This window comes from Durio zibethinus, chromosome 9 (genome assembly GCF_047325235.1).
Source record: "Durio zibethinus cultivar Kanyao isolate XHJ-2024 chromosome 9, ASM4732523v1, whole genome shotgun sequence".
NCBI classification, from domain to species: domain Eukaryota; kingdom Viridiplantae; phylum Streptophyta; class Magnoliopsida; order Malvales; family Malvaceae; genus Durio; species Durio zibethinus.
Window position 1 is genome coordinate 58,267 of NC_143170.1, and position 72,089 is coordinate 130,355.

At 27.7% G+C, this 72,089-nt stretch overlaps 1 pseudogene; it reads left to right on the forward strand.

Annotated features, from left to right (window-relative positions):
• The first annotated feature begins 8,353 nt into the window (after positions 1-8,353).
• LOC149516670 (25S ribosomal RNA) lies at positions 8,354-9,847 on the forward strand (annotated as a pseudogene).
• The last annotated feature ends 62,242 nt before the right edge of the window (positions 9,848-72,089 follow it).

A 72,089-nucleotide genomic window follows, 5' to 3' on the forward strand; every position in this document is an offset into this window, starting at 1 on the left:
GATAACTTGACGAATCACACTACCTTTGTGCCAGTGGCACATCATTCAAATTTTTACCTTATTAACTTTTGATGGTAGGTTAGTGGCCTACTATGGTGGTAAAAGGTGATGGAAAATTAGGATTTAATTCTAGAAAGAGAGCCTAAGATATGGCTACCACATCCAAGGAAGGTAGTGGGCACATAAATTACCCAATCTTGACATGGAAAGGTAGTGACAATAAATAATAATACTAAGCTCTATGAGTATGGTAATTGGAATTAGTATAATCTAAATCCCTTAACAATAATCCACTGGATGGCAAGTTTTTTGCCTGTAGCTACAGTAATTCCAACTCTGGTAGCGTATATTTAAGTTGTTGCAATTCAAAAGCTCATAGTTGGAATTAGGGTTAGGTTATTTGGTATGCCTCACAATCAACATCAGTCTACTTGTACCTACTATCGACATTGCACTTTTAGCCTTATCTAGCCCGATTGTTTTCTGTCCATGTTGGTGTCCTAGGCCATGCACCATGTGTGGGTATCCTAGGCTCGAGCTATGCATCATGCACACCATATTCGAGCTATAGGTGGGTCTAGGTAGATCTTTTTATTTTTGCCATGCCAATGCCACTTTTATGGCTCGTAAATTCATATAATGGTCCCCTAAGCCTTCATAAGAAGTTTCATGGCAAGATGACTTGTTTTTTATTTTTCATGATTTTCAAAATTTTTCATGGTTTGGGATTTTTAGAAAAAATTTTTAGAAGGAATCTTAGCCCCAAATTTGGTATATGTGATCCTTGTATTTTTGTTGGCATCCACAAAAAAATTTAGCCAAAAAATCAAAGTGTAGAAGATTTTGTGGCCATTTGAAAAAAGTGATACCATTTCATATACTTGAATAGCTTTTGGTTGCAAACCTATATAACCTCTCGTGCTCTTTAAGGGGGTGTGAGTTGTTAAGGTTCTTTGAGGGATAAGGGGCCAATATAAGGGCCAAGGACTAGCACCCATTGCACATCATGTGCACACACCCTCAAGCCCCCACTTTGATTGTCGAAACCCCTAATACCACATGCTAGGTTATTCAGCAACGGTGCCCTAGGCAAAAAATTATAGCACCAGCACATGCTTAAGCCCAGCATATGCACCTAGCCTAGAATTGTACTTCAACCAAGGTTTCAACCATCAATGGCACATGCTAGCACATGGTGTAGGCATATGCCTTAACCATTATTGGCACAATTTGGCCTTTGGTATGAGCACTTACCTCGACCACCATCAGCATAAGTTGGCCCTTGGTACAGGTACTTGCCTCAACCACTATTGGCACATGTTGGCAATTGGTGTGGGCACATGCCTCGATCAACATAGGACCAGCACCTATCGTACATCATGTGCGTACACCTCTTAGCCTTTCACCCCCAATTGTCAAAACCCCTAATGTTATATTTTAGGTTCTTTAGCAATAGAGCCTTAGGCAAAAAAATGAGGCACCAACACATATTTGAGCCCAACATGTGCACCATGGCCCAGAATTGAACTTTAACCAAGGCTTCGACCATCAATGGTACATGCTAGCACATGTTACAAACACATGCCTCAACCATTATTGGCGCAAGCTAGCCTTTGGTATGAGCACTTACCCCAACCATCAACGGCACATGTTGGCCCCTAGTGCAAGCACATGTCTTGATCAGCATAGGCATAATTTAGACCTATTGCAAGCATATTAATTGATTAGCATCAGTAGAAGATAGCCTTTAGTGCTAGTAGTTGCCTCAAACATCATCAACACATGTTGGCCCTGCTACAAGCACTTACCTTGAACACCATTTGCACATGCTGGGCATTGGTATGGGCACATGCCTTAACCACCATCAACAATTGTGACCCTTTGTACGGGATATGCCTATTTGAAAAAGGTGTCCCCATTTCAAACACTTTAATGTTTACTGCTAGCATATCTATAAAATCTCTCATGCATTTTAGAGGATGTTGCTAGGCCCTCCTTTTCCTCAGTAAATAGGTGTAGTGATAGGCCTATCATTGCATACATCCACAGCAACATCCGTGAGCAAAATCTAAGCTATCGATGCCATGTTGTTTGGTGACTTGTTACTCTGGTGACTTATTGCTTTGGTGATTCACAGGCACCCATGGCCTCGAACAATTGGCATGTATGTAGAAAAGTCCTATGCTTATGTCACAATCCATCTGTAAGTCCTAAACGAAGAGGGTTAAGAGACGTAACTTGTTTGAGTTGATGTGGGTGAAAGACCAAGAAAGATTGAGACCAAGGTCTTAATGGCACATATAAGGCCCAAGTGTGCAAACTAGGGCCTGTGCTAAGGTACGAGAGCATGGCAAGATGAGTAACCTAGTGCTGAGAATAAGGAGTACTTATTGAAAGGATCTAGAACACTCTAGAAGAGTGGCATGGGTAGATTAGCATAAAAGGCTCTAGATTAGCCAAGAGACGAGCCAAGTGCATGGGCACTAAAGGTTCTAGAATAGACTTGCACAAGAATAATAGTGGGTACTGTAGCACCCAAACAAGAAAGGTTCTAGAAGGCCCTAGCTATAGGCAAAGCAACAACCAGACGGGGAAGGTTTTGGAACCTGCTAGGCATAGACACCTAGCGAGAGTGCTCGGGCTCTTTCAGAACTAAGGCTTAGTAGGGAGATAGAATAAGCTAGATTCTACAAAGGCCTTAGTTAACCTAGAAAGTGTCTAGAGGCCATAGAAAGGTCTAGAAGGCTTATAAGGGCAATACACTTGGATCAATAAGGGCCATATGTGCTAGGTAGGCTCAGGTATAAATAAGGGCCCTTCCCTACATTTGTATTTAATAAAAGATACAACAAGAGAAAGGTAAGAGGAACCAAGTTATAGACTTAGCCATATTAGAAACTTAGGGTAAACATTGGAGTCATTGTATGGTCATTGAGCAATTGTACATAGCATCAAGTAAATAGAAATATAATTGCTATAACTCTCTTTCTTAGATTTCTACCAAGCTCCTAGGAAGCCAATGGAATGCACAGTATAAGTGTTTAGCAAAGAGTCAGAAAAGAGGCTAACTTATGTCTATGGATGGTAGTTTTTAGCCTAAGGCTGCATGGGTGCTAGGCTTAAGCCCCTGGCCCATGACAATTGGTATCAAAGTAGGTTTTGACTAAAAAGAATCAAAACCTTTGTTATGACTAGTGTTGATGATGTTGGTTTGAGTTGAACAAGCAACATGTGTGCTAATGTGCTACTTGGGATGATTGCTTGCATGTAGGGTTGCATGGTGTGGGCATTGTTGGTTGTTGGTGCTAAGAGTAGGGCATAAGGATACTTGAATGCTCATAAGGATGTGTGGAAGATCTTGAGTTCTAGCTTCACATTTGTGGTTAAATAAATCAGTTATATGCATTAGGGCCACCCACCTATGTGTAAGGGGAGAAAGGCTAGTTCAAAATAGAGGTTATCAATCATGAAAACCTACTTGAAGACACCAAGGATCATATGCAAGTGCTAGACTCAGTGTGGGAGGAGTCCAAAAAAAGGTTAAAGCCATGGGTAATAGCTGAGTAAAATGGTAGGGTATGGAACTTAAAGTAAGAGTATTGCCATTGCTGAGTTAGTGGTCGAGGCTGAGTGCACTAAGTCTCCATAGCCCAATAGTAAGAGTTAAGCCTAAAGGTAAGGGCTTGAGTTGGAGAGATGAGAGTAGTAGTTCCTCAAGGGAAGAAGAGGCCAATAAAGAACCACAGCATCAAAAGGCAAAGACCAAGGGTTCAGTCCAAGACAAAGGCACAGTGACCATGTTTTTTAATTGCTTCTTGTGCTTAGACCATTTATGGCCAAGGAACACCCAGAGTGGAAGAAGCCTAGAGCCATTATGAGAACCTAGGGAGAGTCTAATGGCAAGAGTTGCAATGGTGATTAAGCGAAAAAAGAGGGAATCTCTTAGGCTCATGATGAGGGTAAGGTAAGTATGGTTACGGAGAGCCATTGGCCCAGGAAATGGATAGTTTGTTAAAGAAAGTGTAATGGCCTAGCCGTGAGCATTCCACACCTTGCGCCGTTATGGCCTGCATATCTAGAAGGGCTTATTAAGTATGGGAAGAGGGTAAGGACCCTATGGTGCAGAGGAAAGGGTAATGGCACATTGAACATAGAAGTGCTACACTTATCAACATGCCAGGATTTATGGAAGCCTATATAACATGAGTGCTACATGCCCCAAAAGGTCCATTGAATGCAGGTAATGGCATGTCACTAGCTAAGGTATTACATGCTTTGACAAGCATGGTTTTAATGGGAACCAAATTAGGATCATGATCAGAGCAAGGGATGATTGTGAAGGTGTATCGAGAACCATCATGTAGCAATAACCATAATATGCCAAAGACCATCAGAATAAGAGTGGGACATTGATCCAGTATCCATATACAGTGAAGGAATAAGATCTTTTAGTAATGAGGGTGTTGTTAGAATGAGTAGGGGAGAATTTCATGGTCTGTATGCAAGTTCTAAGCTAAGAGGGTTCAGAGACACAACTTGTTTGAGTTAGTATGGGTGAATGACTGAGAAGGATCAAGACCAAGGTCCTTAAGGCACATATGAGGTTGGAATGTGTGGACCAAGGCCTAAGTTGAGGTATAAGAGCATGGTGAGGTGAGTAGCCTAGTGCAAAAGAATGGGGATTTCTCATTGGAAGGATCTAAAATGGCCCATAAAAATAGCACTGACAAATAGGCACAGCAGGCTCTATATTAGCCTGGAGACAAGCCATGTTCATGGGCACAAAAAAGCTTGGAGAAGCCTAGAGGCTAGCCAACTGCATAAGTACCAATGGTTCCAAAATAACCTAGCATGAGAATAGTTATGAGTACTGTAGCCTAGACAAGAAAGGCTTTAGAAGGCCCTAGCTATGGGCAGAACAGTGATTAGATGGGGAGGTTCTGGAACCCACTAAGCAGGGCACTCAATGAGAGTGCTTGAACTCTTCCAAACCTAAGGCTTTGTAAGGAGTTTGGAATAAGCTTGATTTTACAAAGGCCTTAGCTGATCTAGGAAGTGTTTAGAGGCCATAGAAGGCTCTAGAAGGCTTATAAAGGTAACACACTTAGATCAATAAGGGCAATATATGTTGGGGAGGCCTGGGTATAAATAGAGGCTTCCCTTTTATTCATAGTTAACAAGAGAACCAATAAGACAAAAGTAAAAGGAACCAAGGCATAGACTTAGCCATATTAAAGAGTTGAGGATAGACATAAGAGTCATTGTAAAGTCATTGAGCAATTGTCTATTACATCAACTAAATAAAAATTACAATTGCTTTAAGTCTTTTTCCTAGCTTTCTTCCAAGCTTTTTGGGAGCCAGTGGAATGCACGGCATAAGTGTTTAGCATAGAGTTAGAAAAAAGGCTAACTAACTTAGGTACATGGATGGTAGTTTATAGCATAAGGCCACATGGGTACTAGGCTTAAGCCCCTAGCTTATGATAATTGGTATCAAACTAGGTTTCAATCGAGGGGGATTAAAACCTTCATTATGAGCAGTGTTAATGTTAGTTTGAGTTACGCAGGTAGTTTGCATGCTAGTGCGTTGCTTGTGCTAATAGCTTACATATGGCATTGGATGGTGTGAGCATTGTTGGTTGTTGCTATTGAAAGTAGGGCATAAAGATGCTTGAGTGCTCATAAGGATGTGTGGGAGATCCTTAGTTTAAGCTTCACATTTGTGGTTGGGTGCACGGGTGATGTGCATGATGGCTACCCACCCATGTGTAAGGGGAGGAAAGTTAGTTCGAATGAGTGGTTGTCATCGATGAAAGTTTGTTTGAGGACACCAAGGATCACATATAAATGCTAGACTCTATGTTAGAAAAGTGCATAAAAGTGTAAAAGCCATGGGTAAGAGTCGAGTGAAGCGATAGCTAAGTTAGTGGTTGAGGTTGAGTGCACTAAGTCTTCATAGGCCAAAGGTAACAACTGAGCTAAGGATAAGGGCTTGAGTGAGTGAGATGAGAGTAGCAATTCTTTAGAGGAAGAGTAGGCCAATAAAGAGATACAGCATCGAAAGGCATGGAACAAGAGTTTGGTCTCGGACAAGTATGATGACTATGTCTTTTAACTACTTCTTATGCTTAAGACTACATGAGGCTAGGGAACACCTATAGCAGAAGAAGCCTGGAGTCATTGAGACAATTTAGAGAGAGTTTAATGGCAAAAGTAGCGATGGTGTTTAAGCTAAGAAGAGGGGATCTCTTGGCTATTAATGAAGGTAAGATAAGTTAGCTGTAAAAAGGCACTAGCCCTGTAGATGGAAGGTTTATCAAAAAAATAGTAATGGCCTAGATGTGAGTGTTGCATGCCTTGGACCTATGTGCACTGTACACCTCAAAGGGCCCATTAAGTATGGGAAAAGGGTAAGAAATGCATGGTGTAGAGGAAAGGGTAATGACACATCAAACATAGAGGTGTTGAACACTTCGACAAGCTAGGATTCATGAAAGCCTATGTCACGTGAGTTTTGCATGCCATGAAGGGCCCATTATGCACGGGGAAAAGGTAATGGCACACCACCAACTAAGGCACTGCATGCTTTGAAAAGCATGGTTTTGTGGGAATCGCATTGGGATCACAGTCGAAGCAAGGGATGACTATGAAGGTCTACTAACAACTATCATGTATTAAAAATCATCGTGTGCTAAGGACCATTAGGATAAGATGGGACATCAATCTAATGTGCACGTGTAGTGAAGGAATTACATCCCCTAGAAATAAGGATGTTGCTAGAACAAGTAAGGGACAATGTCATGGTCCATGCGTAAGTCCTAAGTTTAAAAGATTATGAGACATAGCTTGTTTAAGTTGGTGCAGCCGAAGGACCAGGATGGATTGAAACCAAGGTCCTAAAGGCACATATGAGGCTTGAATGTGCAGACTAGGGCCTAGGCTAAAGTTTGAAAGCATGGCAAGGTGAGCAACCTAGTGTCAAGAATGGGGATGGCTCATTAGAAAGATGGCTATAGATTAGCCAAAAGATAGGCTAGGTGTATTAGCATAAAAGAGTTTGGAGAACCTTGGAGGCTAGCCTAGTGTACAAGCACTAAAGGTTCTAGAATGGCCTGGAGCAAGAACAGTAGTAGGTATTTTAGTGCCCAAATGAGGAAAGCTCAAGAAGGCCCTAGTTATGGGCAGAGTAGTGACTAGACGGGGAAGGTTCTGGAACTCATTAGGCATGGGCACTTAACGAGAGTGCCTAGACTCTTCTAGACCTAATGCTTAGCAAGAAACTTAGAACAAGCTGGATTCTACAAAGGCCTTTGCCAAACTAGAATGCGTTTAGTGGTCATGGAAGGGTCTAAAAGGCTTACAAGAGCCACACACTTAGATCAATAAAGGCTATATGTGTTAGGAAGGCTCAGGTATAAATAGAGGCCTTACCCCTTATTTGCAATTCATAAGAGAAGCAATATGAGGAAAGTAAGAGGAACCAAGTCATAAACTTTGTCATATTAGGGACTTGGTGATAGACATAAGAGTCAATGTAAAAGCATTTGTACATAGCATCAAGTAAATAGAAATACAATTGCTTTAACTTTCTTTCCCAGCTTTCTTCCAAGCACTTAAAGAGCCAATGAAGTCCATAGCATAAGCGTTTAGCATAGAGTTAGAAAAGAGGCGATCTTACACACATGCATAGTAGTTTCTAGCCTAAAGCCACATGGGTGCTAGGCTTAAGCCCCCAACCTATGACACCTACTGTTGATGCTACCCTAGACCCCTGACCTCTGACCAAGTCCTTGAATCGAGCAATGGCTCCTTAAAGTGGTACAAGTAGAAGCTATGATCATAGGCTTGGTCTAGCCAAGTCTTTTAGGTATTTGGTAGTCTTATGGCCTTTTTTCATTGACCACAAAAATGCCTTTCTCTAGCCAAGCTCGTGCATGTGTCATAGGTCAGGGCTTAAGCCTAAGAGTGGAAAGGTCCCATGTGAGTAGCACTTACACATGGTTAGTCGACCCTAAGAGATGAGGGAAGCCCATCCGATAGTGCATTTAGCATGAGCTTCGAAAGGGAATCAGGTTAAAATTCTTAAACTAGGACATGACAGTTGATGGCAATGTTAGGCAGTCTTAAGACATCAGAGGGGCCTTGGGAAGAGTTATCTTTTTTGTTTAACAACCTGCCCACCCTAGAAATGGCTCAATCGAAGGTTAGGTCCAATGGCTAGAAAAAGCATCGTAAGTTGCATAGTGTTCAATATGCCCCCAACAGGCTTTCAAAATCTAAAGGACTGAGTGCTATCTGTAGTCGATGGTACTCATAACTACATCAGGTCCCTAAAGTGAACAGCTTCTTGTCAATGGAATAGTGTTGGCAAGGGAAGTCAATAAAATGGATCCGTAACTCGACAAAAAGATTAGCTCTAAGGGCTAGGCATGGAGGTCTCGGTCCCAAGCCCATTTGGTGTTGGGGCACTCTTGAACCACTCCCATGGTGAGAGTGGGTCACTGCATACTAGTCGGGGGATGATTGGGAATGGCATGCTCGGAGGCCTTTTTTAAGCGATAAATAGTTGACTTAAAATTGGTACAGACAAGGGCAATTTGACTATTTAATTAAAATAAAGCATTATGATGGTCCCTATAGATGCTCACGTAATGTGATTTTTACCTAGTGCTCTAAATATCAAAGTGAAGAAATTTAACCATGCACAGGTAAATGGTGGGAGTAACTATGACTCTTTAAAGGTAGCCTAATGCCTCATCAACTAATTAGTGATGCACATGAATGGATTAATGAGATTCCCACTATCCATGTCCACTATCTAGGGAAACCATAGCCAAGGGAATGGGCTTGGTAGAATCAATAGGGAAAAAAGACCTTGTTGAGCTTGACTCTAGTACAACTTTGTGAAATGACTTGAGAGGTGTAGGACAAGTGGGATCCCTCGAGAAAAATTGAAATACCACTACTTTTAATGTTATTTTACCTATTGGATGAATCAGAGGCAAGGCATGACCCCTTCTTTTGGACCTAAGGCTAGCCTTGCTCGATTGATCAGGGTAGAAGACAATGTCAGGTGGGTAGATTGGCTGAGGTAGCACATCTATTAAAAAATAATGCAAGTCTCCTAAAATGAACTTAACAAGAATAGAAATCTCATGTGAAACAAAAGTGTAAAAGCTTGTTTAATTCTGATTTCTAGTATGAATATGAACTATGAAAACATGGCCTATCAATCATTCGAAACTTGAAGCTAAAGGTGTCAGAAAAGTTAACACAAGGATAATTAGGTTGTGGTAGCCAAGTGTTCATAACGACATTGTTTTTTGATCTTTCGATGTCTACTCTTCCTATCATTGTGAAGCATAATTCACCAAATGTTGGATTGTTCACATAGCAATAAGGAACGTAAGTCAAGTTTAGACTATCATGAGATAGGTTAGTTTTACCTTACTAAAGGTAGTGTCACAATAGTAATTCAACCTAGTACGAGAGGAACCATTGATTCACACAATTGGTCATCACACTCGATTAAAAAGTCAGTGGCATGAAGCTACCAAGCTTTGGATTATGACTAAGTACCTCTAAGTAAGAATCTAGGCTAAAAGCAAAGCACATGCCCACCACTCAATTGCCAACCTATAGTAGGGGCCTATGGACCATAAGAGCAAATGTCATAGGTGCAGCCCTCATGGCAGACAGGCCATGTAGGCCTCTTGGAGCTCAATTCCCATTGAGGAATAGGTGGAATCCTTTGCAAATGACTTAAATATGTAATTGGGTATTGTAAGGGGTAGAGTGGCCTTGCTACCACAATCCACTAAGATTCAACCCTTTGTCACTTTAATTCATCCCTCCCCCCACCACACCCATCGAAGTCTTCTCACTTGATTTTTTTACACCACACTCTTTTAGGGTTAGGGATGAATGGTGTTCTCTATTGCAACTGATTTAGCCAAGTGATGAAATCCCTAGTTGACCCAATAGAGCACATGCCTAAATAGACATAACAAATAGAACTTTTTGGAAAGATTTAGAGACTACTAAGGATAGTAGAGTTCCCTGTACAATTTGAACTCTTGATATATATCTCATGTAATCTCTTTATAATCTTGGACTTTATAATAGCCATTGGATTGAGTCAATCCTAGCCATTGATTCATAAGGGCTTCAACTATAAATAGAGGGCCTTCTCACCTTTATTTGATGTACACACCATAACTTGAATAATACAAGTTTTCTCTTTCCTATCTCTATTGTTCTCTTTAGCTTTCCATTAAACACCATATGTGTAGCCTTTCTAGCAACAACTTGGCCAGTTGGCCCTGGAGTACTAAGTGTCCATGCACTAGTTCAATAAGTGTCCATGCACTAGTTCAATAAGTGTCCATGCACTAGTTCAATTAAAGGCTGATTTAAGACACTGAATGAGTCCATTCTCGAGTCTTAGAGTTGCACGAGTCAAAGCTTGAGTCTTAACCCATGATAGTTGGTATTAGAGCAGGTTTTCCTTCAAGTTTGTGTTTAGTTCACACTCAAAGTGTTCAAGGAAATGGCATCTCAAAGAGATATTGGTAGCTAACAATTAGAGGTCTAGGAGCCAACCTATGGAAAGAGGAAAAAGGTTACCTTGAAAGACATGATGTCGACCATGACTGTCCATTTAGCCAAGTTGAAGGTGATAGTATCAGACCTTAGAAAGAGGTTAAAGACGAGATCAAGGAAGGATTTCATGGTACGCTTAACAAAACCATCAACATGTTCACCCAAAAGAATGAATCCTTAGAGTTCATGGTTAAAGTGATGTGCAAAGAGATGAATGAGCTCAAAAGGGAGCTCAAAACATGAAATGCAGCCATTGGGAATAGTGTGTTAGCTATAACAACTAAGGCTTAAGTGGAAATTCCCAAGACAAAGGAGTATAAGGGAGTTAAGTCCACAAAAGATGTGGAAAACATTCTATGGGGAATGGAGCAATACTTTCAAAACATGGGCATTGATGAGGATGCCACTAAGGTAAGTATAGCCTCTATGTATTTGGTTGACATTGCATTATTATGGTGGAGATGTAGGTGTAATGATGCAAGCTATAAAGATGTTGTTGTCTAGACTTGGGAGGAGTTCAAGGTGGAGTTTAAGTAGTAGTTCTACCCTGAGTATGCTAATGATGAGTTAAGGGTGAAAATTCATAAACTTAGTCAAAGAGGCAAGGTATGGGAGTATGCTTGAGAGTTTTTAGAAATAATGCTTGAAATTTCAAACCTGAAAGAAGAGGAAGGTCTATTTTGTTTCATGGATGGACTTAAATCATGGGCCAAGAATGAGTTACAGTGAAAGGTTGTTAAAGATCTGGCCGAAGCCATGATAGCTACCAAATCTTTGGTAGAGATTTGGCCATAAAAGAAGTTTGAGTCATTCAAGCCAAAATGCAATGGCAGAGATCGATAGTCCAAGGAAGGAGACAAAGACTAATAGTCCAAGAATGGGGACAAAGGTTGAAAGACTAAGAATGGTCAAGGCAAGCTGCCAAATGGAAAGTGGAAGCCAAGGCAATGGAGCAATAAGGATCGTGAGCCACTAACTTGTTACATTTGTGAAGGTCCACACTTGTCAAGAGTTGCCCTAAGACAACCAAGCTATCTACCATCAACAAAGAGGATGGTGATGAGTTAGGGAAGGAAACCATGAAGCTTGGCCTGATAGTGCTAAATTCAATCCAAGCCAAAGAGTGCTGCAAGTAAAAAGGATTGATGTTTATAGAAATGATAATTGAGGGCAAGAAACTGAATGCACTTATGGACACAAGAGTATCTCATTTGTTCATATCTAGAGATACAACCCAAAAGTTGAACCTAAAGGTACAAAAATGGGCTATTATGACAAAACAGTTAACTCTAAAGAAATCCAACAATTGACATAGCACATGGAGTGGAGCTATAACTTAGGGAGTGGAAAGGCACGAAATCAATTGAGGTAATTCCTTTAGATGATTATGATCTTGTTGTTGGTTTAGAATTCCTTGACCATATTAGTTCACTTGTGGTGTCTTTTACCATTTGTATTTGCATATTAGATAGCTGATACCCATGCATCACGTCGATGAGACAAGAATCAAGGTCAAGGACCAAGATAATGTTTGCCATACAGTTGCCTAGGAGAGTGAGTAGAAAAAAAAGACATTTTCCTTGCGACCTTGAAGATGGAAAAGTCCAAGCAGAATAGTGTTGACTACCCCTTGGAAGTACTAGAGGTGCTAGAGTCATTCAAAAACATGATGCCCATTAAATTGCCCAAGAGGCTATGACCAAAAAGAAAAGTGGATCACAAAATTGAGCTAATGGAATACATGGCACAAGCATTCAGCATAGAGTTGGAAAAGAGGATAACTTAGGCACATTGATGGTTGTTTCTACCCTAAGGCTGCATGGTTGCTAGGCTTAACCCCTGTAAAATGACACCTACTGCTAATGCTGCCCCATACCTTAAACCAAGTTCATAAATCAAGCAATGGCTCCCTAGGTTGGTGCAAGTAGAAGCTGTGGTTATAGGCTTGGTCTGGCCAACTCCCTCAAGTATTTGGTAGTCTCATGGTCCCTTCTCATCAATTAGAAAAATGCCTTGGCTTGGGTCAGCCCACGCATATAGTCGATGCTACCTACGACCCCAGGAACAAGTTATTGAATCGAGCAATATCACCTAGGGTAGTGATAGTGGAGTTTTTGTATGTAGCCCCAAGTAGATCAAGCATTGGTGTTGTCATGCCATTGTTGCCTGTTAGATGGTAAGGGCAGTTTCATGGCCTTTGCTTGTGTTTTTCCCATGCTAAGTGATTGTGGCAAGGCCTCATACTTCATTTCCTATACTTACTCATTAAGTAATTGAATGGGTGGGTTGTGCATCGGTGTGCATGGATGCTATTACCTGTACGTAATGGACATATAAGTGGTGCTATGGTTATGCATGTTGGCAGGCTCCATGCTCGATGCATCAAACTATTAACCTATCATCCTTTTCAATCCCCCTATCCATGTGGTCATCATACTGTGAGGGCACAATTAGGATCTTATGCTTCATGCCTAAATTGATGAAAACTAGATGTCTTGCCATCCCTCATCCATCTTGTGTCTTTAGAGGCTATGGGTTGAACCTCAATTGTGCCTCGTGTCCCAAGAGTGACACCCAAACCTCTGTAGCTACATTGGTGCACAAGTGTTTGATCATGCTCTCGAATGCAAAATGTTTTATGGGCATTAGATTTTGACCCTTATTCATCCGATGCTATGCATTTTATGTGCTCGACATGCATGACACTTGTGCTCTATGTTGGCCCTATCTACCACTCAATCGATGTGTTGAGGTCTATGTAGTGCCAACATCCCAAAGGAAAGTTACTTGATTGATCCTACCAGTAGTCATATGCTTGTCTTAAAGATTAAGCCATGCATGTGTAAGAATAAAGTAATTCACACTATGAAATTATGAATGGCTCATTAAATTAGTTATAGTTTGTTTGATGATACCTACTACTCGAATAACCATAGTAATTCTAGTACTAATACTTACAACAAACCCCACCTTTTGGAAAGGATGTGTTTAATAGATAAAAGTTTGACATAGGATTGGTATATTGCTCTTATGATTCATGATAACTTGATGGATTGCACGACCTTTGTGCCGGTGATGCATCATTCAAATTTTTACCCTGTTAACTTTCAATGATAGGATAGTGGCCTACTATGGTGGTGACAAGTGACAAAGAATTAAGGTTTTTCCATCGATGAAGGCATCGATATAGTAAATGGGGGAGAGCATCATGGTCAAACCCTATTGTGCCTTGGTTCTGCCATGATTAACCTTGAGCTGAGTAGCAGATGAAGCCTTATGGTCAAGGCAGTGGTTTTGGAGCTATGTGCAAGTAGTGTAAACATTGGAACATGTTGTGGATAATGTGTGCAGGCAGTGTGAGCCCCAAGCCCCAAGATGTTCGGGCAAGTGTGAGCCAATGGGCGGGTGCCCTGGAGTTGGTTAGTCAATAGGATGCTATCAATTGAAGCCATGGACGAGCACCCTCAAGCGGGTGGAGCAATGAGTGGAACACCAAAATTACGGTAGCCAAGAGATAGGTTATTGGGCCTTGAGTTGGTTGAAGAAAGGTCTTAAGGTGGCTAAGGAGAAAAATGTCCCCAATTTAGACAGTCTTACAGTTTTTAGTAGATGGCTATGAAATCTCTTACGCTCTTTATGGGTAGGTGAGGGCCTGGCTAGTCTAAAATTAGCTATTCCTAGGCACATAAGGTGTCTAGGTGGATGGTTATCATTGAGTCATAAGTGTGACATGATGTCTTCTTAAGTTATTGTAAAACTAGGGACGATCAGGGTTGGCAGGCTTTGTATTGTGCCATTGCAATAAACTATAGGGATAGATGTTAGCATTCATTATTCCACTCGGTTTCCCCTCATTAAGCTAGTTCGATGTACAACCAAGGATCATAAGATGGTGTTTATGTAGGAAGGGCACCATCGAGCTTAAAGGATGAGCAGGCTAGCAAGTAGGTACACTACTAGACCCTTATGGCCAATTAGTAGAGGTGTGCTGCAATTGGGGTAGCACACCTGAGTCCCTTAAGGTGGGATAGGCATGATGTAAGGGGTCCATCATGCATGTAGGTAGCCTAGAATGAGGCTAAGAGCTAAGGCCCAAAAATATAAGTTTCATAAGACAAGAGCCTAGTGTAGCTTTAGGCTCATTCCTAACCAACATTTTTGTTGTGCCTTTGGGTTCAAAGCATGAGAACTTGCATACATATAGGCAAGCATGGTGTTGGGTTCTCACCAGGCCAAAATGAGATAAAATTATAAGAATTGGGGTTATGCACCCTTATGAGCGATGAGGGTCACTGCTTGGGATCTTGATGCCTACAGGTAAAAATGGGTGCTTGGGGCCACCTTGAGATTCATGGACTAAGAATTATGATGGGAGTTGGGTTCCTCCCTATAGAGTTTGGGAATGTGTATGTGACCCTGTGGGTTCAAGCCAAGAAAAGCTTATAAGTATGTCGCTTGAAAGAGTAGAAAATGATCTGTCCATGGAGAACAAGACTTACAAAAAGGCTAACCTAGACTAAGAGTAGTCTTGGTGCCATATAGACATATGGTTTCAGACTAAGGAATGTGCAAAGTGTGACACCTCGCCTGTGTCTAATTATGTGCCTACACATCACTCACCAATGCCTATACGTGGGCTTGGTTCAATTATACCAAACCTAAACACCTTGCTTAAGCCTGTGAAGTCTTAATCACTGCCCATAACACTATTTTGTGCTAGTTCCACATGACCTAGGCCTTAAGGCCTAGTCTTGTTGGCTATCAGCCTTATCTCACTAGAACTAGAATTGCTCATTGACTCAGAGAGAACCCTTGGGCCTGGAATAGTTTGTGGATCATGACACATGTACATGCCTTGACCACCATCGACACCAAATGACCCTTGATGCATGCACATGCCTTTACCATCATCAAGACATGTTGGCCCTTCGTCTTGGCACATGTTTCAACCAGTATTATGACATACTGGCCCTTGATATAGACAATTCTCTCGAACACCATAGGCATATGTTGCATCATGCACCACAAACGGGTATCTTAGGCTCGAGCTGTACACCATGCATTCTATGATTGAGCAGTAGGTGGGTTCAGGCACATCTTCATATTTTTGCCATGCCAGTGCCATTTTATGGCTTGTAAATTCAAATATTGGTCCCCTAAGCCTTTATGTGAAGTTTCATGGCAAGATGACTTGTTTTTTATTTTTCATAATTTTCATAATTTTTAGTAGTTAGGGATTTTTTTTAAATTCTTTTAAAAAGTGTTTTGGCCTTAAATTTAGTATATTTGATCCTTGTATTTTTGTTGGCATCCACAAGAAAATTTAACTAAAAAAATTGAAGTGTAAAAGATTTTGTGGCCATTTGAAAAAGGCATCCCTATTTTAAGCACTTGAATGGTTACTGGCTGTAAACTTGTAAAAGCTCTTATGCTCTTTAAGGGGGTGCTAGTCATCAAGGTTTCTTGGAGGATAAAGGGCCACTATAAGGGCCAACGATGAACATTTATCATACATCATGTGCACATTGCTCCCCGACCCCTCACTTCCAATCGTCGAAACCCCCAATGCCACCGGTCGGGTTCTTTATTAATGCTCCAACAATGGTACCCTAGGCAAAAAAATGTGACATCAGCACATGCTTAAGCCTAGCATGTCCACCATGGCCTAAAATCAAACTTTGATTGGCATGTCCACATACCTCGATCAGCAATAATAGAAGATGGCCCTTGGTGTGGGAAGTTACCTTGAACATCATCGACACATGCTAACCCTTGGTGTAGGCACTTACCTTGAACACCATCGGTACATGTTAGGCCTTGGTGTGGGCACATACCTCGACCACCATTAGCACTTGCAGACCTTTGATGCAGGATATGACTGTTTGAAAAAAGTGTTCCCATTTTACACACTTTAATGTCTACTACTAGCATATCATAAACTATTTCATGCTCTTTAGTGGGTGTTGTTCAAGCCCCCTTCTCACCCCCACTAGGGGAATAGGTGTGCATGGTGGGCCTGTCATTGTGTACATCCATGACAATGTACATGGAGCAAAATCCAGGCCGTGCATGCTTTCTGGCCATGTTATCTAGCGATTGGTTTCTCCGGTGACCCATAAGCACCCATGGCCTTAACTGATTAGCATACATATGGAAAAGAGGCTTGACTGTGCTAGCTCCAGCTCATGCACATGGCTGATGTTGCCCCAAACCACAAACCAAATCCCTATGTCATAGGCCAAGACTCAAGCACCAAGTTTGTATGCCTCTAGGACATAGGAATAGACTCTTCCATATCCAAGATCAGCCTAAGACAAGAAATAGTGCATAGACACTCTCGACTATGGGGCTTAGCTACCTAGTATGCTACAAAATGAAAGGACACAACAAGTGCCAGAAGAAAGGCTAACAAAAAAATAATAAAAAGTTTTAAAGTAAGAGTGTACAATGAGGGTGGGGGACTTCTATTTATAACTGAGTCCCCCTTACAATCCCTTGATTCTAGGAGCTAAGATACAATCCTTGATTCAAGGGATTCAATGCTACTACACAGTCCTTGACTTGTTAAAATCTTACTGGACACCAAGCTTTATAGAATCCTTTAAATTTGATCCTCTCAAGATTGTGTTCAGGTTTACCTGCACCTGTGCTCGATCGTGCACCCACACCTCGATCATTAGCACCCACTGCTAGGCCTGGCTTAATTTTGCTAAACCTAAACACCTTCTTGGAGCTTCTAAAGTCTTGAACATTGCCTGCCTCATTGTTCTCGGCTAGTTCCTCGTGACTTGGGCCTCTAGTGCACTTTAAAGCTTAGTTCACTTGGCTGTCCAACTTTGTCCTATTAGAACTTGAACTGTCACTCAACTTGGTGAAAACCCCTAGGCCTAGACCATCTTGGAGACCATGACATTCTCCCCTACTCATTCCAGTAATGCCCTTATTACTAGGGGATGATGCACCCACCTTGCATGCCGATTTTAACTCATACCCCGTGAACTAGTTTTCCAACATTTTGATCCTATACTCAAACATGTACTCTACTAGCTTTCAATATTCTCAATCTTTTGTTCCTCAGCACTCTACTATAATGGTCTTTTTCACATGCACTACCAATGTTTTTAGAGCTTTCTCTAAGTTATCTATGGTACACTCTTTTGTAAGGAATCTGGCTGTACTATAGCACTCATGCTATGGCACTCAACTACCACTAATTTCCCTTTAACGGCTTCTCTAGAGGTCTTAACCCCTCAGTAGTCTTAACTAGCACTTGGTCACTCATTCTTAGGCTCATTCTAGTGCTATTTACCATTACCACTCTTACCTTCAGATAGCCTTTTTACCCACTTGATTGTTGAAAGCATCGGGCACTTCCCGACCTAATGTGGACTAGCACAAAAATAGCAACTCAATGGCCCCTTGCTCTTGCTAGTGGCTCTATTGGTCTTAAGAAATTTGGGCTTCCTTGTAGCCTTTTCCACCCTTTAGGAACAAACATCGGTGTCTTCTCCACTCATGCATGCCTCTTCGTTGTAGCTTGGCCTTTAGCCATGGCTTTACTCTATCAATAAAATGCTTAGACACCTCCACTCTAGGTCCTAAGCCCACACTAGCAACCATAGTAGCTCATAATATAGTATGGTCAACCTTGAGCTTGGCTAGCTCCTCTTGCAAGGTTGTCACCACAAACTCCAATGCCTTATTATGCTGCATAAGCTTCTCCATTACCTTATTTGAGGATCCCTCAATGTCCCTGAACCAATTTGTTTTTTAAAGAATGGCCTCCTCACATTTCACTAATTGAGTGCTTATCGGCACATATCTTGCTAATGCTTTCCCTCACTTGTCTGTAGGTGGATGCTCTTTAAGCACCTCACTTTGGCCCTTTGTTTGGCTTTCCCTAGCCATGCCATAGCCTAAAACACACAAACTATTAGACCATAAATGACAAACCAAAAGATTACCTCAACTCTAGTAGGCACTTAAGCAATTTGGTTTTGGTTCTCACAAACTAGCACACCAGTTTATCAACATGGTGCATTAGCGTAGCATGCCTAGCACACCCACAGCACATAGGAACAATTTGTCGAGCACTTATCTTGCACTCTAGCATGCATACACCTACCACACTAAAAGTGTTTCACCAGTACATAAGCATAATAATCCTTTTAGGATGCCTGTAGCAAGTAGTAAATTACCTAAACCACATAGTCAAATGTCCACACACATATTAGGATGCCTATACAACTCACTAAAATGCCCACACACCACAACAGGATGCCCTCATACAAGTCCCCCAACAAGCACCAACTTTAGCTCTCCACACTCTAAACCAAGGCTCTAGTCACCACCTTTGGTTTGATCTAGGCTCTGATACACCCTAGTATTTGGTTCTACTACCTACTCTAAAAGCTCCTTCAAAATAGCCTCTAATACCACTTGTCATAGGTAAAGACCCAAGCTTCTGACTCATCAAGCTCTAGGACATGGGAATGGGTTGTTTCACATCACAAATTAGCCTAACACAAGAAACCATGCATGGACACTCTAGACTGCAAGGCTTGGTTGCCCAATACATTGCACAATAAAAGGGCACAGCAAGTTCCAAAAGAAAGGCAATAAAAGAACAATAAAAAGGTTTAAGGTAAGAGAAAGATGTTATTACTTAATGGTTCTAGTGTGTGTACAATGAAGGTAAAAGACTCCATTTATATGAGTCTTCCTTACAATCAGTACTTGAGATTCATTCATAAACTCTAGAGATTAGAATGGTTTGAATCCCTTGATTCTGAGAGCTAAGTTATAATCTTTAATTTTAAGAGATTTGGTGTTGCTACTTAATCCTTGACTTGCTAAAATCATGCTAAACATCAGGCTTTCTAGAAGCCTCCAAATCAAATCCTCCTAGGATTATGTTCAAGTGTGCCACACCTAGGGCCAACCATGCATCGTACCTTGATCATCAATGCTTTTCTAGGTCTGATTGGGTGGTCATGCATTGCTCACCAGTGCTACCTATATGCCTGGCTCAATCTTGTCAAACTTTAACATTATCCCTAAGCCTCTGAAGTCTTGATCACTGTCTGCCCCACTATTTTGGGCTAGTTGTCCATGACCTAGACCTCCAATGCACCTTAAGGCCTGGTCGCCTTAGCTATTAGACTTTGTCCCGCTAGAGCTTGTATTGTCACTCGAGTTAGAAATAACCTTTAAGCCTAGACTAGCTTACAGATCATGATACTTAAATTGGGTAATAGTTCCTCGAGATGGTACAAGTAGAAGCTATAGTTGTGGGTTAGGTCTTGCCAAGTCTCTTAATTATTTGGCAATCTCAAGGTCCCTTTTCATTGACCATTAAAAATGCCTTAGCTTGGCCAAGCCCATTCACGTGTCATGGGCTAGGTGCTTAAGCCTAACACCCATGTGGCCTTAGGCTAGAAACTACTATCCATGTGCCTAAGTCATCATTTTTTCTCACTCTATGCTAAACACTTGTGCTATGCACTCCATTGGCTTCTTATGAGCTTGAGAGAAAGCTAGGAAAGAGAGTTAAAGCAATTTTAACTTTTATTTACTTGATGCTATATATAATTGTTCAATGCCTAAGTCTATGACTTAGTTTTTCTTACTTGTGGTTACAATGAATGTAAGTGTATGGCCATTAAAGGCCTTCTAGACAATTCTAGGGTACCTAGGCTCTAACAAGGTTGACTAAGGCCTTTCTAGAGATATGCTGGTTTCAAGCTTCCTATCAAGCCCCTAGGTTTGAAAGAGTCTGGGCATTCCTACTAAGTGCCCATGTCTAGCAAGTTCTAGAGCCTTCTCCATCTAGGTGCCCATAGCTAGGGTCTTTTAAAAGCTTTTTCATATGGGCGCTACTGTGCCCATCACTATGCCTGTGTCACAAGCTCTGAACTTAAGCTTGAATCCATACAGCCTTAGGGCTTGGAATTAACTCTGTATGCCTAGGTTTAGCCTTAACAACTAATGTACGGGCAAACAAGAACAAGAAAGGGTGAAATATGCAAGTTAGAGAACACAGCAAAATGCTATAATATGCTCTGTGTATTATTGAAATAGAATGTGAAGATATGTGTACAACTGAAGGTAGGATGACCTTTTATTTATAATTGAGGCCCCCAACTTTACTTTTAGCTATCTCTTAAAATAAAAAGATTTACAAGATTCCTAAAAATTAGGGATTACATAGATTACATAAATTACATAAGCCTTATCCTGATTTTCAAGGTCAACTAGATCCTCTTACTAAATATTATTGATCTTGGATGCCTCTGAAAGATTTTAGACTAGCATAGTTCTCTTAGGTTCACCTGGGTAAGGTGTGGGCATGTTGTGAGCTTGGTCCTAGCTGTGCTGGTAGGCTTACATGCTGTGCGGGCAGTCTAGACACTTCTTCCATGCTTATTGTGCCAACCTCCATAACTATCCTTGGTGCTCGAGCCTTGGTCTTCAGTGTTCGAGCCTATGTGAGTGGTGTGCCCGCTCAAGGCATAACATTTTCCCTCACCTAATTATGCAATGCCCTCATCACATTCTCTTTGTGAAACTACCTGATCTGGTCTTAGAACTACCATAAGTCCTCTACTGGCTCCTAACTCACCTTACTATCTAGAAGTCCCTTCTAGCACACTAAGCACTCTTATCTTGGTTGGTAGGGTTTTTGTCTTACCTCTCAGTCAGTAATGAAGATATGGACCTCCATCTCATATGATACCTTGGCTTTTAATGGTGCATACTTTAACTCTACTTGTCTTAGATCTCCTTATTTTTCATGGAATGGCTTGAGCATGATAACATGGAACACCAGGTGTACCCTCAACTTGGGTGGCATATCTAGCTTGTAGACAACCTTGCCTACCTTTTTAAAAACTCTGAAAGGTCCCTCGTATTGTTAGACTAAGCTTTTGTGCAACCTTTTTTGGTGTATAATGGGGTGCAGCTACACCAAAACCAAGTCCTCTTCTTGGAACTACACGTCCTGCCTATTCTGGTCTGCCCACTTTTTTAACCTCTTTATGGCTTTGTGTAGATAGACTTTGGCCAAGTTGGCTTGCTCCTGTCAAGCCTTGGCAAACTTGTATGTTGCTAAATTGCCTTGTATAACCTACAACAATTGAACCAAGTGTTAGCAATTACTAACCTATCATAATTTTAAATGGACTCTGGTTCATTGCCTCACTCCTCTGTAAATTGTAGGAAAATTGGGTGACATCTAACAACTTTGGCCAATCCTTTTGCATGGCACTCACATAGTGCATAAGGTAGACCTTCAATAATCTATTCATTTGATAATCTGTCCGTCAGTCTATAAATGTATGCTAGTAGAAAAGTTCAAGTCTGACCCCAAAAGCTTGAACAACTTAGTCTAGAACTACCTTGTAAAATGCCAGTCTCGATCACTAACAATGGTCCTCGGTATTCCCCAATACTTCACAATATTTTTTAAGAGCAAACGGGCTGCCTCCTCAGTTGGGCACTCCTTGGTTGCTAGAATGAAAGTCCCATACTTGAAAAACCTATCCACCACTACCATGATGCTTTGAAACCCCTTTGCTTTGGTTGCTCCAGTGACCTGCGACCATCCATCGCCCTAATCGGATGGCATGCATGAGAAAAAGCCTTACCTATGCCAAGTTCATACCCATGCCTACAGTTGATGTTGCCCTAGACCCTAGACCAAGCCTCTAAATTGGGCAATGGCTCTTTAAGGTGGTGCAAACAGAAGCAGTGGTCGCAAGCTTGGTCTAGCCAAGTCTTTTAGGTATTTGGCAACCTCATGGTCCCTTCTCATCAATGATAAAAATGCATTAGCCTAGCTAAGCCAATGCATGTGTCATGGGTAAGGGGCTAAAGTTTAGCACCCATGCAGCCTTAGGTTGGAAACTACCATCCATCTACCTAAATTAGCCTTTTTTTCCAAGTCTAAGCTGAACACTTGTGCTGTGCACTCCATTGGCTCTCAGCAGCTTAAGAGAAAGCTAGGAAGGAGAGTTAAAACAATTGTATTTCTATTTACTTGACACTATGTATAATTACTCATTGTCCTTATAATGACCCCTACGTCTATCCCCAAGTGTCTATGTATGGCTAAGTTTAATGGTTCTTTTAACTTCTCTTTTGTTTTTGCTAACTTATTACAAATGAAAAGAAAGACCCTTATTTATACTTAAGTCTCCCTAGCACATATGGCCTTTATTGATCCAAGTGTATGGCCATCATATGCCTTTAGTCCATTGCATAGTCCTTAGACACTTCTTAGGTTGGTTAAAACCTTAGACACTTCTTAGGTTGGTTAAAACCTTTGTAAAATCTAGCTGGTTCTAGACTCTTTGTTGAGCCTCGTGTTTGAAAGTGTCTGGGCACACTAGTTAAGTGCCCATGCCTAGTGGGTTCTAGAACATTCCCCATTTAATCACTGTTCTACTCAAAGCTAGGGCCTTTCAAAGCTTCCTCATTTGGGCATTACAGTACCTATTGCTATTCCTACACATGGCCTTTCTAGAACCTTTAATGGCCTTACACGTAGCCTACTTCTAGGCTTCTCTAGACTCTTCTACACTTGTGTGCCTAGCCTGTCTCTAGGCTAATCTAGAGCCTTTTGTACCTACCTTCTCATGCCACTCTTCTAAAGCATTCTAGATATTTCCAATTAGTAGTCCCCATTCTTGGTACTAGGCTGCTCACCTAACCATACTCTTGCACCTTTACCTAGGCCCTAGCTTGCTCACTGAGCCTAGTATGTGCCCTTAAGACCTTGGTCTCAATCTTTTTAGGTCTTTCACCTACACCAACTTGAAAAAGTTGAGTCTATCAACTAACTCAACTTAAAACTTTATGCGCAGACCATGACATTTTCTTACACTTGTCAGATCGATGTCGCACTCTCATCGTGATGGTCTTTGGCACACAATGGTTCTTGGTACATGATGGTTCTTAGTACAACATCATAGCCATCCCTTGTTCTGGTCATAATCCCAACATGGTTCCTTTGAAACCAATGCTTGTCAAATTAAGTAGTGCCTTAGTTGGTGACACGCCATTACCCTCTCTTCGTGCTAAATTAGCCCTTTGAGGCATGTAGCACTTGCATCACATAGGCTTCTGTGATCCTAGCTTGTTGAACCATGCAATGCCTCTATGCCTAACATGCTATTACCCTATCTTCATGCTTAATTAGCCCTTTAGGGCATCCAGCACTTGTATCAAATAGGCTTCTGTGATCCTAGTTTGTTGAACCATGCAACACCTTTATGCCAAATGTGCCATTACCCTCTTCTCTACACCATGGGGTTCTTACCCTCTTTTCGCACTCAATGGGCCTTTTTAGGTGTACAGTGCACAAGTGTAGGGTGTTCATGCTCATGTCTAAGCCATTACCTTTTCTTCAACAAACCATCCATCTTCAGGGCTGGTGTCACCTATGCCTCCACCTTAATAAGGCAACATCTGTAAGACACATCAAAGCAGTGCTTACCTTAGTAGCATCATCCTGTATACTCGTGGCCTAAAAGTACTAACCCATCCCCCATAGATAATTATCTACTTTCGTGGTTATCCTAGTCCCCATGAACTTTTTGGGCTTGGGAATCTTCACACAGGTCTTAGACACTCCAATAATCATGCCATTCGTAATGGCTGTCTTGCAAGCAGAAAACTCCTCTTTGAGCTCTTCCATCTCCTTGTGCATGGTCTCCACCTAGGCCTTCAAGGCTTCATTCCTCTGGGTGATCATGTCAATGGCCTTATTTAGAGCTACTTACAACTCACTTTTGAGCTCTTCCTCCATGGAGTCCAATGCCTCGATGTGAGTCTCAACCTTGTCAAGCTTTTCCTTCACATCGGCCACTGTCACTTCCACCTTAGACAGCCTCCCATCCATGGTAGACTAGATGTCCCTCGAACTAGCTTTCTTCCCCCTTCCATAGCCTTAATCCTAGGCCTTTGGTTGTTGGCTAGCAATATTACTCTAGGATGCCATTTTTGCAAATGCCTTGAGTGTGATCTAAACATCATCAAACAGAACTTACACAGAACCTACTCTGATACCAACTATCATAGACTTGGACCTTTAAACTGAAATCCATGCAGCCTTAGACTAGGAATGAACTCCTTATGTCTAAGTTAGCCTATGAACCAAGCATACGGGCACTAGACCAACTAGAAAGGCAGAATATGCAAGTTTGAGAAAATAAGAGAATGTTGGAATATGTTGTATATTACTACTGTAGACAAAATGTGTCTGATAGGGTGACACTCTATTTATAGTTGAGGCCCTAGTACTAATTATGGCTACTTCCTAAAATCAAAAGATTATATGATTCCAAGAATTAAGGGATTTACACATTAATACACAGATTAAACCCTAATTCTAAGGACCCCCTCTTGATTCTTAGGGTTGACCAGATCCTCCCACTAAATGCTACCAATCCTAGATGCCTTTAGAAGATTCTGGATCTGCCAATCTCCCTTGGGTCCACCTAGGTGCAATGCGAGCATGTTGCAGGCTTGGTCCTGGCTGGGCAGTATGGACATTTCTCCCATGCTTATTGCACCAACCCCTGCAACTGTCCCTAGTGCTTAAGCCTATTAATATTTAAACAATTAATAAGGAAAAGATTTAAAAAATAGATCTATTTATCGAATAAGTTTAACGAATTATGATTATTTTAACAATTATTTATTTTAAATCGTTATGACTTTTAGTTTTCTCATATAACAATTGTTTTTGTTCATACAAGCTTATTCAGATTAAAATAATATTAATTTATTAATATTTTAACAATTAATAAGAAAAAAATTTTAAATAAATATGTTTACCAAACAAGTTCAAATAGTCACAACTATTTGAGTAATTATTTATTTCAAATCATTATGACCTTTTGTTTTGCTATAAAACAATTGTATCAATTCATATAAACTTATTCAAAATAAAATAATACTAATTTATTAATATTCCCAAAATTAATGAGTAAAAGATTTAAAAAATTAATCTATTTACCGTACAATAGTTATAACTAATTGAACAATTATCTATTTCAAATCATTATGACCTTTTGTTTTGTCATAAAACAATTGTTTTTATTCATTCAAGCTTATTTCAAATAAAATAATATAAATTTATTAATATTTCAAAAATTACTAAGTAGAAATTTAGAAAATAAATCTATTTTTTGAACAATTCAAATAGTTATAACTATTTGAACAATTATCTATTTCAAATAGCTATGACCTTTTGTTTTGTCATAAACCAATTGTTTTTGTTTATATAAACTTATTTGAAATAAAATAATACTAATTTACTAATATTCCAAAAACTAATAAATAAAAGATTTAAAAAATAAATTTATTTATCGAGCAAGCTCAAATAGTTATGACTGTTTGACAAAACAAAAGTCATAATGATTTGAATTATATAATTGTTCAAATAATCATAACTATTTAAACTTATTTAGTAAACAAATTCATTTTTTAAATCATTTACTTATTAGTTGTCAAAATATTAATAAATTTGTATTATTTTAATTGAAACAAGCTTTTATGAATACAAAAAAAATATTTTATAACAAAACAAAAGGTTATAGCAATTTGAAATAGGTAACTGTTCAAATAGTCATAACTATTTGAACTTGTCTATAAACAGATTTAGTTTTTAAATCTCTTACTTATTAATTTTTGAAATATTAATAAATTAAAATTATGTTATTCCTAATCAGTTGTATGAACAAACCAATTGTTTTATGACAAAACAAAAGGTCATAATGATTTGAAATAGATAATTGTTTAAACAATTATAACTATTTGTACCGGTCATGCCAATAAATTCATTTTTTTAATCCATTATTTATTAATTTTAATTTTTAGAATATTAATAAATTAGCATACTTTATTCCAAATAGGATTATATCAATAGAAAATTTATTTTATGACAAAACAAATGGTCATAACAGTTTGAAATAAATAATTGTTCAAATTGTTATAGCTAATTGAACTAGTTTTATATAGATTTATTTTTTAAATCTCTTATTAATTATCAAAATATTAATAAATTCATATTATTTTATTATAAATAAACTTATATGAATAAAAACATTTGTTTTATGACAAAACAAAAGGTCATAACGATTTGAAATAGAGAATTGTTCACATAGCCGTTAAATGTCTTAGTTATTAATTTTCATAATATAATTAGATTAGATTACTTTATTTCAAATAAGCTTGTATGAACATAAATAATTATTTTATAATGAAACAAAAGATTATAACTATTTGAAATATATAATTATTTAAATAGTCATAATTATTTGAACTGGTTCAATAAGCATATTTATTTTTTAAATCTCATACATATAAAATTTTGCAATATTAATAAATTAGTATTATTTTATTCTGAATTGGCTTGTATGATGAAGAACAATTGTTTTATGACAAAACAAAAGTTCATAATGGTTTGAAATAGATAATTGTTCAAATGTGTTAGCTTTATAGGTGAGATGATGACCAAGAGGGGGGTGAATTGGATTTCTCCAAATTCTTCCCAAACAATGATTTCAATTTAGTTGAATGAAAATTAAAACAATAAGCACTTTTGATGAAAATATAAAGCAAACAATAACAATTAATGAACCTAAAATCAAATATAAGCAACAATAAATTGTAAAGAAATAGGGATAGAAAAATCAAACACAATGATTTATAGAGGTTCGGTCCTTCTCCACAAGGCACCTACATCCTCTCTTCTTGGTTATCCATACCAAGGCTTCACTCCACTATTCTTGAATTGAGAATACAACCTATCTTTTTCTTCCTAAGGCTTAAGATAGAAACCTCTACCCTTTGTAGTATTTTACCTAATCTCACTACAAAGCTTTCAAGAGGATACCTCACCTCTTGTTCTCTTCCACCCTTGTATATCAAAGGTAATTTTACAAATAATAGAACAACTTCTCTAAGGCTAAGTGTTTGCTAAGTTTAAGTACAAGAAAATGATGAATGAACAACAAATAAAAATCAGATACAATAAATACAAAGATATGGACTTTGAAGCTCTAAAAACTCTAGATTTTTTTTTATAGAATGAAAATATAGCTTGTTGGCTCTTGCTCTCTTGATTTATCAATCCTTTTGGTGTGTTGGAGTGCCCAATTTATAGAGAAATTAAAGAAGTAGCCATTGGGGAAGCTTGGGAAGTGAAATTGAATGCATGAAAACAATAGCCGTTGGTGTGATTCTACCTAGACTCAATTGATCCCTTCCTTGAGGGGATCAATTGGTTCAAGTTTTATGCCATTTCATGCTTTAAAAACATAACCCGATTGATCCCTTCCATGAGGGGATCGATCCTGTTAATGGTTGGGTGGTTATCTCCTGTTTTGCACTCTACTCACTAATTTAATCATATCTTAAGTTATATAAATCCAAATCAGAAAAAGTTTGAAGATTTAGAAACTATACTTAAAGGGCTTTCTATCCATATAAAATTCATCACTAATTCATTGAGTACGAATTATAGTGAATTTTCAAAGTTACCCATTGTATAGTTTTTTTGACAACTACAGAGTGTCTAGTAAAAATTCAAAATCTTTTCTTAAAAAATTTGAATTTTGATTTTGTTTGATCCATTAGAAAGTAGACTCAAAGAGCCCAACCATATAAAATTCAAATATTAAAACTTTATGAATTAATACAAAAAAATAAAATAAATTCAATGTTGGAAAACTTTGTTCTGGTAAAACAACTTTCTTAAGTTAATATTTTTCTCAAAACCAATATTATCAAAATTGTATTAAGTCCAAAATAAATAAATTCACTTTAAAAACAACAATTGGACTTTCATTTAAGCTCAAATAAATAATCTTTAAAGATAGATTTGGTTTGAGAAATATAAAACCAAGAAAGGTTTGTTTAAACTTTGAAAATCATATTATTTATTTAGTACCAAAATATAAAACTTAAGAACATGTACTAAATAAATCTTTTTCAAAATTTTGATCAAGTTTATTTATCTTTAATGTTTTGTCATTTCAAAATAAGGATCAATTCAAGGCTAACAAAATGGCTATAATTATTTAAACTGATTTGATAAACTGATTTATTTTTTAAATCTCTAACTTTTCAATTTTTGAAATATTAATAAAGTAATATTATTTTATGTTGGATAAGCTATTATGAACTAAAACAATTGTTTTATGATAAAACCAATGTTCGATAAATAGATTTTTTTTGTAATTTCTTGCTTATTAATTTTTTGAATGTTAATAAAATAGTATTATTTTATTTCAAATAAGAATATATAAACTAAAATAACTATTTTATGACTAAACAAAAGGTCATAACGATTTGAAATAAAAAATTGTTCAAATAATCTTAATTATTTAAACTAGTTCTATAAACATATTTATTTTTTAAATCTCTTGGCTATTAATTTTTAAAATATTATTATTTTAGCAATATTTTACTCCAAATAAGCTTGTATAAACAGAAACAATTTTTTTATGACAAGACAAAAATCATAATGATTTGAGATAAATAATTGTTTAAATAGTCATAACTATTTGAATTAGTTCAATAAGCAGATTTAGTTTTTAAATCTCTTATTAGTTTTTGAAATATCAATAAATTAGTATTATTTTATTTTGAATAATTTTGTATGAATAAAAATAATTTGTAAACAAAATGTCATAACGATTTGAAATAGATAATAGTTCCAATGGACATGATTATTTGAACTTATTCAGTAAATAGATTTATTTTGTAAATTTCCAACTTATTAATTTTTAGAATATTAATAAATTAGTATTATTTTATTTCAAATAAACTTTTATGAATAGAAACATATGCTTTATGACAAACAAGATATCATAACGATTTGAAATAAATAATTGTTTAAATAGTCATAACTATTTTAACTTACTAGGCAAATAGATTTATTTTTTAAATTTTTTACTTATTAATTTTTTAAATTTAAATAAATTAGTATTATTTTATTCCAAATAAGCTTTTATGAATAGAAACAATTAGTTTATGATAAAACAAAAGGTAATAACGATTTGAAACAGATAAAATCATTATAACCTTTTTGTTTTGTCATAAAACAATTATTTATGTTCAAAGAAGCTTATTTAGAATAAAATAATACTAATCTAATAATATTATGAAAATTAATAACTAAGAGATTTAAAAAATAAATTGTTTGCTGAACCAATTTAAATAATTAAGGCTATATGAATAATTTTCTATTTCAAATCGTTATGACTTTTTGTTTTGTCGTAAAACAAATATTAAGTTTGTTCAGAATAAAAAAATATTAATTTTTAATATTTTGAAAATTAATAAGAGATTTAAAAAAATATGTTTACCAAAGTAGTTCAATTAGTTATAACAATTTGAACAATTATTTATCTCAAATATTTATGACCATTTGTTTTGTCATAAAACAATTGTTTCTATTGATACAGTGTTATTCAAAATAAAAGCAATGCTAATTTATTAATATTCTAACAATTAATAAGTAACAGATTTTAAAAAATGAATCCATTGGTTTGACCCATACAAATAGTTATATTAGTTTGAACAATTATCTATTTCAAGTCATAATGACCTTTATTTTGTTAGAAAATAATTATTTATGTTCGTACAAGCTGAATCTTCAAAATATTAATAGATTAGTATTATTTTATTATAAATAATTTTGCATGAATAGATATAATTGTTTTATGACAAAATAGGAGGTCATAATGATTTGAACTAGATAATTGTTCAAATGGACATGACTATTTAAACTTGTTCGGTAAATATATTAATTTTTAAATCTCCTACCTATTAATTTTCAAAATATTTATAAATCAGTATTATTTTATTCTGAATAAACTTATATGAATAAAAACAATTATTTTATAACAAAACAAAATATAATAACTATTTGAAATAAATAATTATTCAAATAGTGATAACTATTTAAACTTGTTCAGTAAATAGATTTATTTTTAAATCTTTTACTTATTTATTTTTGGAATATTAATAAATTAGTATTATTTTATTTCAAATATGCTTGTATGAATAGAAACAATTGGATTATGACAAAACAAAAGGTCATAACTATTTGAAATAGATAATTATTCAAATTATCATAACTATTTGAATGTGTTCAAAAAATAGATTTCTTTTTTAAATTTTTACTTATTAGAATATTAATAAATTTATATTATTTTATTCAGACTAAGCTTTTATGAATAGAAACAATTATTTTATGATAAAAAACAAAATGACATAACAATTTGAAATAGATAATTGTTCAAATAGTCATAACTATTTGAACTTGATTGGAAAATAGAATTATTTTTTAATTCTCTTACTCATTAATTTTCAGAATATTAATAATTTAATATTATTTTATTTTGAATAAGCCTATATAAACTGATACAATTGTTTTGTTATGACACAAAAGGTCACAATGATTTGAAATGGATAATTATTCAAATAGTTACACCTATTTGAACTTATTTTATAAACATATTTATTTTTAAAATCTTTTTCTTATTAATTGTCAAAATATTAATAAGTTAATATTATTTTAATTCGAATAAGCTTGTATAAACAAAAATAATTATTTTATGACAAAACAAAAAGTCATAAGAATTTGAAATAAATAATTGTTCAAATAGTCATAGCTATTTGAACTTATTCAATAAATAGATTTATTTTTTAAATCTTTTATTTATTAGTCATCTAAATATTAATAAATTTGTATTATTTTAATTGAAATAGGCTTGTATGAATAGAAAAAATAATTTAATGACAAAACAAAAGGTTATAGCAATTTGAAATAGGGAATTATTCAAATAGTCACAAATATTACAACTTGTTCGATAAACAGATTCAATTTTTAACTCACTTATTTATTAATTTTTTGAATATTAATAAATTAGAGTTATGTTATTCCAAATAAGCTTATACAAAAGAAACAATTGTTTTGTGACAAAACAAAAGTTCATAATAATTTGAAATAAATAATGTTTCAAACAGTCATAACAATTTGTATTGGTCAAGCCAACAGATTCAGTTTTTAAATCCGTTACTTATTAATTTTTAGAATATTAATAAATTAGCATTACTTTATTCCAAATAAGTTTGTTTCAATAGAAACAATTATTTTACAACAAAACAAATTGTCATAACGATTTCAAATAGATAATTATTCAAATACACTTAACTACTTGAACTGGTTCAATAATATTTTATTCTGAATAAGCTGGTATGAACATCAATAATTGTTTTATGACAAAACAAAAGGTTATAATGATTTGAAATATATAATTGTTCAAATAGTTATAACTATTTAAACTGGTTCAGTAAATAGATAATCTCCTACTTAGTAACTTTTGAAATATTAATGAATTAATATTATTTTATTCCAAATAGGCTTGTTTGATGAAAAACAATTGTTTGATGACAAAACAAAAGTTCATAATAATTTGAATTAGATAATTGTTCAAACAGCTATAACTATTTAAGTTGATTCGATAAACTAATTTATTTTTCAAATCTCTAACTTCTCAATTTTTGAAATATTAATAAAGTATTATTATTTAATTTTGGATAAGCTTTTATGAACTGAATAATTGTTTTATGATAAGCAAAAGGCCATAATAATTTTAAATAGATAATTGTTCAAATAGTCATAACTATTTGAACTTGTTTGGCAGCAGATTTTTTTTTTAATTCCTTGCTTATTAATTTTTTGGATGTTAATAAAATAGTATTATTTTATTTCGAATAAGCATGTATGAACTGAAATTATTATTTTATAACTAAACAAAAAGTCAGAACAATTTGAAATAGATAATTATTCTAATAGTCTTAACTATTTAAACCAGTTCATCAAACACATTTATTTTTAAATCTCTTACTTATTAATTTTTAGAATATTATTAGTTTAGCAATATTTACTCCAAATAAGTTTGTATGAATAGAAACAATTGTTTCATGATAAAACAAAGCTCATAGCAATTTGAGATAGATAATTGTTCAATAATTATAACTATTTGAAGCGGTCCAATAAATAGATTTAGTTTTTAAGCTTATTAATTTTTGAATATTAATAAATTAGTATTATTTTATTCTAAATAATTTTGTATGAATAGAAACAATTGTTTTACGACAAAACAAATTGTCATAATGATTTAAAATTGGTAATAGTTCTAATGGACATAATTATTTGAACTTGTTGGGTAAACAGATTTATTTTTTAAACTTCCAACTAATTTTTTTAATATTAATAAATTAGTATTATTTTATTTCAAATAAACTTGTATGAATAAAAATAATTGTTTTATGACAAAACAAAAGATCATAACAATTTGAAATAAATAATTATTTAAATAGTCATAACTATTTGGACTCACTCAATAAATAGATTTATTTTTTAAATCTTTTACTTATTAATTTTTGGAACTTTAATAAATTAATATTATTTTATTCAGAGTAAGCTTTTATGAACAAAAACAATTGGTTTATGACAAACTAAAAGATCATAACGATTTGAAATAGATAATTGTTTAATAGTCAAAACTATTTGAACGTGTTCAAAAAATAGATTTATTTTTAAATTTTTGCTTATTAATTGTTGGATTATTAGTCAGTTTATATTATTTTATTCAAAATAAGCTTGTATGAATAGGAATAATTGTTTTATAACAAAACAAAAGGTCGTAACGATTTGAAATAGATAATTGTTCAAATAGTTATAACTATTTGAACTTGTTCAATAAATAGATTCATTTTTTAAATCTCTTACTCATTAATTTTTGGAATATTAATAAATTAGAATTATATTATTTTGAATAAGCTTGTACGAACAGCAACAATTGTTTTGTGACAAAACAAAAAGTCATAATGATTTGAAATAGATATTGTTCAAACAGCCATAATTATTTGCATTGTTCAGGCCAACAAATACATTTCCTAAATCTTTTACTTATTAATTTTTAAAATATTAATAAATTAGCATTACTTTATTCCGAATAAGACTATATGAACAGAAATAATTATTTTATGACAAAACAAATGGTCATAATGATTTGAAATAAATAATTGTTCAAATAGTTATAACTAATTGAATTGGTTTGATAAACAAATTTATTTTTTAAATCTCTTATTAATTTTTAAAATATTATAAATTAATATTATTTGGTTCCAAACAAACTTATATGAACAAAAACATTTGTTTTATGACAAAACAAAAGGTAATAATGATTTGAAATAGATAATTGTTCAAATAATCATAATTATTTGAACTAGTTTGAAAAACATAATTATTTTTTAAATCTCTTACTTAATAATTTTTGAAATATTAGTAAATTTGTTTTGTTTTATTCCAAATAGGTTAGTAAGCACTGAAAATTTGTTTTACGACAAACTAAAAGGCCATAACAATTTGCAATAGATAATTGTTCATACATCCTTAACTATTTGAAGTGGTTTGGCAAAAAATATTATTTTTTAAATCTCTTAGTTATTAATTGTGAGAATCTTATTAGATTAGTATTATTTTATTTCAAATAAGCTTGAATGAAAAAAAATTTTATTTTATGACAAAACAAAAGGTTATAATGATTTGAAATATATAATTGTTCAAATAGTTATAATTATTTGATTTGGTTCTGTAAATAAATTTTTTTTTAAATCTCTAACTTTTAAAATTTTGAAATATTAAAAAATTAGTTTTATTTTATTACGAATAAACTTGGATGAGATGAAATAATTTCTTTATGACAAAACAAAAGGTAATAACAATTTAAAATAGATAATTCTTCATATAGTTTTAATTGGTTTGGTAAACTGATTTATTTTTTAAATCTCTTAGTTATGATTTTTAGAATATTTTTAATTTTGTATTACTTTATTTCGAATAAACTTATATGAAAGAAAATAATTATTTTATGACAAAACAAAAGATTATAACAATTTGAAATAGATAATTGTTCAAATAGTCATAACTATTTGAACTGGTTTAGTCAACGGATTTATTTTTTGAATCTCACACTAATTCTTGAAATATTAATAAATTAGTATTATTTTATATAAAATAAGCTTGTATGTTCAAAACAATTGTTTTATGACAAAACGAAATGAAATAATGATTTTATTTAAAATAAGCTTGTATGTTGAAAAACAATTGTTTTATGACAAAATGAAAGGTAATAACGATTTGAAATAAATAATTATTCAAATAGTTATAATTATTTGAAGTGATTCGATAAATTGTTTTATTTTTTTAATCTTTTACTTATTGATCTTTAAAATATTAATAAAGTAATATTATTTTATTGTGGATAAATTTTTATGAATTGAAACAATTGTTTTATGATAAAACAAAAGTTCATAATGATTTTAAATAGATAATTGTTCAAATAGTCAAAACTATTTGAACCTGTTCGGTAAATTGATTTATTTTTTCAAATCTCTTGCATATTAATTTTTCAAAAGTTAATAAATTAGTATTATTTTCTTCCAAATAAGCTTGTTTGAATTGAAACAATTATTTTATGACTAAACAAAAGGTTAGAACGATTTGAAATAGATAATTATTCTAATAGTGTTAACTATTTGAACTGATTTGGTAAACACATTTATTTTTTAAATCTCTTTCTTATTAATTTTCAAAATAATATTAAATTAGTATTATTTTTATCCGAATCAGCTTGTATGATCAAAAACAATTATTTTATGACAAAACAAAGATCATAATCATGTGAGATTGATATTTATTTAAATAGTCATAACTATTTGAACTAGTTCAAAAAATAGCTTTAGTTTTTAAATCTCTTGCTTAATAATTTTTGAAATATTAATAAAGTACTATTATTTTATTTTGAATAAGTTTTTATGAACTGAAACAATTGTTTTATGATAAAACAAAGAGTCATAGCGATTTTAAATAGATAATTGTTTAAATAGTTATATTTATTTGAACTTGTTCAGTAAACGGATTTAATTTTTAAAATTTTTTGCTTATTAATTTTTTGAAAGTTAATAAGTTAGTATTATTTTATTCCAAATAAACTTGTATAAACTGAAATAATTATTTTATGACTAAATGAAAGATCAAAATGATTTGAAATAGATAATTATTCGTATAGTCCTAACTATTTGAATTCGTTCGACAAACATATTTAATTCTAAATCTCTTACTTATTAATTTTTGGAATATTATTAAATTAATATTATTTTAATCCACATATGCTTGTATGAAAAGAAACAATTGTTTTATCAAAAAAATAAAGATCATAATGATTTGAGATAGATAATTGTTCAAATAGTCATAACTATTTGAACCTATTCGGTAAACAGATTTATTTTTTCAAATTTCTTGCTTATGAAATTTTCAAAAGTTAATAAACTAGTTTTATTTTCTTCCAAACAAGCTTGTATGAACTGAAACAATTATTTTATAACTAAATAAAAGGTTAGAACGAGTTGAAATAGATAATTATTCTAATAGCCTTAACTATTCAAACTAATTCAGCAAACACATTTATTTTTTAAATCTCTTACTTATTAATTTTTGAAATATTATTAAATTAGTACTATTTTTATCTGAATCAGCTTATATGATCAAAAACAATTACTTTATGACAAAACAATTATCATAATGATTTAAGATTAATATTTGTTTATATAGTCATAACTATTTGAACTGGTTAAAAAATAGCTTTAGTTTTTAAATTTCTTAATAATTTTTGAAATATTAATAAAATAGTATTATTTTATTTCAAGTAAGTTTTTATGAACTGAAACAATTGTTTTATTACAAAACAAAAGGTTTTAACAATTTTAAATAGATAATTGTTCAAATAGTCTTATTTATTTGAACTTATTCAGTAAATAGATTTATTTTTTAAAATTTCTTGGTTGCAAACTTTTCGAAAGTTAATAAATTAGTAATATTTTATTCTGAATAAACTTATATAAACTGAAATAATTGTTTTATGACTAAACAAAAGTTCAAAACGATTTGAAATAGATAATTATTCTAATAGTCCTAACTATTTGAATTGGTATAGCAAATGTATTTATTTTTTAAATCTCTTACTTATTAAGTTTTGGAATATTATTAAATCAGTATTATTTTAATCCGAAATGCTTGTATGAAAAGAAACAATTGTTCTATGTCAAAATAAAGTTCACAATAATTTGAGATAGATAATTTGTTCAAATAATCATAACTATTTGAACTGGTTAGATAAACAGATTTAGTTTTTAAATCTCTTATAAATTTTCAAAATATTAATAAATCAGTATTATTTTATCTTCAATAATTCTGTATGAACATAGACAACTTTTTTATGACAAAACAAAAGGTCATAACAATTTGAAATAGATAATTGTTTAAGTGGACATGATTATGTCAACTTGCTCGGTAAACAGATTTATTTTTTAAATCTCTTACCTATTAAATTGTAGAATATGTATGAATAGAAATGCTTTTTCTACGGCAAAACAAAAGTTCATAACAATTTGAAATAGATAATTGTTCAAGTGCATGTGACTATTTGAACTTGTTCGATAAACAAATTTATTTTTTTAAATCTCTTACCTTTTAAATTGCAAAATATTAATAAATTAGTATAATTTTGTTTAGAATAAACTTGTTTGAATAGAAATAATTGTTTTATGATAAAACAAAAGAGCATAACTATTTGAAAAAAATAATTGTTCAAATAGTCAAAACTATTTTAACTTGCTCAGTAAACATATTTATTTTTTAAATATTTAACTTATTAATTTTTGGAATATTAATAAATTAGTATTATTTTATTTTGAATAAGCTTATATGAATAGAATCAATTGGTTTATGACAAAACAAAAGGTCATAACTATTTCAAATAGATAATTGTTCAAATAGATAAATAGTCATAATTATTTGAATAGGTTCAAAAATAGATTTATTTTTTTTATTTTGACAATTAATTTATGGAATATTGACAAATTTAATTATTTTATTCGGAATAAGCTTGTATGAATAGAAACAATTGCTTTATGACAAAATAAAAAGGTCATAATGATTTGAAATATATAATTGTTCAAATAATCATAATTAATTGAACTTATTCAGTAAATAGATTCATTTTCTTAAATCTCTTACTCGTTAAATTTTAGAATATTAATAAATTAGTTTTATTTTATTTAGAATAAGCCTATATAAACCGATACAATTGTTTCATAATGAAACAAAAAGTCATAACGATTTGAAATAAATAATTCTTTAAATAGTTATGACTATTTGAATTTGTTTGAGAAACAAATTTATTTTAAAATCTTTTACTTATTAATTGGCAAAATATTAATAAATTCATATTATTTTAATCCAAATAAGTTTGTATGAAGAAAAACAATTGTTTTATGATAAAACAAAAAGTCATAACAATTTGAAATAAATAATTTTTCAAATAGTCATAACTATTTGAACTTATTACGTAAAAAGATTTATTTTTTAAATATTTTACTTATTAATTTTATTTGAAATAAGCTTGCATGAATAGAAAAATTGTTTTATGACAATATAAAAAGGTGATAGCAATTTGAAATAGATAATTGTTCAAATAGTCATAATTATTTAAACTTGTCCAGTAAATAGATTAATTTTTTAAATCTCTTACTTATTAATTTTTGAAATATTAATAAATTAAAATTATATTATTTCGAATATGCTTGTACAAACAGAAACAGTTATTTTTGTGATAAAACAAAAGGTCATAACGATTTAAAATAGATAATTAGTCAAACAATCATAACTATATGCACTGGTCAGGCCAATAGATTTGTTTTTTAAATCCGTTACTTATTAACTTTTAGAATATTCATAAATTAGCATTATTTTATTCCGAATAAGACTATATGCATAGAAACAATTATTTTATGACAAAACAAATGGTCATAATGATTTGAAATAAATAATTGTTCAAATAGTTATAACTAATTGAACTAGTTTAGTAATAGATTTTAATTTTAAATCTTTTACTTTTTAATTTTCAAAATATTAATAAATTAATCTTGTTTTATTTCAAACAAAGTTATATGAAAAAAAATTTGTTTTATGAATGAACAAAAACATTTGTTTTATGTCATAACGATCTGAAAAAAATAATTGTTCAAATAAATATAATTATTTGAACTAGCTTGGCAAACATAATTATTTTTTAAATCTCTTACTTATTAAATTTTGAAATATTAATAAATTTATTTTATTTTATTCTGAATAAGTTACTAAGAACTGAAAAATTGTTCTACGGCAAAACAAAAGGTCATAATAATTTGAAATAAAGAATTGTTCATATAACCTTAACTATTTGAACTGGTTTGGCAAACAAATTTATTTTTTAAATCTCTTAGTTATTAATTTTTAGAATATTATTACATTAGTATTATTTTATTCTGAATAAACTTGTGTGAATAGAAATAATTGTTTTATGATATAACAAAAGGTTATAATAATTTGAAATATATAATTGTTCAAATAGTCATAATTATTTGAAATGGTTTGGTAAATAGATTTATTTTTTAAATCTTTTACATATTAATTTTTGAAACATTAGTAAATTAGTATTATTTTATTTCGAATAAACTTGAATGATCAAAAACATTTGTTATATGACCAAACAAAAGGTAATAATGATTTGAAATAGATAATTATTGAAATGGCCCTAATTATTTGAAATGATTTGGTAAACAGATTTATTTTTTAAATCTTCTACTTATTAATTTTTGAAATGTTAATAAATTTGTATTATTTTATTTCAAATAGGCTTATATGAACTGAAACGATTGTTTTATGACAAAACAAAAGGTCAAAATGATTTGAAATAGATAATTGTTCATATAATCTTAAATGTTTGAACTACTTTGACAAATAGATTTATTTATTTAAATCTCTTAGTTATTAATTTTTGAAATATTATTAAATTAATGTTATTTTATTTCAAATAAGCATATGTGAACTGGAACAATTATTTTACAGTAGAAGAAAAGATTATGACGATTTGAAATAGGTAATTATTCAAATAGGAATTGGTTCCGTAAACATATTTATTTTTTACTTTTTCTACTTATTAATTGGTGAAATATTAATAAATTAGTGTTAGTTTAATTTGGATAGGCTTGTATGAATGGAAACAACTATTTTATAACAAAACAAAAAGTCATAACGATTTGAAATAAATAACTACTCAAATAGTCATAACTATTTGAACTCATTTGATAAATAGATTTATTTTTTAAATCTCTTATTAATTTTTGAATATTAGTATATTAATATTACTTTATTCCAAACAAACTTATATAAACAAAAACATTTGTTTTATGACAAGACAAAAGGTCATAACGATTTGAAATAGATAATTGTTCAAATAGTCATAATTATTTAAACTAGTTAGGTAAATAAAATTATTTTTAAATCTCTTATTAATTTTTGAAATATTAATAAATTCATTTTATTTTATTCCAAATAAGTTAGTATGAATTGAAAAAAAACCTATTTTATGACAAAACAAAAGGTCATGATGATTGGAAATAGATAATTGTTCATATAGTCTTAAATGTTTGAACTGGTTCGGCAAAAAATTTATTTTTTAATTCTCTTAGTTATTAATTTTTGGAATATTATTAGATTAGTATTATTTTATTTTGAATAAACTTGTATGAACAAAAATAATTGTTTTGTGATAGAAGAAAAGGATATAATGATTTGAAGTTTACAATTGTTTAAATAGTTATATATTTGAATTAGTTTAGCAAACAAATTTATTTTTTAAATCTCTTATTAATTTTTTAAAGATTAAAAAATTAGTATTGTTTTATTTCAAATAGGCTTGAATGATCAAAAACAATTGTTATACGATGAAACAAAAAGCCATAATTTTTTATAAACAGATAATTGTTCATATAGTCTTAATTGTTTGAACTGCTTTGGCAAATAGATTTATTTTTTACATCTCTTAGTTATCAATTTTTGGAATATTATTAAATTAGTATTATTTTATTCCAAAAAAGCTTATATGAACTAATACAATTATTTTATAATAGAATAAAAAGTTATAATGATTGGAAATAGATAATTGTTCATATAAAAACTGGTTCAGTAAATAAATTTATTTTTTAAATCTCTTACTTATTAATTTTTGAAATATCAATAAATTAATATTACTTTCTTCCGAATAGGCTTGTATGATGAAAAACAATTATTTTATGACAAAACAAAAGTTCGTAACAATTTGAAATAGATAATTATTTAAATGGCAATAATTATTTGAAGCGATTCAATTAATTGACTTATTTTTTAAATCTTTAACTTTTTAATTTTTGAAATATTAATAAAGCAATATATTTTATTTCGGATATGCTTTTGTAAATTGAAACAATCGTTTTATGATAAAACAAAAGGTTATACTTCTTATAAATAGATAATTGTTCAAATAGTCATAACTATTTAAACTTGTTTAGTAAACAAATTTATTTTTAAAAATTTCTTGTTTATTAATTTTTTGAATGATAATAAATTAGTATTATTTTATTTCGAATAACTATGTATGAACTGAAAAAATTATTTTAAGACTAAACGAAAAGGTCAAAATGATTTGAAATAGATAGTTATTCTAATAGTCTTAACTATTTAAACTTGTTTAACAAACACATTTGTTTTTTAAATCTCTTACTTACTAATTTTTAGAATATTATTAATTTCGTAATATTTTAATTCGAATAAGCTTGTATGAATAGAAATAATTGTTTTATGACAAAACAAAGATCATAACGATTTGAGATAGATAATTTTTGAAATAGTCAAACTATTTGAACTGGTTTGATAAATAGATTTAGTTTTTAAATCTCTTATTAATTTTTAAAATATTAATAAATCAGTACTATTTTATTCCTAATAATTTTGTATAAATAGAAATAATTGTTTTATGACAAAACAAAATATCATAACTATTTGAAATAGATTATAACTCAAATGGACATGACTATTTGAACTTGTTTAGTGCATAGATTTATTTTTTAAATCTATAATTCATTAATTTTTAGAATATTAATAAATTAGTATTATTTTCTTTCGGATAAAATTATATGAATAGAAACAATTGTTTTATGACAAAACAAAAAGATCATAACATTTGAAATAAATAATTGTTCAAAGAGTCATAACTATTTGAACTCGCTCGGTAAATACATTTATTTTTTTAAATCTTTTATTTATTAATTTTTGAAAGTTTAATAAATAAGTATTATTTTATTCTGAATAAGCTTTTATAAATAGAAACAATTGATTTATCACAAACTGAAAGGTCATAACGATTTGAAATAGATAATTGCTCAAATAGTCATAACTATTTAAACATGTTAAGAAAACATACTTATTTTTTAAAATTTTACTTATTAATTTTTTGGAATATTAATAAATTTATATTATTTTATTCAAAATAAGCTTACATAAACCGAACCAATTGTTTTATGACAAAACAAAAAGGTCATAATGTTTTGAAATAGATAATTGTTCAGATAGTCATAACTATTTGGAAATGTTCGATAAACAAATTAATTTTTTAATTCTCTTACTCATTAATTTTAGAATATTCATGAATTAGTATTATTTTATTTCAAATAAGCTTATACGAACTGAAACAATTGTTTTATTACAAAATAAAAGGTCACAATGGTTTGAAATAGATAATTATTCAAATAGTCAAGACTATTTGAACTTGTTCAATAAACATATTTATTTTTTTAATCTTTTACTTATTAGTTGTTGAAACATTTATAAATTAATATTATTTTAATATGAATAAGCTAGTATGAATAGAAAACAATTGTTTTATGACAAAATAAAAAAGTCATAACAATTTGAAATAAATAATTGTTCAATTAGTCATAAGGATTTGAACTTGTTTACTAAACAAATTTATTTTTAAAATTTTTTACCCATTAATTGTCTTAATATTAATAAATTGTATTATTTTATTCGTAATAAGCTTGTATGAATAGAAAAAATCATTTGGTGACAAAACAAAAAGTTGTATCAATTTCAAATAGATAATTATTCAAATAGTCATAATTATTTAAACTTGTTCAGTAAATATATTCATTTTTTAAATCTCTTAATTATTAATTTTCAAAATATTAATAACTTAGTATTATTTTATTTCAAATAAGCTGATATGAACTAAAATATTTTTTTTATAACAAAACAAAATGTTATAACGATTTGAAATAAATACTTATTCAAATAGTCATAACTATTTGATCTAGTTTGGTAAACAATTTATTTTTAAAAATTTTACTTATTAATTGTCAAAATATTAATAAATTAGTATTATTTTAATCTAAATAAATTTTTATGAATAGAAATTATTGTTTTGTAATAGAACAAAAAATTGTAACAATTTTAAATAAATAATTACTCAAATAGTCATAACTTTTTAAACTAGTTTGATAAACAGATTTATTTTTAAAATCCATTATTAATTTTTAAAATATTAATAGATTAGTATTATTTTATTCTGAGCAAACTTATATGAATAAAAACATTTGTTTTATGACAAAACAAAAGGTCATAGCAATTTGAAATAAATAATTGTTCAAATGTCATAATTATTTGAACTAGTTAGGTAAATAGAAAATTTTTTTAAATCTCTTACATATTAATTTTTGAAATGTTAATAAATTTATTTTATTTTATTCTAAATAAGCTAGTATGAAGTGAAAAAATTGTTTTATGATAAAACAAAAACAATTTGAAATAGATAATTGTTCATATAGTCTTAACTATTTGTACTAGTTTGACAAACAAATTTCTTTTTTAAATCTCTTAGTTATTAATTTTTGGAATATTTTTATATTAGTATTATTTTATTTCAAATAAGCTTGTATGAATAGAAATAATTGTTTTATGATAGAACAAAAGGTTATAACGATTTGAAGTATACAATTATTCAAATAGTTATAACTATTTAAATCAGTTAGGTAGATTTATTTTTTTAAATCTCTTACTTATTAATTTTTGAAAGATTAATAAATTACTATTATTTTATTTTGAATAAACATATATGATTAAAAACAATTGTTATATGACCAAATAAAAGGTAATAATGATTTGAAATAGATAATTGTTGAAATGGCCATAATTATTTAGCCTGATTCGGTAAACAAATTCACTTTTTAAATCACTTATTAATTATTGAAATATGAATAAATTAGTATTATTTGATTTTAACTAAGCTTGTATGAATTCAAACAATTGTTTTATGATAAAACAAATGGTCATAATGATTTTAAATAGACAATTGTTCAAATAGTCATAATTATTTGAATTTGTTCGATAAACAAATTTATTTTAAACTCTTGCTTATTAATTTTTGAATTATTAAGAAATTAGTATTATTTTATTTTGGATAAGCTTTTATGAACTAAAACAATTTTTTTATGTCAAAACAACTAGTCATAATGATTTTAAATAAATAATAGTTTAAATAGTCATCACTATTTGAACTTGTTTGGTAAACAAATTTATTTTTTCATATCATTTGCTTTTTAATTTTTTGAATGTTAATAAATTTAGATTATTTTATTCTGAATAAACTTGTAAAATATGAAACAAATATTTTATGACTAAACAAAAGGTCAAAATGATTTAAAATAGATAATTATTCTAATAGTTTTAACTATTCGAATTGACTCGACAAACACATTTATTTTTTAAATCTCTTATTAAATTTTGAAATATTATTAGATTAGTATTATTTTTAATGAAATAAGTTTCTATGATCAGAAACAATTGTTTTATGATAAAACATAGATCTTAACAATTTGAGATTAATAATTGTTTAAATAGTCATAACTATTTAAACTGGTTTGATAAACATATTTATTTTTTAAATATTAATAAATTAATATTATTTTATTTCGAATAAGCTTCTGTGATAAAAAAACAATTGTTTTATGACAAAACAAAATGTCATAACGATTTGAAATAGATAAGCATTCAAATGGCTATAACTATTTTAACTAATTCAATAAACTGATTTATTTTTAAAGTTTCTTACTTATTATTTTAGTAATTATTAATAAATTGTTATTATTTTAATCCACCTAAGCTTGTATTAATTGAAACAAATGTTTTATGAGAAATCAAAAAGTTATAACGATTTTAAATTAACAATGGTTAAAATAGTAATAACTATTCGAACTTGTTCGGTAAACAGATTTATTTCTTTAAATCTATTTCTTATTAATTTTTTGAATGTTAATAAATTAGTATTAATTTATTCTGAATAAGCTTGTATGAATTGAAACAATTGTTTTATGACTAAACAAAATATCAGAATGATTTCAAATAGATAATTGTTCTAATAATCCTAACCATTTGAACTGATTCAATAAATAAATTTATTTTTTAAATCTCTTATTAATTTTTGAAATATTGTTAAATTACATTATTTTAATCAGAATAAGCTTGTATGAATAAAACAATTGTTTTACGACAAAAGAAAAAGGTCATAAGGATTTGGAATAGATAATCGTTCATATAGTCTTAACTATTTGAACTAGTTTGACAAATATATTTATTTTTTAAATTTTCCTGGTTATTAAGTTTTGGAATATTATTAAATTAGTATTCTTTTATTCTAAATAAAATAGTATGAATAGGACCAATTATTTGATGACAAAACAAAAAGTTATAATGATTTAAAATAGATAATTATTTAAATAGTCAAAACTATTTGAAATGGCTTAGCAAATAGATTTAATTTTTAAATCTCTTACTAATTAATTTTCTAAAATATTAATAACTTAGTATTATTTTATTTCAAACAAACTTATATTAAGAAAAAGCAATTGTTTTATGACAAAACAAAAGGTCATAACAATTTGAAATAAATAATTGTTCATATAGTTTAACTATTTGAACTAGTTCAGCAAATTGATTTATTTTTTAAATCTCTTAATTATTAATTTTTAGAATATTACTAAATTAGTATTATTTTATTTTGAATAAGCTTATATAAATAGAAAACAATTGTTTGATGATAGAACAAAAGGTTATAACAATTTGAAATAGAGAATTGTTCAAATAGTCATAACTATTTGACCTGGTTTCGTAAACAAATTTGATTTTTTAAATCTCTTATTAATTATTGAAATATTAGTAAATTAGTATTATTTTATTTCGAATAAGCTTCTATATTGAAAAGCAATTGTTTTATGAGAAAACAAAAGATAACAACAATTTGAAATAGATAGTTGTTTAAATGGCCATAATTATTTGAACTAATTCAGTAAACTGATTTATTTTTTAAATCTCTTACTTATTAACTTTTGAAATATTAATACAACTTTATTTTATTTTAGATAAGCTTTTATGAACTAAAACAATTGTTTATGACAAAACAAAAGGTCATAACAATTTAAATAGATAATTGTTTAACAGGTTTGATAAAAAGATTTATTTTTTAAATCTCTTATTAATTTTTGTAATATTAATATATTAGCATTATTTTATTCCAAACAAACTTATATGAATAAAAACATTTGTTTTATGACAAAACCAAAGGTGATAATGTTCAAATAGTCATAATTATTAGAATTGGTTAGGTAAATAGAATTATTTTTTAAATCTCTTACTTATTAATTTTTGAAATATTAATAAATTCATTTTACTTTTATTCTGAATAAGCTACTATGAATTGAAAAAATTGTTTTGTGACAAAAGAAAAGGTCATAATGATTTGAAATAGATAATTGTTCATATAGTCTTAACTATTTAAACTGGTTTGGCAAACAAATTTAATTTTTAAATCTCTTAGTTATTAATTTTTAGAATATTATTAGATTACTATTATTTTATTTCAAATAAGCTTGTATAAACACAAATAATTGTTTTTATGATAGAGCAAAAGGTTTATTTTTTTTAAATAATTAATTTGAAGTATACAATTGTTCAACTATTTGAACTGGTTTGGTAAACAGATTTATTTTTTAAATCTCTTACTTATTAATTTTTGAAAGATTAATCAATTAGTATTATTTTATTTTGAACAACCTTGTACGATAAAAAACAATTCTTATATGACTAAACAAAAAGTAATAACAATTTGAAATAGATAATTGTTGATATGGCCATATATCTATTTGAGCTTGTTTGATAAACTTTTTTTTTTTAATCTCTTACTTATTAATTTTTTGAATTTTAATAAATTAGTATTATTTTATTTCGAATAAGCTTGTATAAACTGAAATAATTGTTTGTTGACTAAACAAAATGTTAGAACAATTTGAAATAGATAATTGTTCTAATAGTTTTAATTATTTGAATTGGTTTGGAAAAACTTATTTATTTTTTATTATTAAATTAGTATTATCTTAATCTAAATAGGCTTATATGAAAAGAAACAATTGTTCTATGACAAAATAAAGATCATAATGATTTGAGATATATAATTGTTCAAAAAGTCTTAACTATTTAAACTAGTTTGATAAACAAATTTAGTTTTTAATACTCTTATTAATTTTTAAAATCTTAATGAATCGGTATTATTTTATTCTGAATAATTCTGTATGAACAAAAACAATTGTTTTACGACAAAACAAAAGGTCATTATGATTTGAAATAGATAATTTTTCAAATGAACATGACTATTTGAATTTATTTGGTAAACATATTTATTTTTTAAGTCTCCTACCTATTAATTTTTAGAATATTAATAAATTAGTATTATTTTATTTTGAATAAACTTTTATGAATAGAAACAATTGTTTTATGACAAAATAAAAGATCATAACTATTTGAAATAAATAATTGTTCAAACAGTCATAACTATTTGAGCTTGCTCAGTAAATAGATTCATATTTTAAATCTCTTACTCATTAATTTTTGGAATATTAATAAATTAGAATTATTTTATTTTGAATAAGCCTATATGAATTGATACAATTGTTTTATGACGAAACAAAAGGTCATAACATTTGAAATAGATAATTATTCAAGTAGCTATAACTATTAGAACTTATTCGATAAACATATTTATTTTTAAAATCTTTTACTTATTAATTGGAAAAATTTTAATAAATTAATATTATTTTAATCCGAATAAGCTTGTATGAACAAAAACAATAGTTTTATGACAAAACAAAAAATCATAACAATTTGAAATAAATAATTGTTTAAATAGTCATAACTATTTAAATTTATGTGATAAACAATTTTTTTTTAAATCTTTTACTAATTAGTTGTCTAAATATTAATAAATTTGTATTATTTTAATTGAAATAAGCTGTATGAATAGAAAAAATTATTTTGTGACAAAACAAAAGGTTATAGTAATTTGAAATAAATAATTGTTCAAAGAGTCATAACTATTTGAACTTAATCGATAGACAGATTCAGTTTTTAAATCTATTACTTATTAATTTTTGGAATATTAATAAATTAGATTTATGTTATTTCAAGTTAACTTGTACAAACAAAAACAATTGTTTTGTAACAAGCAAAAGGTTATAACACTTTGAAACAGATAATTGTTCAAACAATTATAACTATTTGTATTGATCAGGCCAATAGATTCATTTTTTAAATCCGTTACTTGTTAAGTTCTAGGATATTAACAAATTAGCGTTACTTTATTTCAAATAAGATAGTATCAATAGAAAAAATTATTTTATGACAAAACAAACAGATATAATGATTTGAAAAAAATAATTGTTCAAATTGTTATAACTATTTGAACTGATTTGGTAAATAGATTTACTTTTTAAATCTCTAATTAATTTTTAAAATATTAATAAATTAATATTATTTTATTTTGAACAAACTTATATGAGAAAAGACATTTGTTTTAAGACAAAACAAAAGGTCATAATGGTTTGAAATAGATAATTATTCATATAGCCTTAACTATTTGAATTGGTTAGGTAAAAACATTTGTTTTTTAAATCTCATAGTTATTAATTTTCATAATATTATTAGATTAGTATTATTGTATTCCGAATAAGCTTGTATGAACATAAATAATTGTTTTATGATAAAACAAAAGGTTATAATGAGTTGAAATATATAATTGTTCAAATAGTCATAACTATTTGAACTAGTTTTGTGAGCATATTTATTTTTTAAATCTCCTACTTATTAATTTTTGAAATATTAATAAATTAGCATTATTTTATTCAGAATAGGCTTGTATGATAAAAAACAATTGTTTTATGACAAAACAAAAGATCATAAAGATTTGAAATAGATAATTGTTCAAATGGCAATAATTATTTGAATTGCTTCAATAAACTGATTTATTTTTTTAAGTCATTAACTTCTCAATTTTTGAAATATTAATAAAGTAATATTATTTTATTTTGGATAGGCTTTTATGAATTAAAACAAATGTTTTATGATAAAACAAAAGGTTATAACAATTTTAAATAGATAATTGTTCAAATAGTCATAACTATTTGAACTTGTTTGATAAACAGATTTATTTCTTTAAACTTCTTGCTTATTAATTTTTTGAATGTTATTACAAGAGTGTTATTTTATTTTGAATAAGCATGTATGAACTGAAACAATTATTTTATGATTAAACAAAAGGTTAGAACGATTTGAAATAGATAATTGTTCAATAGTCTTAACTATTTCAATTGGTTCAGTAAACACATTGATTTTTTAAATCTCTTACTTATTAATTTTTAAAATATTATTAGTTTAACAATATTTTACTTTGAATAAGCTTGTACGAATAGAAACAATTGTTTTATGACAAAACAAAGATCCTAATGATTTGAGATAGGTAATTGTTCAAATAGTCATAACTATTTAAACTAATTTTGTATACAAATTTAGTTTTTAAACCTCTTATTAATTTTTGAAATATTAATAAATTAGTATTATTTTATTTTGAATAATTTTGCATGAATAAAAACAATTGTTTTATGACAAAATAAAATGTCATAATGATTTCAAATAGTTAATAGTTCAAATGGACATGACTATTTAAATTTATTCGGTAAATAGATTTATTTTTTAAATCTCCAAATTATTAATTTTTAAAACATTAATAAATTAGTATTATTTTATTTGAAACAAACTTGTATGAATAGAAACAATTATTTTATGACAAAACAAAAGATTATAATAATTTGAAATAAATAATTGTTTAAATAATCATAACTATTTAAACTCGCTTGGTAAATAAATTTATTTTTTAAATCTTTTACTTATTAATTTTTTGGAAGTTTAATAAATTAGTGTTATTTTATTCCATATAAGCTTTTATGAACAAAATCAATGGGTTTATGACAAAACAAAAAGTCATAACGATTTGAAATAGATTATTGTTCAAAGAATCATAACTATTTGAATGTGTTTAGAAAATAGATTTATTTTAAAAAATTTTTCTTACTAATTTTTGGAATATTAATAAATTTAAATTATTTTATTCGGAATAAGCTTGTATGAACAAAACCAATTGTTTTATGATAAAACAAAAAATCATAATGTTTTGAAATAGATAATTGTTTAGATAGTCAAAACTATTTGAACTTTTTTAGCAAATAGATTCTTTTTTTAATTCTTTTACTCATTAATTTTTGGAATATTAGTAAATTAGTATTATTTTAGTTCAAGCAAACTTACATGAACTGAAACAATTGTTTTATTACAAAAGAAAAAGGGTCATTATGATTTGAAATAGATAATTATTCAAATAGTCATGACTATTTGAACTTGTTCTGTAAACATATTTATTTTTTAAAAATTGTTTACTTATTAATTGTTGAAATATTAATAAATTAGTATTATTTTAATCCGAATAAACTTGTATGAATAGAAACAATTGTTTTATGACAAAACAAAACGTCATAACAAGTTGAAATAAATAATCGCACATATAGTCATAATGATTTGAACTTATTCAGTAACAAATTTATTTTTTAAATCTTTTACTTATTAATTGTCTTAATATTAATAAATTTGTACTTTTTTTAAATAAGCTTGTATGAACAAAAAAAATTCTTTTATAACAAAACAAAAGGTTAGAGCGATTTCAAATAGATAATTGTTCAAATAGTCATAATTATTTAAACATGTTCAATAAACATATTCATTTTTTAAATCTCTTTATTATTAATTTTTGGATTATTAATAAATTAGTATTATTTTATTCCCAATAAGCTTATATGAATTGGAACAATTCTTTTATGACAAAACAAAAAGTCATAACGATTTGAAATAAATAATTATTCAAATAATCATGATTATTTGATTTAGTTCGGCAAACATATTTATTTTTAAAATTTTTTACTTATTAATTGTTGAAATATTAATAAATTAGTATTGTTTTAATCTGAATAAGCTTGTATAAACAAAAACAATTGTTTTATAATAAAACAAAAAGTCATAACGATTTGAAATAAATGATTGCTCAGAGAGTCTTAACTATTTAAACTAGTTTGATAAATAGATTTATTTTTTAAATTGTTGATTAATAGTCAAAATATTAATAGAATTGTATTACTTTATTCCGAACAAACTTATATGAACAAAAACATTTGCTTTATGACAAAATAAAAGGTCATAATGATTTGAAGTATATAATTGTTTAAATAGTCATAATTATTTGAACTAGTTAGGTAAATAAAATTATTTTTTAAATCACTTACTTATTAATTTTTGAAATATTAATAAATTCATTTTATTTTATTCCAAATAAGCTAATATGAATTAAAAAAAACATATTTTATGACAAAATAAAAGGTCATAACAATTTGAAATAGATAATTGTTCATATAGTCTTAAATATTTGAACTAATTCGATAAACCAGTTTTTTTTAATTCTCTTTGTTATTAATTTTTGGAATATTGTTAGATTAATATTATTTTATTTCGAATAAGCTTGTATGAACAAAAATAATTGTTTTATAACAATACAAAAGGTTATAAGGATTTGAAGTTTACCATCGTTCAAATAGTTATAACTATTTGAAATAGTTTGGTAAATAGGTTTATTTTTTCAATCTCTTAGTTATTAATTTTTGAAAGATTAATAAAGCAGTATTATTTTATTCCAAATAAGCTTGAATTTTCAAACATAATTGTTATATGACCAAAAAAAGGGTAATATCGATTTGAAATAGATAATTGTTGGCATGGCTATAATTATTTAAACTAATTTCGTAAATAGGTTTACTTTTTAAATCACTTATTAATTTTCAAAACATTAATAAATTATTATTATATTATTTTGAATAAGCTTGTATGAGCTGAAACAATTATTTTATGACAAAACAAAAAGTCTTAGTGATTTGAAATAGATAGCTGTTCATATAGTCTTAATTGTTTGAATTGCTTCGATAAACAGATTAATTTTTTAAATCTCTTAGTTGTTAATTTTTGAAATATTATTTAATTAGTATTATTTTATTCTGAATAAGTTTATATGAACTACAACAATTATTTTATGACAAAACAAAAGGTTATAACAATTTGAAATAGATAATTGTTCAAATAGGAGTTGGTTTGGTAAATAGATTTGTTTTTTAAATCTCTTACTTTTTAATTTTTAAAAATTAATAAATTAATATTATTTTATTCTGAATAGGCTTGTATGATGAAAAACAGTTATTTTATAACAAAAAAAAAGTTTGTAACAATTTGAAATAGATAATTGTTCAAATGAGTAAAATTATTTGAACCAATTCAATAAACTAACTTATTATTTAAATCTCTAACTTATTAATTTTTGAAATATTAATAAAATAATATTATTTTATTTCGGATAAGCATTTATGAACTGAAACAATTATTTTATGATAAAACAAAAGGTCATATTTATAATAAATAGATAATTGTTCAAATAGCCATAACTATTTGAACTTGTTCGGTAAACATATTTATTTTTTAAAATTTGTTATTTATTAATTTTTGAATGTTAATACATTAATATTATTTTATTTCGAATAAGCATGCGTGAACTGAAAAAATTATTTTATGACTAAACAAAAAATCATGATGATTTGAAATAGATAATTATTTAATAGTCTTAATCAATTGAATTGGTTCGGCAAACACATTTATTTTTTAAATCTATTATTAATTTTTAGAATACTATTAATTTAGCAATAATTTACTGCAAATAAGCTTGTATGAATATAAACAATTGTTTTATGACAAAATAAAAATCATACCGTTTTGAGATAGATAATTGTTCAAATAACCATAACTATTAGAACGAGTTCAATAAATAGATTTAGTTTTTAAATCTCTTCTTAATTTTCAAAATATTGATAAATTTTTATTATTTTATTTTGAATAATTTTGTATGAATAGAAACAATTGTTTTACAACAAAACAAAATGTTATAATGATTTGAAATAGATAATAGCTCAAATGGATATGACTATTTGTACTTGTTCGGTGAATAAACTTATTTTTTAAATCTCCAACTTATTAATTTTAAGAATATTAATAAGTTAGTATTATTTTATTTTGAATAAACTTACATGAATAGAAACAATTGTTTCATGACAAAACAAAGGATCATAGTGATTTGAAATAAATAATTATTCAAATAGTCATAACTATTTGGACTCGCTTGCTAACTAGATTTACTTTTTAAATCTTTTACTTATTAATTTTTGAAATTTTAATAAATTAGTATTATTTTATTCCAAATAAGCTTTTATGAACAGAAACAATTGGTTTATGACAAAACAAAAGGTCATAACAATTTGAAATAGATAATTATTCAAACAGTCATAACAATTTGAACGTGTTCAAAAAAACATAGTCATTTTTTAAATTTTTACTTATTGATTTTTCAAATATTAATAAATTTATATTATTTTATTTGAAATAAGCTTACATGAATAGAATCAATTATTTTATGACAAAACAAATGTCATAATGTTTTGAAATAGATAATTATTTAGATAGTCATAACTATTTAAACATGTTCAATAAACAAATTCATTTTTTTATTCTCTTACTCATTATTTTTTGGAATATTAATAAATTGGTATTATTTTATTTCAAATAAGCTTATATGAACTAAAATAATTGTTTTATGACAAAACAAAAGGTCACAATGATTTAAAATAGATAATTATTCAAATAGTTAGAACTATTTGAACTTGTTTGAAAAACATATTTTTTACTTAAATCTTTTACTTAATAATTGTCAAAATATTAATAAATTAATATTATTGTAATTTGAATAAGCTTGTATGAACAGAAACAATTGTTTTATGACAAAACAGAAAGTCATAAGAATTTGAAATAAATAATTATTCAAATAGTCATAAGATTTGAGCTTATTCGGTAAATAGATTTATTTTTTAAATGTTTTACGTATTAAGCATCTTTATATTAATAAGTTTTTATTATTTTATTCACAATAAACTTGTATGAACAAAAAAAATCATTTTATGACAAAACAAAAGGTTATAGCAATTTCAAAAAGAAAATTATTGGAATAGTCATAATTATTTAAAGTTGCTCGACAAATAGATTTATTTTTTAAATCTCTTACTTATTAATTTTTTTTAATATTAATAACTTAGTATTATTTTATTTTGAATAAGCTTATATGACAAAACAAAAGGCCATAATGGTTTGAAATAAATAATTATTCAAATAGTCATTACTATTTAATTTAGTTCAATAAACATATTTATTTTAAAACTTTTTTACTTATTAATTATTGAAATATTAATAAATTAGTATTATTTTAATCTGAATAAGCTTGTATGAACATAAACAGTTGTTTTATAATAAAACAACAAGTTATAACTATTTGAAATAAATAATTGCTCAAATAGTCATAATTATTTTAACTCATTTCATAAATAGATTTATTTTTTAAATCTCTTATTAATTTTCAAAATATTAATAGATTAGTATTATTTTATTCCAAACAAACTTATATGAACAAAAATATTTGTTTTATGACAAAACAAAAGATATAACTATTTGAAATAGACAATTGTTGAAATAGTCATAGTTATTTGAACTGGTTAGGTAAATAGAGTTATTTTTTAAATCTCTTGTTAAATTTTGAAATATTAATAAATTCATTTATTTTATTCCAAATAAGCTAGTATAAATTCAAAAAAACTTATTTTATGCTAAAATAAAAGGTCATAATGATTTGAAATAGATAATTGTTCATATAGTTTTAAATATTTGAACTGGTTTGACAAAGAAATTTATTTTCTAATTCTCTTAGTTATTAATTTTTAGAATATTATTAGATTAGTATTATTTTATTTTGAATAAGATTGTATGAACAAAAATAATTGTTTTATGATAGAACAAAAAGTTATAATGATTTGAAGTTTACAATTGTTCAAATAGTTACGTATTTGAACTAGTTCGATAAACAAATTTATTTTTTAAATCTCTTACTTATTAATTTTTGAAAGATTAATAAATTAGTATTATTTTATTCCAAATAGGCTTGAATGATAAAAAAAATTGTTATATGACGAAACCAAAGGCCATAATTTTTGATAAATAGATAATTGTTCATATAGTCTTAATTATTTGAACCATTTCGACAAACAGATTTGTTTTTTAAATCTCTTAATTATCAATTTTTGGAATATTATTAAGTTAGTGTTATTTTATTCCAAAAAAGCTTATATGAACTAAAACAATTATTTTATAACAGAACAAAAAGTTATAATGATTTCAAATAGATAATTGTCTAAATAAAAATTAGTTCGATAAATAGATTTATTTATTAAATCTCTTACTTATTAATTTTTGAAATATTAATAAATTACTATTATTTAATTCCGAATAGGCTTGTATGATGAAAAACAATTGTTTTAGGACAAAATAAAAGTTTATAACGATTTGAAATTGATAATTGTTTAAATGGCCATAATTATTTAAAGCGATTCGATAAACTAACTTATTTTTTAAATCTTTATCTTTTCAATTTTTTAAATATTGATAAAGCAATATTATTTTATTTCACATAAGCTTTATGAACTGAAAAAATCGTTCTATGATAAAACAAAAGGTCATACTTCTTATAAATATATAATTGTTCAAATAGTCATAACTATTTGAACTTGTTTTGTAAACAGATTTATTTTTTAAAATTGTTTATTTATTAACTTTTTGAATGTTAATAAATTAGTATTATTTTGTTTCAAATAAGCATGTATGAACTGAAAAAATTATTTTATGACTAAACAAAATGTTAGAACATTTTGAAATAGATAATTATTCTAATAGTCTTAACTATTTGAACTAGCTCGGCAAACACATTTATTTTTTAAATCTCTTACTTATTAATTTTTAAAATATTATTAATTTAGCAATATTTTACTTCGAATAAGCTTGTATGAATAGAAACAATTGTTTTATGACAAAACAAAGATCATAACAATTTGAGATAGATAATTGTATTATTGATAAATTAGTATGATTTTATCTCAAATAAAATTGCATAAATAAAATAAATTGTTTTATAACAAAACAAAAGATGATAACGATTTGAAAGAAATAATTGTTCAAAGAGTCATAACTACTTGAACTCGCTTGGTAAATAGATTTATTTTTTTTAAATCTTTTACTTATTAATTTTTGGAATTTAATAAATTAGTATTATTTTATTTTGAATAAGCTTTTATGAACAAAAACAATTAGTTTATGACAAAACAAAAAATCATAATGATTTGAAATAGATAATTATTCAAATAGTGACAAATATTTGAACGTGTTCGAAAAACATATTTATGTTTTAAATCTTTTACCTATTAATTGTCTTAAAATTAATAAATTGTATTATTTTATTCGAAGTAAGCTTATATGAACAGAAAAGATCATTTGGTGACAAAACAAAAGGTTATACAATTTGAAATAGATAATTGTTCAAATAGTCATAATTATTTAAACTTGTTCGATAAATAGATTGATTTTTTAAATCTCTTAATTATTAATTTTTAGAATATTAATAACTTATTATTATTTTATTTCGAATAGGCTAATATGAACTAAAATAATTTTTTTATGACAAAACAAAAGGTCATAATGATTTGAAATAAATACTTATACAAATAATCATGACTATTTGATCTAGTTCAATAAACATATTTATTTTTAAAATTTTCTACTTGTTAATTGTCAAAATATTAATAAAATAGTATTACTTTAATTTGAATAAGTTTTTATGAACATAAATTATTGTTTTGTAGCAAAAGAAAAAATAATAACAATTTGAAATAAATAATTTCTCAAATAGTCATAAAGTTTTGAACTGGTTTGATAAACATATTTATTTTTTAAATCTATTATTAATTTTTGAAATATTAATAGATTAGTTTTATTTTATTTTGAACAAACTTATATGGACAAAAACATTTGTTTTATGACAAAACAAAAGGTCATAGTGATTTGAAATAGATAATTACTCAAATAGTCATAATTATTTGAACTAGTTAGGCAAACATAATTATTTTTTAAATCTCTTACATATTAATTTTTAAAATATTAATAAATTCATTTTATTTTATTCTGAATAAGCTAGTATGAATTGAAAATTTTTCTTTATGACAAAACAAAAACAATTTGAAATAGATAATTGTTCATATAGTCTTAATTATTTGAACTAGTTTGGCAAACAAATTTGTTTTTTAAATCTCTTAATTATTAATTTTTGGAATATTTTTATATTAGTATTATTTTATTTCGAATAAGCTTATATGAAAAAAATAATTGTTTTATGATAGAACAAAAGGTTATAATGATTTTCAGTATGCAATTATTCAAATAGTCACAACTATTTAAACTGGTTCAATAAACAATTTTTTTTTTAAATCTCTTACTTATTAATTTTTGAAAGATTAATAAATTACTATTATTTTATTTCAAATAAACATATATAATCAAAAACAATTGTTATATGACCAAACAAACAATTTGAAATTGATAACTGTTGAAATGACATTGATTCAGTAAACATATTCAGTTTTTAAATCACTTGCTTATTAATTTTTTGAATGTTAATAAATTAGTATGATTTTATTATGACTAAGCTTGTATGGATTCAAATAATTGTTTTATCACAAAATAAAAGGTCATAATGATTTAAATAGACAATTGTTCAAATAGTCATAACAATTTGAATTTGTTTAGTAAACAAATTTATTTTAAACTCTTGCTTATTAATTTTTGAATTATTAATAAATTAGTATTATTTTATTTTGGATAAGCTTTTATGAACTGAAACAATTGTTTTATGTCAAAACAAAAGGTCATAATGATTTTAAATAAATAATTGTTCAAATAGTCATCACTATTTGAACATGTTCGATAAAGAAATTTATTTTTCCAAATTATTTCCGTATTAATTTTTTGAATGTTAATAAATTTATATTATTTTATTTTGAATCAGCTTATAAGATATGAAACAAATATTTTATGACTACACAAAAGTTCAAAATGATTCGAAATTAATAATTATTATAATAGCTTTAACTATTTGAATTAGCTCAGTAAACACATTTATTTTGTAAATTTCTTATTAATTTTTAAAATATTATTAAATTAGTATTATTTTTAACCAAATAAGCTTCTATGATAAAAATCAGTTGTTTTTTTACATAACAAATATCTTAACGACTTGAGATTAATAATTGTTCAAATAGTCATAACTATTTGAACTGGTTCAATAAACATTTTATTTTTTAAATGTTTTACTTATTAATTTTTGAAATATTAATAAATTAGTATTATTTTATTTCATATAAGCTTGTATGATCAAAAGCAATTGTTTTATGACAAAACAAAAGGTCAGAATGATTTAAAATAGATAATCATTCAAATGGCTATAATTATTTTAACTAATTCGGTAAACAGATTTATTTATTAAGTTATTATTTTAGTAAGTATTAATAAATTAGTATTATTTTAATCCATCTAAGCTTGTATTAACCGAAACAATTGTTTTATGACTAATCAAAAGGTTATAACGATTTTAAATAGACATTTGTTCAAATAGTAATAACTATTTGAACTTGTTCATTAAATAGATTTATTTTTTTAAATCTCTTTCTTATTAATTTTTGAATGTTAATAAATTAGTATTAATTTATTCTAAATAGGCTTGTTGAACTGAAACAATTTTTTTATGACAAAACAAAATGTTATAACGATTTAAAATAGATAATTGTTCTAATAATCTTAACCATTTCAATTGATTCGACAAAAAATTTATTTTTTAAATATCTTATTTATTAATTTTCAAAATATTATTAAATTTACATTATTTTAATAAAAAAAAGCTTGTATGAATAAAACAATTGTTTTACGACAAAAGAAAAAGGTCATAACACTTTGAAACAAATAATTGAACTGGTTTGACAATTAGATTTATTTTTTAATTTTTTTGGTTATTAAGTTTTAGAATATTCTTAAATTAGTATTATTTTATTTTGAATAAAATAGTATGAACAAGACCAGTTGTTTGATGACTAAATAAGAAGTTATAATGATTAGAAATAGATAGTTATTCAAATAGTCAAAACTATTTGAAATAGTTTAGTAAATAGATTTACTTTTTAAATCTCTTACTGATTAATTTTTTAAAATATTAATAAATTAGTATTATTTTATTTCGAATAAACTTATATTAATGAAGACAATTGTTTTATGAGAAAACAAAAGGTCATAACAATTTGAAATAAATAATTGTTCATGTAGTTTTAACTATTTGAACTAGTTTAGCAAATAGATTTATTTTTTAAATTTCTTAGTTATTAATTTTCAAAATATTACTAAATTAGTATTATTTTATTCCGAATAGGCTTATATGAACAAAAACAATTGTTTTATGATAGAACAAAAGGTTATAACAATTTGAAATAGATATTGTTCAAATAGTCATAACTATTTGAGTTGGTTTGGTAAACAAATTTATTTTTTAAATTTGTTATTAATTCTTGAAATATTGTTAAATTAGTATTATTTTCTTTCGAATAGGCTTCTATATTGAAAAACAATTGTTTTAGGAGAAAACCAAAAGTAATAACAATTTGAAATACATAGTTGTTTAAATGGCCATAATTATTTGAATTGATTTATTTTTTCAATCTCTTATTAACTTTTGAAATATTAATACAATAGTATTATTTTATTTTGGATAAGCTTTAATGAACTAAAACAATTTTTTATGGCAAAAAAAAAGGTCATAATGATTTTAAATTGATAATTGTTCAAATCATCATAACTATTCAAATTTGTTCGATAAACAAATTTATTTTTTCAAATCTCTTACTTATTAATTTTTTGAATGTTAATAAATTAGTATTATTTCATTCCAAGTAAGCTTGTATGAACTGAAACAATTATTCTATGACTAAACAAAATGTTAAAATGATTTGAAATTAAAAATTATTCTAATAGTCTCAACTATATGAACTGGTTCAGCAAATGCATTTATTTTTTTAGTCTCTTACTAAGTTTTAGAATATTAATAAATTAGTATTATTTTTATTTGAAAAAGCTTGTATGATTAGAAATAATTATTTTATGGGAAAACAAATATCATAATGATTTAAGATTGATATTTATTCAAATGGTCATAACTTGCTTTTTAATTTTTGAAAATTAATAAAGTAGTATTATTTTATTTTAGATAAGTTTTTATGAATTGCAACAATTGTTTTATGATAAACAAAAGGTCTAATGACTTTAAATAGATAATTGTTCAAATAGTCAAATCTATTCGAACTTGTTCGATAAATAAATTTTTTTTTAAATCTCTTGCTCATTAATTTTTTGAATGTTAATAAATTAGTATTATTTCATTCTGAATAAGCTTGTATGAATTAAAATAATTGTTTTATAACTAAACAACAGCTCAAAATGATTTGAAGTAGATAATTGTTCTAATAGTTCTAACTATTTGAACTGATTCGGTAAATACATTTATTTTTTAAATCTCTTATTACTTTTTGGAATATTATTAAATTAGTATTATTTTAATCTGAATAAGCTTATATGAAAAGAAACAATTGTTTTATGATGAAATAAAGATCATAATGATTTAAGATAGATAATTGTTCACATAGTCATAACTATTTAAACTATTTCTGTAAACAAATTTAGTTTTTAAATCTCTTATTAATTTTCAAAATTTTAATAGATCAGTATTATTTTGTTCTGAATAATTTTGCATGAACAGAAACAATTATTTTATTAAAAAACAAAAGGTCATAAAGATTTGAAATAAATAATTATTCAAATGGACATGACTATTTGAACTTGTTTGGTAAATATATTTACTTTCAAATCTCCTACCTATTAATTTTTATAATATTAATAAATTAGTACTATTTTATTTCAAATAAACTTATATGAATAGAAACAATTATTTTATGACAAAACAAAAGATCATAACTATTTGAAATAAATAATTGTTCAAATAGGCATAATAACTATTTAAACTTTCTTGGTAAACAGATTTATTTTTTGAAATCTTATTAATTTTTGAAATATTAATAAGCTAGTATTATTTTATTTCAAATATACTTGTATGAACAGAAACAATTGGCTTATGACAAACAAAAGCTCATAACTATTTGAAATAGATAATTGTTCCAATAGTTATAACTATTTGAATGTGTTTAGAAAATAGATTTATTTTTAAAATTTTTACTTATTAATTTTTTGGAATATTAATAAATTTATATTATTTTATTTGGAATAAGCTTATATGAATAGAAACAATTATTTTATGATAAAACAAATTGTCATAATGATTTGAAATAAAAAATTGTTCAAATAGTCATAATTATTCAAACTTTTCGGTAAATAGATTCATTTCTTAAATCTCTTGCTCATTAATTTTTGGAATATTAATAAATTAGTATTATTTTATTTTTAATGAGCCTATATTAACAGATATAATTGTTTTATGATGAAACAAAATGTCATAACGATTTGAAATAGATAATTATTCAAATAGTTATGACTATTTGAATTTGTACGGTAAACATATTTATTTTTAAAATCTTTTACTCATTAATTGTTGAAATATTAATAAATAATATTATTTTAATCCATATAAGCTTCTATGAACAAAAAATTGTGTTTTTTGACAAAACGAAAAGTCATAATGATTTGAAATAAATAATTATTCAAATAGTCATAACTATTTGAATTTATTCAGTAAATAGAGTTGTTTTTTAAATCTTTTACTTATTAATTGTCTGAATATTAGTAAATTTGTATTGTTTTAACTAAAATAAGATTGTATGAATAGAAAAAATTATTTTATGACAAAACCAAAGGTTATAGCAATTTAAAATAGATAATCACTCAAATAGTCATAACTATTTGAACTTATTCAATAAACAAATTCAGTTTTTAAATCTCTTATTAATTTTTAGAATATTAATATATTAGAATTATGTTATTCCAAATAAGCTTATGGGAATAGAAACAATTGTTGTGACAAAACAAAAGGTCATAATGATTTGAAATAAATAATTGTTCAAACAAGCAAAACTATTTGCACTGGTCAGGCCAACAGATTAATTTTTTAAATCTATTACTTATTAATTTTTAGAATTTTAATTAATTAGCATTACTTTATTCCGAATGAGATTGTATTGATAGAAAAAATTATTTTATGACAAAACAAATGGTCATAATGATTTGCAATAAATAATTGTTCAAATTGTTATAACTAATTGAACTAGTTTGGTAAATAGATTTATTTTTTAAATCTCTCATTAATTTTTAAAATATTAATAAATTAATATTATTTTATTCTGAACAAACTTATATGAACAAAAACATTTGTTTTATGACAAAGCAGAAGGTCATAATGATTTGAAATAGATAATTATTCATATAGCCTTAACTATTTGAACTAATTCGGCAAACAAATTTATTTTTTAAATCTCTTAGATACTAATTTTTATAATATTTTTAGGTTAGTATTATTTTATTCAGAATAAGCTTGTATGAAGATAAATAATTGTTTTATGACAAAATAAAAAGGTTATAATGATTTGAAATATATAATAGTTAAATAGTCATAACTATTTAAACTAGTTCGATAAACATATTTATTTTTTAAATCTCCTACTCATTAATTTTTGAAATATTGATAAATTAGTATTATTTTATTCCAAATAGGCTTTATAATGAAAAACAATTGTTTTATGGCAAAATAAATGTTCATAACGATTTGAAATAGATAATTATTTAAATTGCCATAATTATTTGAACTAATTTGATAAATTGATTTCATTTTTTAAATCTCTAACTTCTCAATTTTTGAAACATTAATAAATTAATATTATGTTATTTTGGATAAACTTTTAAAAACTTAAACAATTGTTTTATTATAAAACAAAAGCTCATAACGATTTTAAATAGATAATTGTTCAAATAGTCATAACAATTTGAATTTGTTTGGTAAATAGATTTATTTTTAAAAATTTCTTGCTTATTAATTTTCTAAATGTTAATAAAAATAGTATTATTTTAGTTCAAATAAGCTTGTATGAACTAAAATAATTATTTTATGATTAAATAAAAGGTCAGAATGATTTGAAATAGATAATTGTTCTAATGGTCTTAACTATTCAGCAAACACATTTATTTTTTAAATCTCTTACTTATTAATTTTAGAATATTATTAGGTTAGCAATATTTTACTCCAAATAAGCTTGTATGGACGGAAACATTTGTTTTATAAGAAAACAAAGATCATAACGATTTGAGATAGATAATTATTTAAATAGTCATAACTATTGGAACTGGTTCAATAAATAGATTTAGTTTTTAAATCTCTTACTTATTAATTTTTGAAATATTAGTAAAGTAGTATTATTTTATTTTGAATAAGTTTTTATGAACTGAAACAATTAGTTTTTTAACAAAACAAAAGTTCATAATGTCTTTAAATAGAAAATTATTCAAATAGTCAAATCTATTTGAGCTTGTTCAGTAAATAGATTTATGCTTTTAAATCTCTTGCTCATTAATTTTTCAAATGTTAATAAATTAGTATTATTATATTTTAAATAAGCTTGCATAAACTGAAATAATTGTTTTATGACTAAAAAGAAGGTCAGAATGATTTGAAATAGATAATTGTTTTAATAATCTTAACTATTTGAACTAATTCAACAAGCACTTAATATTTTTAATCTCTTACTTATTAATTTTTGGAAATTTATTAAATTAGTATTATTTTAATTTGAATAAGCTTGTATGAAAAGAAACAATTGTTTTATGACAAAATAAAGATCATAACGATTTGAGATAGGTAATTGTTCAAATAGTCATAACTATTTAAACTGCTTTCGTAAACAAATTTAATTTTTAAATCTCTTATGAGTTTCAAAAATATTAATAGATCGGTATTATTTTTTTGTAAATAATTTTTAATGAACAGATATGACCTTTTGTTTGTCATAAACCAATTATTTCTATTCATACAAGCTTATTTGTAATAAAATAATACAAATTTATTAAAATTCCAAAAGTTAATAAGTAAAAGATTTAAAAAATAAATCTATTTACCGAGTAAGTTTAAATAGTTATAACTATTTGAACAGTTATTTATTTCAAATCATTATAAACTTTTGCTTTTGTCATAAAATAGTTGTTTCTATTCATACAAGTTTATTTGAAATAAAATAATACTGATTTATTAATATAATAAAATTAATGAGTTGGAGACTTAAGAAATTAATCTATTTACCAAACAAGTTCAAATAGTCACGTCCATTTGGATTATTATCTATTTCAAATCGTTATGACATTTTGTTTTGTCGTAAAAAAATTATTTTTATTCATACAAAATTATTCAAAATAAAATAATACTAATTTATTAATATTTCAAAAATTAATAAGAGATTTAAAAACTAAATCTATTGACAAAACTAGTTCAAATTGTTATGACTATTTGAACAATTATCTATCTCAAATCATTATGATCTTTGTTTTGTCATAAAATAATTGTTTCTATTCATACAAGCTTATTTGAAGAAAAATATTGCTAAACTAATAATATTCTAAAATTAATAAGTAATAGATTTAAAAAGTAAATGTGTTTGTCAAACCAGTTCAAATAGTTAAGAATATTAGAACAATTATCTATTTCAAATCGTTTTGACTTTTTGTTTAGTTATAAAATAATTGTTTTAGTTCATAAATGCTTATTTGAAATAAAATAATATTGTTTTATTAACATTCAAAAAACTAATAAGCAAGAAATTTTAAAAAATAAATATGTTTACCGAACAAATTCAAATAGTTATGACTATTTGAACAGTTATCTATTTAAAATCATTATGACCTTTTGTTTTATAACAAAATAAATGTTTTAGTTCATAAAAGCTTATTCAAAATAAAATAATATTACTTTATTAATATTTTAAAAATTGAGAAGTTGGAGATTTAAAAAATAAATCAATTTATTAAATTAGTTCATATAATTGTGGCCATTTGAACAATTATCTATTTCAAATTATTATGAACTTTTGTTTTGTCATAAAACAATTGTTTTTCATCATATAAGCCTATTCAAAATAAAATGATACTAATTTAATAATATTTCAAAAATTAATGAGTAAGAGATTTAAAAAATAAATCTGTTTAGCAAACTAGTTCAAATAGTTATGACTATTTGAACAATTATATATTTCAAATCGTTATAACCTTTTGTTTTGTCATAAAACATTTATTTATGTTCATACAAGCTTATTTGAAAAGAAATAATACTAATCTAATAATATTATGAAAATCAATAACTAAGAGATTCAAAAAATAAATTTGTTTTCCAAACCTTTTCAAATAATAAAGGCTGTATGAATAATTATTTATTTCAAATCATTATGACCTTTTGTTTTGTCATAAAACGAATGCTTTTGTTCATATAAGTTTGTTTGGAATAAAATAACATCAATTTATTAATATTTTGAAAATTATTAAGTGTTAGCTTTTTAGGTGATATGGTGATCCAAGAGGGGGGGTGAATTGGATTTCTCCAAATTCTTTTCAAACAATGATTTCAATATAGTTGAATGGAAATTAAAACAATAAGCACTTTTGATGAAAATATAATGCAAGCAATAACAATTAATGAACCTAAAATCAAATATAAACAATAATAAATCGTAAGGAGATTGGGATAGAGAAATAAAACACAATTATTTATAGAGGTTTGGTCCTTCTCCACAAGGCACCTACATCATCTCTTCTTCGTTGTCCACACCAAGGCTTCAATCCACTATTCTTGAATTGAACAATCCACTATTCTTGAATTGAAAATACAACCTATCTTTTTCTTTCTTAGGCTTAAGATAGAAACCTCTACCCTTTATAGTATTTTACCCAATCTCACTACAAAGCTCTCAAGATGATACCTCACCTCTTGTTCTCTTCCACCTTTGTATATCAGAGGTAATTTTGCAAACAATAGAACAACCTCCCTAAGGCTAAGTGTTTGCTAAGTTTAAGTACAAGAAAATGATGAATGAACAATAAATATAATTTGGATACAATAAATACAAAGATATAGACTTTGAAGCTCTAAAAACTCTTGATTCTTTGAGAGAATGAAAATATGGCTTATTGGCTCTTGCTCTCTTGATTCATCATTCTTCTTGGTGTGTTGGAGTGCCTAATTTATAGAGAAATTGAAGGAGTAGCCGTTGGGGATGCTTGGGAGAAGAAAATAGCCATTGAAAGCATGAAAAAAATAACTATTGGTGTGATTCTGCCCAGACCTGATCGATCCCTTCCTTGAGGGGATCGATTGGTTCAATTTTTATGCCATTTCATGCTTAAAAAGCATGACCCAATAGATCCCTTCCATGAGGGGATCGATCCTGTCAATGGCTGGGAGGTTGTCTCTTATTTTGCACTCTACTTACTAATTTGATCATATCTTGAGCAATACAAATCCAAATTACAAACCGTTTGAAGATTTAGAAACTATATTAAAGGGCTTTCTATCCTTATAAAGTTTATCATCTAATTCATTGTGTACGAATTATAGTGAATTTTTAAATTTACCCCATGTGCAGTTTTTAGACAACTACAGAGTGTCTAGTAAAAATTCAAAATCTTTTCTTAGAAAATTTGGATTTTGATTTTGTTTGATCAATTAGAAAGTAGACTCAAAGAGCTTTCCAACCATATAAAATTCAAATATTAAAACTTTGTGAATTAATACAAAAAAATGAAATAAATTCAATGTTGGAAAACTTTATTCTTGTAAAACAGCTTTCTTAAGTTAATCCATTTCTCAAAACCAATATTATTAAAATTGTATTAAGTCCAAAATGAATAAATTCACTTTAAAAACAACAATTGGACTTTCATATAAGCTCAAATAAATAATCTTTAAAGGTAGATTTGGTTTGAGAAATATGAAAACAAAGAAAGGTTTGTTTAAGCTTTGAAAATCATATTATTTATTTAGTACCAAAATATAAAACTTAAGAACATATACTAAATAAATCTTTTTCAAAATCTTGATCACGCTTATTTAGCTTAATGTTTTGTCATTTCAAAATAAGTATCAATTCAAGGCTAACAATCTCTCCCTTTTTGATATGACAAAACTTAAAGGTAAATTTACTTGATGAAAAACTTTCTTTGAAACATTTAAGATTTTGAAAGACATTTTGGAAAACTCCCCCTTAAACAATGCATGGAAAAACTCCCCCTTAATTTATGCATCCTAATCCAACACAACTCACCAAACATATGTTAGAGCATATATATCAAATAAGCACAATCAAACATATGCATGTCAAGCACAAGCAAATTTGTCCATATGATATTTCTCTCCCTTTTTGTCATAGCAAAAAGGTATGAGCATATTAATGAGCAAATAAACACAAGAAGGCATCATTAATAAATATATTCATGAAACATTTCTCCTCCTTTTTGTTTATGCTCTTTAAACTCCTATATTAATTGCAATAAGCATACAAGAAGAAATATCTCTAAACTCTCTCCCCCTTTTTGTCATTTCAAAAGAAAGAGAGATCAATTCAAGGCATGGGACAAAATGCTTGATACCAATAATATCAAGAGTATTTTGAATGTATGTAATCAAGTGTAATATGCACAATCAAGTTCACATACATGTATTCAAGCACAAAAGCATAAGTGTATCCAATTTTAGCATTTTAGCACAAGTCATCAAATTTACTACATGAAATTTATGAGCAAAGGATAATGAATGATATGCAATCTACTCATAAATCATGTTAGCATAAGATGTGCTTAGAACCTAAAACATCAATAGCAATTAAGCATAAAGTCAAGCACATGCATACAAGCTCATACCAATTGTTAAAGATATGTAATGATAAAGCATACCAATTGTTATCACAAAATAAATCAAATAAAATTGTATTCTAAAATTTCTCCTCATTTTCAAAATAAGGATTAATCAATATAAGGCACACACAATTTTGCATGAAAGGTACAAGCTATATCAAGGATAGGCACATAAATAAGCATCTATGAAAGTTAAAAAAAATCTTTAGCAATTTTGATATCAATTGTTAGCAATTTTATTTAACAACTTTCATAGAACAAACATACTTTAAGCATATGAAAGATTCATTCAATACATACATAAATGATAATAGTAATCTTTCATAAGTTATCATATCCAAATAAGAACCAAAAACTCACATGTATATAATAAATCATAAGTACTAATGAGCAATGATGTTCAATCATCATGTCCTAACAAAGTTTATATAAACATGATTTTTTTTTAAACATGATGAGCACATATGCTATAGCAAAGAAATAATGAAAGCATAATTATTCAATTATAATCCAAATTATTTCAATGTATAGCAATGTATTTAATCTAAGCATATGCAAGTAATCAAACATATATTTATTTCAAACAAAATCACACAAGCATATGCAAGAACAATTCAAAACATGTATAGCAATTTACCCCAAAAAAATGCAAACCTTTAGACACAATATGGTACATGTTATCTCAATGGATTCAATCAATGAACATGTATAAAGAAATCAATCAATTTAACTCATATCCATGTTCAAGGATTCATGCATTGAAACTATCAATCTCATCAAAACAATTAAGAACTAGGCATGAATATCAATAAAGGTGAATTAATCAATCCAAGCTTTCAAAAAATATTAGAACAATATCTACCAAGTAGCTTGGTGATTAATTTGTGCAATGTGTTCACAAATCATATATTTGCACATATTAAAGCAAGCATATATATGTACTCAAACTCATACATCATATCATAAAGTTGATACATTTACCTCCATCCATGTCAAGCTTTGTTGTTGTGCTCATTTGACTTTTAATTCTCCAATCCACTTCATTTGAGCAAAATTAGGCTTGATTGATGAGGATGACATGCTTCACTCGCTATACTTGAAATTCCAAAATTGTAGGGTCATTCATACTCATTTCAAGTTCTCATGGCATAGATTTATAAAATATTCTTGACAAAGAAATGTTCATTAATAGCATCAAGAATATTAGTTGATCAAAATTATACCAATTGTTAGAAAATAATTCCATGTTCTAAGTCATTATAGGTAAAAGAACATTTATTCATTAAGCATAAGTTGCCAATTGCTAGGGAGATATATACTTAAGCTAGAGGCCATATATCAATTTAAGCATTAAATAAGACAAGAATGGCACTAAAGCAAAAGTTCTCATGTAATGTGAAAAAATCAAACCTTTTAGATCATTCATGAACACAAAATAATCACCAAGGAATATGTCAAAAAAAATTTTAGGCCATATAAAAACTAAAAGCTCAAGGAAGACATATTTATAAAAAAAACAATTCAAGAAAATTTTAGCATAATAGCATAAATATGTCTACACAAATTATAGGTCATAATCAACAATAACTTAAGCAAAAAAATAAGCATCATAAGAAATTCATTTACTTAAGTCATGTTACAACAATGTCAAGTCAAGAAAAACCACATTTATCATGTATACACATACTTGACAAGAACAATAGATGAACCAATAACACATATCATTTACAAGCAATTAGTTCATCATATTTAAAATCACAAATCAAGAGATATATCAATTGAGCACAAGATCCAAAATATTTCACAAAATTAATAAAACATTTAAGCACAAAACTAAGCATATTTCACAAAATATCTTTCACAATCAAGAGATAAACAATTCAAGCATTTTAAATCACAAGCATTAAGGTCAAATTGAATTAATGATCATACAAGCATATATCTTGACCAAGACTAGAGATGAACTAAGAATCAATATATTCCATTTAAGCACATAATGTTCATCAATTCATCAACATAAGAGAAGAAATAAATCTTGAATTAATGAGGATAAAGAATTAAAGCATATTTTAAGACTGTAAAAAAAATTAAAAGATGAACAATCAAATATCAATATTTAAGATTTAAGCACGAGAGCAAGCACATTACAAAGATATTTCACAAATTAAGAAATAAACAATTTAAGCACTTTCAAATCACAAGTATTAAGGTCAAGTTGAATCAATCATCGTATGAACACATATCTTGACCAAAAATATAGATGAACAAAGAATCAATATATATATATCACTTAAGCACAAGAAATTCATCAATTTACAAATCAAGAGTTATAACAATTTAAAATATAAAAAAAAATTTCACACTATCCAAGCATTGAGAACAAATTGAGTAATTTTAATCAACACGGTCATATATAAGCATGTTCAACAATTACAAATCAATATGCATAAAAGTCACAAATATCATTTCCATCATGCTAAAATCATTCAAACAAGTATATTTATGCAAAATACCATAGGATAAATCATTTAAAGCTTAATAGGTTTAGGATTTTAATTTTTGCACTTTAAAACTCATTTTTGCTTGAAAAATACCTTAATAAATCTCAAAACTAGTCAAGCTCATTTTTAACCAACTTGAACCATTCCAACAAATTTCAAATGACAAAACAAGGAAATCAAAAAGTCAACTCTTAATCCCTATATTTCCTCGAAAAAGGCTATTAAGAAAAGCAAATATGTTTAAACACACATTTAAGTTTTTCAACCCATTTAGAAAAGTTTTATATCACAATTAATTTCAACAAGCAACTCAAACATACTTAACAGCAAAATAAATGCATATTCAATTCAAGCTCACATTTTTTCATAAGATTATGCAACATATGTCTTGTTATCAATGTCAACCAAATTTTGCATAATCAATCAAGCATTCAAATTTCATCAAGAATAGGTAACTAAATTCAAATTCTCTTCAAATAAAGTTTAGAGGTTACCCATCTCTATTGTGTGTCTAGAGTATTCAATCTTCAATCTCACATTGTGGCTCCTTGCTCTAGCACACCTACAAGAGACAATCTCATTTGATTTTTGATACTCAAATTGCTTTGGGTCCTTGAGAGTTAGTGAGCAAGTCTCTTGTTCCTTTAGGAACCCATACTTGCCTAATTCTAAATGAAACTTTTCTTTTAATAGGACAAGTATGTATAGTATGACCATGAAAATTACAAAAATTGCATTTAATCATTTTAACACTTAAACTCTTATCTAAAGACTCTTGTTTTTCATTCATCAAAACATCATATTTCTTTTTCAAATCAAAATTTCCTTTTTCTAAAATTTTATACCTATTTTGAGAGGCTTCAAAATCTATTTTCAATTTTTCATTTTTTTTTCCAAAACATTTTTTGCATTCATTAAAAACTCATTCTCTACATTCAATTTTGAAATCATTTTCTCATATTTCTTCATTGATTCATATTTAAGATATAGCTCATTATAAGCATCTTGCAATTCATCAAAAGTATATGAATTTGAATCAATAAAATTACAGGTTACCTCCGGATCTTCAAGAGCCATGAGACATGATACATTTCGATTGGATTGTTGTCTTTTATGTATTTTATCCAATTTCTCCCATATCTCATTTGAGGTTGGACACTTTGATACCAAGTTGAATTTGTGAGAGTTAAGAGCTCCATATAGTAAGCACTTGGCCTTGGCATCATCCATCACTTGCCTCATGCAGTTTGCATCATTTAAAAGAATTCCAAGCCCTTTTTCATCCACAATCCAAGCTCTAAAATCATGGGCTATTATAAACATCTTCATCTTCTTTCTTTATTCACAAAATTCAAATTTATCAAACATAGGAGCTTTGAGGACTTCCTCACCATCTTGAAACCTAAGTTAAGCCATAGGATCTTTACTCAAGGTGGTTAAACTTACAAAAAAGAGACCAAAGCTCTGATACCAATTGTTAGCTTTTTAATGAGATGGTGATCCAAGAGGGGGTGAATTGGATTTCTTCAAAATTTTCCCAAACAATGATTTCAATATAGTTGAATGGAAATTAAAACAATAAGCACTTTTGATGAAAATATAATGCA